Source organism: Salvia hispanica, chromosome 1 (genome assembly GCF_023119035.1).
Source record: "Salvia hispanica cultivar TCC Black 2014 chromosome 1, UniMelb_Shisp_WGS_1.0, whole genome shotgun sequence".
Taxonomy (NCBI): Eukaryota; Viridiplantae; Streptophyta; class Magnoliopsida; order Lamiales; family Lamiaceae; genus Salvia; species Salvia hispanica.
In genome coordinates, this window is record NC_062965.1 from 8,170,042 (window position 1) to 8,229,891 (window position 59,850).

General features: G+C 36.0%; 8 protein-coding genes and 1 long non-coding RNA gene across 17 annotated transcripts; 6 read left to right on the top strand and 3 right to left on the bottom strand.

Moving 5' to 3' along the window:
- Positions 1-7,165: 7,165 nt before the first annotated feature.
- LOC125203771 (60S ribosomal protein L27-3-like) lies at positions 7,166-7,774 on the top strand. Its single transcript, XM_048102215.1, has one exon. It carries the CDS (start codon positions 7,189-7,191, stop codon positions 7,594-7,596), a length of 408 nt encoding a protein of 135 aa, XP_047958172.1. The 5' UTR covers positions 7,166-7,188; the 3' UTR covers positions 7,597-7,774.
- Positions 7,775-10,669: 2,895 nt separating this feature from the next.
- Positions 10,670-12,996, top strand: LOC125208985 (auxin-induced protein PCNT115-like). Its single transcript, XM_048108545.1, has 5 exons — positions 10,670-10,963; positions 11,588-11,788; positions 11,962-12,134; positions 12,215-12,317; positions 12,463-12,996. Exons 1-5 carry the CDS (start codon positions 10,742-10,744, stop codon positions 12,796-12,798), a joined length of 1,035 nt encoding a protein of 344 aa, XP_047964502.1. The 5' UTR covers positions 10,670-10,741; the 3' UTR covers positions 12,799-12,996.
- Positions 12,997-16,443: 3,447 nt separating this feature from the next.
- LOC125208994 (probable aldo-keto reductase 4) lies at positions 16,444-18,526 on the top strand. The gene is made up of 5 exons (XM_048108559.1): positions 16,444-16,840; positions 17,149-17,349; positions 17,595-17,767; positions 17,847-17,949; positions 18,072-18,526. Exons 1-5 carry the CDS (start codon positions 16,625-16,627, stop codon positions 18,405-18,407), a joined length of 1,029 nt encoding a protein of 342 aa, XP_047964516.1. The 5' UTR covers positions 16,444-16,624; the 3' UTR covers positions 18,408-18,526.
- A 300-nt stretch (positions 18,527-18,826) lies between these two features.
- Positions 18,827-20,442, bottom strand: LOC125208998. The gene is made up of 2 exons (XR_007174279.1): positions 20,314-20,442; positions 18,827-19,935 (listed from the first exon to the last, which is right to left on the bottom strand). It is a non-coding gene; the product is annotated as an uncharacterized LOC125208998 (long non-coding RNA).
- A 908-nt stretch (positions 20,443-21,350) lies between these two features.
- LOC125202678 (putative disease resistance protein RGA3) lies at positions 21,351-27,770 on the bottom strand. 4 transcript variants are annotated; one of them, XR_007173150.1, is made up of 3 exons: positions 23,311-27,074; positions 22,626-22,735; positions 21,351-22,037 (listed from the first exon to the last, which is right to left on the bottom strand). XR_007173150.1 is itself a non-coding variant. In XM_048101127.1 (3 exons), exons 2-3 carry the CDS (start codon positions 25,757-25,759, stop codon positions 22,710-22,712), a joined length of 2,475 nt encoding a protein of 824 aa, XP_047957084.1. In that variant the 5' UTR covers positions 25,760-26,659; positions 27,624-27,770; the 3' UTR covers positions 21,351-22,709. The 4 variants fall into 4 exon arrangements, 3 of the variants coding, with proteins under 3 accessions (XP_047957084.1, XP_047957085.1, XP_047957083.1); XM_048101127.1 differs by adding an exon at positions 27,624-27,770 and having other exon boundaries at positions 21,351-22,735; positions 23,311-26,659; XM_048101128.1 differs by having other exon boundaries at positions 21,351-22,735; positions 23,311-26,659; positions 26,762-27,074.
- Positions 27,771-29,847: 2,077 nt separating this feature from the next.
- On the top strand, positions 29,848-31,680 carry LOC125201234 (phosphatidylinositol transfer protein 3-like). Of its 4 annotated transcripts, none has more exons than XM_048099268.1 (6): positions 29,848-29,995; positions 30,276-30,320; positions 30,410-30,586; positions 30,687-30,785; positions 30,870-31,112; positions 31,192-31,680. In XM_048099268.1, the coding sequence occupies exons 2-6, from the start codon at positions 30,282-30,284 to the stop codon at positions 31,525-31,527; spliced, it is 894 nt and encodes a 297-aa protein (XP_047955225.1). In that variant the 5' UTR covers positions 29,848-29,995; positions 30,276-30,281; the 3' UTR covers positions 31,528-31,680. The 4 variants fall into 4 exon arrangements, with proteins under 4 accessions (XP_047955225.1, XP_047955227.1, XP_047955226.1 ...); XM_048099269.1 differs by lacking the exon at positions 29,848-29,995 and adding an exon at positions 30,149-30,197 and having other exon boundaries at positions 30,981-31,112; XM_048099267.1 differs by lacking the exon at positions 29,848-29,995 and adding an exon at positions 30,158-30,197.
- On the bottom strand, positions 31,649-34,926 carry LOC125201233 (2,3-bisphosphoglycerate-dependent phosphoglycerate mutase 1). 3 transcript variants are annotated; one of them, XM_048099264.1, is made up of 8 exons: positions 34,629-34,926; positions 33,799-34,149; positions 33,485-33,708; positions 33,151-33,269; positions 32,915-33,071; positions 32,727-32,828; positions 32,512-32,631; positions 31,649-31,997 (listed from the first exon to the last, which is right to left on the bottom strand). In XM_048099264.1, the coding sequence occupies exons 2-8, from the start codon at positions 34,067-34,069 to the stop codon at positions 31,950-31,952; spliced, it is 1,041 nt and encodes a 346-aa protein (XP_047955221.1). In that variant the 5' UTR covers positions 34,070-34,149; positions 34,629-34,926; the 3' UTR covers positions 31,649-31,949. The 3 variants fall into 3 exon arrangements, with proteins under 3 accessions (XP_047955221.1, XP_047955220.1, XP_047955223.1); XM_048099263.1 differs by having other exon boundaries at positions 33,799-34,070; positions 34,629-34,925; XM_048099266.1 differs by lacking the exon at positions 34,629-34,926 and adding an exon at positions 34,549-34,574 and having other exon boundaries at positions 33,799-34,070.
- An 8,603-nt stretch (positions 34,927-43,529) lies between these two features.
- LOC125215001 (probable glucan 1,3-beta-glucosidase A) lies at positions 43,530-47,264 on the top strand. The gene is made up of 8 exons (XM_048116272.1): positions 43,530-43,765; positions 43,839-43,958; positions 44,459-44,656; positions 45,568-45,726; positions 45,971-46,140; positions 46,210-46,365; positions 46,513-46,865; positions 46,945-47,264. Exons 1-8 carry the CDS (start codon positions 43,583-43,585, stop codon positions 47,124-47,126), a joined length of 1,521 nt encoding a protein of 506 aa, XP_047972229.1. The 5' UTR covers positions 43,530-43,582; the 3' UTR covers positions 47,127-47,264.
- A 2,971-nt stretch (positions 47,265-50,235) lies between these two features.
- On the top strand, positions 50,236-50,643 carry LOC125186432. The gene has a single exon (XM_048082796.1). It carries the CDS (start codon positions 50,236-50,238, stop codon positions 50,641-50,643), a length of 408 nt encoding a protein of 135 aa, XP_047938753.1.
- The last annotated feature ends 9,207 nt before the right edge of the window (positions 50,644-59,850 follow it).

Consider the following 59,850-nt stretch of genomic DNA (forward strand, 5'->3'; position numbering starts at 1 on the left):
AATAATACGTAAATGTGATAAAGTTAGTGGAATATGGAGTCTATTACCTAAAATAGTACTCGCTCTGTGCCTTTTTAAGAGTCGTAATTGAGTTTGACATGCATTTTAAGAAGATGAAAAGAAAAGATGATGAAAAAAGCTAGTAAATTGTGAGTCATATTTTTATATAATGGTTTTATACAATAAAATATGAATGAAATGAGGTTAGTGGAATATGGAGTCTATTATCACTTATAGAAGATTTTAATTGGGACTTCTAAAGTGGGATAAATTAAAATGGATAAACGTGACTCCTAAAATGGATGGACTAAAATAGATAATCGAGATTCTTGTAGTGGAATGAAGGAAGTAAAAAAGTAAGGGTATTAATTAATTAGGGATAGAAAAAAAAATTAATGCCAAAGGACGAGAGATTAAAATTAAATTGAAAGTTAAGTGGCCGATGAGTTGGACGTAGATTGTAGAGTGTATATTTTTATTTTCCACTTAGTAATCGTGATATTGACTATATTAACGCAAAATCAGCTTTATTTAAAGCAAGAGACAGAACTTTGGGATTTATGTAATGGACATTAATGGTAATAAGTCTACAAATTGAGGTCAATCACGTGTACAATATTTATAATGGGCATTTGTGATTATGTATGGTGTTTAAATATATTCAATGATAATATACTATATTGGAAAATAGTAATCAAATATATTTCTAATTATAATGGTTTCCGACTACTATTAATCCTTTTTTGAAGCAATGGTACTAATTAGGATTTAGGGTGCGAATGGGATTTTATTGGTAATATTAATTTGGATTTAATACTGCTAGAGGTGTTAATTTATAAGATTATATCTCATAATTAAATTTGTATGTTTGGTTTATGAGATTGGATCTCAATGACTTTATTTAGAAGGAAGTCATATGATAATTAGTTATAGTCAACCTTCTCCTATAAAATAATCTCACTAACTTAATCCTAGACTATATCTTGCTACTGCTACTTTATTTAGGCAACTGGACACCACCTTAATGGACATAAATCGACTACCATCATCATTTCTGCAATATACATAGCAAAAAATGAAGGTAAAGAGTCATACATCATACACGCTCTTTATTTGTTTGATAATCTCTCATTTTGATTCTCTTATTTGCTCTCCATCCTAGGCGGTTCGACGACAGTCGGCAGAGAAGTTGTTACGAACTTGAATCCTTTGAGTTGATTCTAACTCCAAAAACGAATTATACATATGAAAATTTGAGGGACAAAACTTTGGCAAATTAAAGAAATGGAAATATTTTATTACTTGCTTGATGAAATGCTACAAAGGACTTACAACTATGTAAAGAAGATACTAACACTACCAACTAACTGACTAAATAACCGACTGACTAATCTACTGACTAAATAACCGACTGACTTAATCTTCGATTATATCTAGTTACTATTTTATCTAGTAAACCAAACACCACCTACCTATGAAACTAAATAACTGACTCTAAAATCATGTTAGTAAAGCATGTCTTTGGAAGAACATATTTGTATCATCCTTCCCCATTTGAGGAAGCACCTTGTCCTTAAGGTGTAACTCTTGGATGATGGCTACGGATATGATCGATGTGGAATATAGAGAAATGGGTTGGGGGCTTTTGAAGCCATTATGCGTTGAGTAATGGATTTATCAATATATTATGTGCTCCTAATTAATAATGGTACACAATCTTGTTCATCAAAACTCATTATTGTAATATGCTCACGATCAGCTGTCATGCAATGAAATATCAAAATCCCAATCCCCCTCAAACAATTATATATAGGCTGGAAATTTGAAAAAGTGAATGGCTCTTAATTATATATAGGTGTCGTATACTCGTACGCATATGCGTATTGCTCAACGGTCGACATCTATCATCACGATGTTTTCATGCAAAATAATGAAGTTTGAAATAAAGTGATTATTATGAAACCACTGCCAAAAAGCGGCTCAAGTCATGTTCTAAAATAAATAATTCTCAATTATGTTTTCCAAATTATATTGACTAAATTTGTCATTTGGTCTTTATGCCAAAAGTACATGTCATGCATGTGGCTTAAATTAATTGCTTGGGTATATATTTAATTTTATTCATGTGAAATTCAATATTGTTGGCATCAATTTAGCTAAATTTACAGCAAGAAATTAATAATTTGTTCACATGGACATCAATTTTGTTTGGTCGTGTCCTGCTCTAGTAGTTGGAGTGCTTCAACCTTGTTATATTTCATAATGTCAAAAATGGCATATCGTGGTCACGGTAAAACTTCATTTTAGATGTGATTATATTGTAGGTAAAAACTAATCTGAATTTATTTATAGATAAATGAATATAAATTTAAGGGTAAAGGTCAATTTTGGTTCTAAACATATCATCAAAATACGAATTTGGTCTAAAATATTTACCTTTTGAAAAATAAGTTCATAATAAATAAAAATGTCGACGAAGTAGTCATTTTTTTACGGTTCCATAAAAAAACTAACGGCAAATGCTAATTGCCCAATGGCATGACCGTTAGTTTTTTAACAGAACCGTCAAAAAGGACCACTTCGACAAGGATTTCATTTGTTATGGACCTATTTTTAATAAAGTGAATGTTTTGTACCAAATTCGTATTTTGATTATATGTTTAGGACTAAAATTGACTTTTACTCTAAATTTACAAATTGTTTTACAGTGAATTTTGAACTCTGAGATATTTGATTTTGAGCATTGCCATTTTACCTAGGCCAATTCACATGCACAATTAATCCAAAATTTTATATGGAAATATCAGTACCAACTATTTGCTCCTTTCTCCCGAGACATAAATTTCAAATTAATGTGAGGGGATTTATCAAGAACAAAACAAAAAAGGAAGTTGTTTGTGGCCCTAATGGAGGTCTTCTGAGGATCTTCTGTTCTTTTCTAGTTGCATCGTTGATGCGACCCCACGTGTAGGACCCACGACACGGTCCATGTCGAGGCGGCTACGAGAGGGGCTTTCCACTTTCATTCAAAAGACCATGTTGAAGAAGTCTATGAAGACAGAGGAGCTGGTGATGAGGATCGTGCTGAAGAACGAATGCCAACCGGGGGTGCAAGGAATGTCAAGGCAGAAGAAACGCCTGGTCGGGCGTTTTGTGCCTTGAAATCAGCCGACCGGGCAAAGGGGCGAGGCAATCCAGAGAGAACGCCCGAACGGGCGTTTTTCACCTTGAAATCGCCCGGCCGGGCGAAGCATTCCAGAAAGAACGCCCCGCCGGCGTTTTGTGCCTTACAATTCACCCGACCGGACGAATCATCCGGACTCAGATTTTGTGGGCCATTTCCTTGAATTTTGAACCTAGACTATAAATAGCACTTTTCCCATTTTATGCCTTAGTTGTTGATGAAAAGATGCTTGAGAGTTTTATTTCCCCTTTGAGGGGTTTTTATCCAATTCCTAATTTTAGGTTGCTTAATGATCAATTGATTCAATCAAATATGATCAAGTATAAATATGCATCAAAGGGCTTGTGAATTTCTATGAGTAGTGGAGCCATTAGTTGAATCTACTATGTTGAAGATTGGTTAGAGTTGTTTTCTCCATCAATGGATTTAGCTAATATCAAATTCACTTTTCTTCATCCTTTATCTCCCATCAAATCATTTTGGGTTTAGTTTTTGAAGGCTAGATCCATCCTATCCTTTTATTGTTTTTGTGTTTTTGTGTTATATTGCTAGATCAAACTTCATCAAATGGTATAAATCTTGGGTTAATGGATCATAATTTATATGGATCCTTATTAATCGTCGAGCTTCGAGGTGGAGCTTATGGCTCTTCTTCAAGGCTTATCGTTGGCTGTGGAGTACTCTACTTACATTTGGATAGAGCTGGACTCAGCGGATCTTGTTTCTTCACTGTCATCTGGAAATTTGGTTATGCTGATCTAAGACATTATACGTAGAATCGGTCTTCAATTGGTTTACTTAGACGTCCCCAAACCGAACCAGCCCGGCCGAACCGGCCCGGAACCGTCACCGGCGGTTTGGAACCGGGAACCGGAACCGGAACCGCGGTGGCGGTTCGGAACCGGCTAGGGGGCGGCGGTTTAGGCGGGCCGGTTCAGGTTCGCACCAAAACGAGAACCGTAACCGCCGGTTCGTAACCGGCGGTTCGCCGGAAACCGGCGGTTCCAAACCGCCGGTTAGGCGGTTCCGACAACTTTTCAGTGTTTAGGGTATAGGCATGCAGGCGTAGGGTGCAGAAACCGCCGGTTTCTGCCAGAAACCGTGTACAAAACCGCCGGTTTCCGGCCGAACCGGCGGTTCCGGCAGCTTTGCAGGCGGCAGAGGAAGAGGGTTGCAGGCGTAGGGTGCAGAACGGCAGGCAAACCGGCGGTTTTTGTCAGAAAAACCGGAGGTTTACCGCCCAAACCGCCGGTTTTCGGCGAGAAACCGGCGGTTCGGCGGTTAAACCGGCCGTTTCAAAAATTCAATTTTTTTTTTTTTAGTTCTGATTTTTTCTCCTATAAATACCCCTCTTCCCCTTCATTTCTACTCACCCCATTCTTGTGTTAACAAGGATTTCTCTTCTCAATCTCACAATTTCTCTCATCTCTACCTCCATTCTCTCTAATTTGCTCAAGTTGTTGTTCTTATAATTTACTTCAATTGTCTATCATAATATCATTCCTCACTAGTCACTACTCACTACTATCATAATATCATACTCTCGTCTCTCTCTTTATTTTTCAATTTCCAAAATGTCTTCATCTCGTCGTCAAAAGAAAATAAGGTACACAAATTTTTCTCTTGATGTGTCTACTAGATGGAACTCCACATATGATTGTTTGAACTCTACTTTGGAGCATATAGATTATTTGATTGATTTTTTAGACTAATCCCGTTGATGATTTATATCTAACGCATGAGTTGGAGCAAAGCATGAGTTTGTTTAAATTGTTCAAAGGTTTCAAAAATGCAACTCGTTGAGTTATCCTAGTGTTTATTATTGCACATCTCGTTCGTGTTTTAGAGCATGCATGTACATATCACTTGGTTTTAAGACGTCTATGAAAAATTCGCTCAAATCTGAGTTGATGTGTGTTTTATATTATATGATTGACAAATGGCTTTAAGTATTTCCGTGAGATTCCAGTAGTGTTTTTGATTGCAAAGGTTTTGGATCCGAAATGGAAATTAGCCGATCTTGAAGATTTTAGAATTTTATTACACAATTTTGGTTCTATTGATCTTCAACCACTTCGGATTTGCAAAGGACTTTTTTTATTTAAGTCTTTTGATTCTTTTGTAATTTCAATTTTCAAATTTCAACATTTGTATTTATAATATCGACATTCACATATCGTTCAAATTTGTATGATTGTTATGTATGATTGTTTCAATAAAATTCCAATTGTTCCAACTTCCAACTCCAATATCGACTTCTACTCCATTTGTCAATTGTCATTCTCATTTTATTTTTTTATTCGATAGTACAAGACTACAACTACAACTCTACAATTAGTACTATACCGGAATAAAATTAAAAAAAAAAAAAAAAAAATCGGCATTGAACCGGCGGTCCGAACCGGAACCGTTTGGAAACCGCCGGTTTTGAACCGGATTGGAACCGTGCGTGAACCGGAACCGCCTGACCCTAGGCGGGCCGGTTCAGGTTCCATATTTTTGGGAACCGGAACCGGCGGTTCCGAACCGGGAACCGGCGGTTCACGAACCGTGGTGACGTCTAGGTTTACTGAGTCATTTTTGGTCGGAGTTGTGTAGAAATCTCATATTTTCCAAGATAGTTTATTTTCAAGCTAGTTAATTTTTCAATGCTTCTTGAATGAAATGCAATTTGTTGAGGGGTCAATAGCTACATTTAAATGAAGAAGTTTAATTGAATTCTGGTAAATTTCATAATCTTTAAAATTAGAATATTAAATTATATAGTTTAAAATTTTCTCAGCTCTCATATCCATGTATAAAATGTAGTCTTTTGATAATGTTAATAACGACTTGTTTCATAACATATTTATCCTTCTAGTTTGCTTTATATTCTTTTTTTTTTTTTATCTTATTCTATTAAAACAATGTCGTTTTTAACATTAAAAAATATGTCGATTTGTTCAAGAATAGGATAAATGAGAAAAATTAAAAAATTTCCTTTTAATATTCCAATTTCAAAGGTTATGGGACTGATTAAAATTCGATCGAACTTCATGATTTCAATGATTATTTTCCTGTTAATTACAACGAAACTTTTACTTTTATTTGGCTAATAGAATCTGTGATATGGATCTGTCATTTGGGCCTTTCGTATTTAAACCTACCATGTATATGGATCCGTCATCTTCATCATATGCCCCATCTTCTTAATAGGTATATTCTTATGGAAATATAAACATATCTTCCTAAGCTACACAGATTAAGTTGGTGTATACTATCTTAGGTGTCTATTAATGATATGCTACATCTCTAATTTCAATTTTGCTGATAGATTAGAAAATAAGACTGGGCTTTAAGATATGCTACATCTTAGGTGTCTATTAATGATATGCTGCATCTCTATACTTTCAATCGATAATTAATTAAGATGGGCTTTACGAATTTTAAAATAAGGATATGCTATCTTATTTTTTTTGGTTGTTAAATAATCCATCATTTTAAACTAATTCGCTTCGGACCTCAGCAGACCGAGATGAGCTTTGATGACCTAACATGACCTTATTTTATCCACCTGACAACCAAATAATATACTCATATATCTGGATGTTTTGAATGTCCGTCATTTAACTTTATAGTATATACTACTCCAAGACAAGACATACTCAATTTTATGTGCTAATATTGGACCTTAGCTTATGATTTACAAATGGAAGGAATGATTATAACTCTTTTAACACAGGCAAAGCCTATAACTTTTAAGATACCTTGATTTACTAGCTAATAGACGGTGAAGTGAGATTTGGATTCATAAAACATGGAGTAAATAACAGTATTAATTTAAGAATGTTATATTCCTTTATAAAATAATACTAAATGTTCTTTTTAGTAAAAAAATCCAAGCCCAGTCATAAATATTCGTTAAGCCTAAATATAGTCAGAATGGGCCCAAGCCCAAATATCAGTATAAATGAGTTGCTAGGGTTCATTTTAATCCGCGTTTTCCCCATTCACGAGCGGCGGAAATGGTGAAGTTTCTAAAGCCAAACAAGGCCGTCGTGATTCTCCAGGGCCGCTACGCCGGCCGCAAAGCGGTGATCGTCCGCTCATTCGACGACGGAACCCGCGACCGCCCCTACGGCCACTGCCTGGTGGCAGGCCTCTCCAAGTACCCCCGCAAGGTCATCCGCAAGGATTCCGCGAAGAAGCAGGCGAAGAAATCTCGCGTCAAATGCTTCATCAAGCTCGTCAATTACAACCACATCATGCCGACGCGTTACACGCTCGACGTGGATCTGAAGGACGTCGTCACCGCCGATTGCCTCCAGTCCAAGGATAAGAAAGTCACCGCCGCCAAGGAGACCAAATCGCGCTTCGAGGAGCGCTTCAAGACGGGGAAAAATCGCTGGTTCTTTACCAAACTCAGGTTCTGAGTGTTTAATCCTGTTTTGGTAGGGCTTAAGCGATTCTGCAACTTCTTAATCTGTGATTTTGCGAGGAGATAATTTTGTTCTGTTTTTGTCTCTCAAATTGAATATCAATCTGGTTTAATGTCAGATGCGTTGAACTTCTTATGTTTTTTATCTTTAGATGCAATGCTTACTTTGGTGATTTCTGCTGTCAATTTTGATTTTTAAACCTTCAATGTTGAATAAAATGTTGGTATGTTCGATTTGATTTTGGGCGACGGCATTTGGGGATTTAGATTCAGATTTCGTTGGTTTACTCATAATCACTCTATTTGCCTCCGATTTATAGAATTTTGAGTCCACTTTACTAAATGAAATAACAGTGTGCATATTCTTAATCATAGGAGTATTTATCAATGGAGTTTACTAGTAAAACAAAATGTGTGAATGTGTAAATTAATTATAGGTTAATAAGCTCATAAATCAACTAAAACTACAGTTTGTCATATGTGGTGCTTCATGTGCTATTTTATATTTCGACATTGATTTGTTTGATGCTCTGCATTTATCCTTTGCATATCCGGGACTTGCACTGAACTACAATGTGGTTTGCACATTTCTTTTGTTCCATTGTAGTCTCTCCGTCCCACTTCTTTTGTTCCATCGTAGTCTCTTCGTCCCACAAGAATATGCACTATTTCCTTTTTAGACCGTTTTACAAAATATGCACTTTCTAATTTTGGACGGATGGAGTATTTTTTAAGAGTGAACTAGATATAATTAAAAATGTAGGACTCCGTAATAAAAAAAATTAAGTTAATGAATATACTATTGATTAGTCTTTATTAAATTCATTTATTTTAATTATTAATCAAATTCAAAGCCAAGACCAACCGTTGCTCCGAGCTCCTCTCGCGTCCCCGATCTCCGGAGATTCCAAGCTAGGGTTTTCGAATATCCTAGCTTCAATTATTTTTTTCTCATTTTCGATTCAATTTGATTTCTCATTTCTCAATTGTAACAATCACTTATATTCATGTCAAAATATGCACATTTAAACTTCAAGCTTTTAGCAATTTAAATTGTCGTAGCATATTAAGAACATAAATCTATAGATCTACGAATACTTGCTAAGATTTAGAATATTTTTGTGAAATACTTAAATTATATCCAAAATTCATAATATTCTTTCATCCATCCAAGTATTCAATCATGGATCAACTTATTTGTTTATTTATACATGTATTCACTTAAACACATACATATATGTATCAGTTTAAACATATAATCTAGTACTGTATTGCTTAGAACATATGGATCTAATGATAAAATTGTTAGACTAAATCGAAACAAGAAGATTAGAGACTTAGAATGATAAAATAGGTTGAGACATGGTATTATAAAAGTAAATATTGGAAAGATAATGATATGAGTTCAATGGGTAACGAATTTGCGTAAAGTGAGGAAGAATTGCAAGGTCCCTAACCTAAATCATGTATCTTTATTGATGTATGAATATTTTATTATTATTTGAGTTTTAATATAATTATTACTTCGTCCGTCTTTCAAAATTCGTCACCACTTGACACGGCACGGGTTTTAAGAAATGTAATAGAAAGTAAGTTGAAAAAGTTGGTGGCACGTGGGTTCTACTTTTATATATTAGTTTTAAAATAAAATGTGAGTGAGAATGAGTTAGTGGAATGTGGGGTCCATTACCAAAAATGGTAATCGTGAAAGGTGACAAATTTTTAGGGATGGACGAAAAAGAAACTAGATGATAAATTTTCAGGTAAGGTGGGAGTATATTTTAAAAAATTATGAGAAACTATGACGAAAAATGTATGTGCACGTGTAGTTATTAGAATAGTGATACGAGTCCAATGGGTAACGAATTTTGCGGATAAGATTTTTAAAATTAGGAAAAATTGTAACATCTTTGACCAAATCATGTAGCTTTATTGATATATGAATATTTTATTATTATTTAAGCTTTTATATAATTATTATTCCTCCGTCCCAGATTAAGAGTCACTTTTTGCCATAAAAGTCCGTCCCAGTTTAAGAGTCACTTTTAGAAATTTTCATATTTAGTCATACAATTTTACCCAATTCTTCATCAAAATTACATAAAAATGTCATTATCTACATTAAAATAAATCAAAACAAAAATCAAAAATCAAAAATCAAAAGGGACTCACCTTCAACCAACTCCACCATCCCACTTCATTTATTACACAATCTACTATTTCACTTTATTTATTACACACTCCACCATCTCACTTCATTCATTACACACTTTAACTCTTTTTTAAAATTCGAGCTATAACAATAAGTGACTCCAAATGTGGGATGAAGGGAGTATATTTTAAAAACTTGTGAGAAACTATGAGGAAAAATGTGTGTGCTCGTGTAGTTTATAGAATAGTGCATGAGTTGCATCTGTAGTGTGATGTGATACATGTGTACGTGTACTGTGATACATAAATGGGAACAAATGTGTAAAATTAGACATATTGAAAGGTATACTAGAGAAAGAGATTAGTGTCTTAGCCGACTTAGAATGGTTAGAAATAGGTCTAGGTAGTGAAATTTGGAGAAGTCTCATTTGAGTATGACAATAATTTTTAAAATTATATAAAAGAAAATTAATGAAAAATATAAATAGAATGAGTAAGTGGATTTTAAAATTTACCTATTATTTATAGTAAATTTGAAGGAGGCTAAGTAGAATGAGTCAGTGGATTAAAAAATTTACCTATTATTTATAGTAAATTTGAAGGAGGCTACTAATCGCGTACAATTATAATGATAAACTGAAACTTTAAATAGGCAGCAAAGGAAATATAAAATTTGACCTACAATTTTTTACTTCTTTAAATTTGTAGTAAAAGTGAATTATAAATCATGTCAAAATGTAATTACAAATCATGGATAGAGGCATGACGCAAACGTAAGAGGTACGACTATGTTGTTGTCGCTTCCAAGTGTGTGAATTTGAAGAAATATCTAACAATGGCGTCATCGCTGACGATAGCATCTTCCCTTTCCCTTTTCCATTATAAAATTAGTTTAACTTCACTTCACCTCACTTCCCTTCACTTGACATCCATCTATTGGCCACTGAAACACAGAGTTGAATTACTAGTAAATCCCAAATTGGAGCTAAATGGGAGTGAATGTGCCTCGGATGAAGCTGGGTTCACAGGGGCTTGAGGTCTCCAAACAAGGCCTCGGCTGCATGCGCATGTCAGCCAACTACGGCCAGCCCAAGCCCAAGCCCGACCACGAGATGATCCAGCTCATCCACCACGCCATCAACTCCGGCGTCACTTTTCTCGACACCTCCGACGTCTACGGTCCCCACACCAACGAAATTCTTATTGGCAAGGTATGCTAATCTCTTAATTCACCCATTAATTCATCTTTCTTGTTCACTTTCTCTTCACAATTGTGCCGTTTATTTCAATTGTCTCCCTAATTAACAAGCTTGTATACCCTCGCCCTTTCATGAATAAAATGTGAGTAAAATAAGACAGTAAAATGGTAAAAAACAGTTTCGTCCTTAATAAGAGTCATATTTGATTTTGGTTGAAAATGTAAGGAAAAATTGGTTGAATAGTTAGTGGAATATGAATCTTAGTAGTTTTATAATAAAATGTGAATGGAATAAGTAAGATGAATGTGAGCCTACTTATTATTTATGGTAAATGTGAAATATGACTGTTAATGGGATACTGACGGAAATGGCAAAATAAGACTCTTAATGGGGGGACGGAGGGGGTAAAAGTGAAATGGTTTATTTATTGGCGGACGGCCGAAAAAGGAAGAATGAGACATTTAGTTGGTGGACGGAGGGAGTAGTATGCTTTATTATAATGATGGATAAAAACTGAAGGGGCATAAATTGCACAATTTGATAAGCTGACTAATCTTTGGAGTAAGTTTGGTTGAATACATTGTGTCTGTTTACATGAATTATCAAGTGGAGCTTTGAGTGTTGGAATTGGTGCAGGCTTTGAAAGGGGTAACGAGGGAGAAAGTGCAAATTGCTTCTAAGTTTGGGATAACGCGCAAGGATGGGATAAGGGAAGTACGCGGCGACCCTGAATACGTGAGGTCTGCGTGCGAGGCAAGCTTGAAGCGTCTTGATGTTGACTACATTGATCTCTATTATGTTCATAGGATTGACACTCGTGTGCCCATTGAAGTTACGGTGAGTATGAATCACTCTTTTGGATATCAAGACTAGTGATAACTGATACTTAGCATTTATGCTCATTTCACTTTATGTCATACTAGATTAATTTTATACCTTAATTTCCTCTGTCAAATTATTTTGTAAAGGAATTGATTCCTAAAATTAAATATTGTCATATGGTTTCCAAGATGGGAGAACTTAAGAAACTAGTTGAAGAAGGGAAGATAAAATATGTTGGCCTCTCAGAGGCTTCCGTTTCGACAATTAGAAGGGCTCATGCTGTTCACCCAATTACTGCGATCCAAAATGAATGGTCACTGTGGTCAAGAGATTTGGAACAAGAACTAGTTCCCACTTGCAGGTATGAGGCACAACTAGTTTGCCAATGCTAGTTATTTAGGATGTTTGGAAATTACTAAATCAGCTGCCTTGCAATCTCAGAGAACTTGGCATTGGAATTGTTACATACAGTCCACTTGGGAGTGGCTTCTTTTCAGTGGGTCCGGCGCTGCTACAGAACTTACCAGCGAATGACTTACGTAAGGTTGGTGCATAAGGCATTGATTTAATTATCTATGCATATGGATTTATTTGAAGCAGGAACTCATGATAGAGATAGATTTAATCCTCTGAGAATATGTCCGTTACTGTGAAGACCCTGAATATATGTTATGTGTCCAACTTGCTAGCAATTTCCAAGGTTCAAGGCCGAGAATCTTGAAACCATCAAGGTCGTATACGAAAAGATGAGTGAAATAGCTACGAGAAAAGGCTGCACCCCTTCTCAACTGGCATTGGCTTGGGTTCATCACCAAGGAGATGATGTGTGCCCTATACCTGGCACCACCAAGATTGACAACTTTAATGTGAATATCGGAACTCTTGCAGTGAAACTAACTCCCGAGGAGATGACCGAGCTCTCTGCTTTGGCTGACATTGTTAATGGGGAGAGGCACACGTTCATGGCGAATACATCGATAAATTCTGACACACCACCGTTGTCGTCTTGGAAAGTGGATGCCTGAGATGGATGAGACCACGTGCTTTAATTTTTCACTATGGGTGCTATATTTTCTATTTGCTGCAACCATAGTTACTCTGAGAATCATGCTTATGCTTATGAAAATAATTTATCTCTATGCTACTGCTCTTCTTTGCATTGTAGAGTGGGACTTTGCACTTTTATACTCCCAAAGTTTTGCAGTAATAGTGTTATTTTGCTATTTCGGTATGTTCCATAATAATAGAGTCATTACATTTTCTATTAAAAGCCATTCTTTATACTATATTCTCTCTTCAAGAGTATATACTTTCCTTGTCTGCCATTAGAAATCTCATTTAAGTTCAATGAGTTTCGAGAAATATATAAAGGAAAGTTGGTAGAAAATGGGAGTGAAATGAGATAGTGAAATGTGAGATCTAATTAATAATTACCATTTATTGTAAAAGTGAATCGGAACTCCTCAGTGGCGTACGCAAGATTTTCATAATGGGGGATCCAAAATTACCGTCAATAGTTCCGTTTTTCCGTTTTGGTCCGTCTACGAATAAGAGTCCCGGTTCATAATTACCATAAATGGTAAAGAGACTCCACATTCCACTAACTCATTATACTCACATATCATTTAAAACTAATATATACAAGTGGGACCCTTATTCCACTAACTTTCTTTCACCCACTTTTCTTAACATTTCTTAAAACCAACGCCATTTAGAAATGAGATTCTTAATTGTGGATGGCTCCGTCCGCGAATAGGAGTCTCATTCATCTCCGGCACGAATTTTAATAAATGTTGAAAAAAGTGGGTGAAAGAAAGTTAGTGGAATATGAGTCCCACTTATTTATATTGGTTTTAAATGATACTCCATGTGAGTAGAATTATTTGGTGGAATGTGGGATTTTTTTACTATAAATAGTAATTATGAACCGGGACTCCTATTCGCGGACGGACCAAAATAGAAAAACGGGATTCCTATTCGCTGACGGAGGGAGTATATTTAAATTAAATTAAGAAATATAACTTTTAAATTAAATTTACTACTACTAATTTTATACTTACATTATTAATAGTGTAGTGTAATGATATAAGTTGTAAATAAAATTATACTCATATTATTAGTGGCTGTTCGGTTCATGAAACAAAATTGTCTTGATATGCAGTGTAAGATACACTAAAATAGACTTTGACTAGGATTAAATTAGTCTTATGCATGGGTGTAGAGTAGAGTGAAGAGGAGAATAATGAGGAGAGGGAGATGGACAAATTAGTAGGAGGGGGTGAGGTGAGATGATTAGTCATGAGATTAGGTGAAAAGGAGTCCATTCAAATGGGCCAAAACAGGCCCAAATCTACAATTGTTAGCTAAAATTTAGTTAAAAATGTGAATGGAGAAGATAAAAAGTTATCTTGGGAACCGAACGGGCACATAGTAGTGTAGTGTAATGATAGAAATTGTAAATAAAATGACGTATATGGATAATGTATTTTCTTTCAGGTATGGAGAGTGTATAATCTACATCGCAAGGAGTAGAATTTAGAACACCTGAACTCTACAACGTAAGTCGAGGCTTATGACCAACTTCACTACATTATATATGTTGTATTGTGTTCAATAAATGCTGTATACATATGAAAATCGAAAATGGTTGGGTTTCTAAAGAACACCCACATTGCTCCTATAAAGAACCCCGTGGCTTGACTTAGGTCTGTCATTGCTCTGTATACGGTTATAATGGTAAACTAAATATCTTAATGGTCGGCCGAGGGAGTGTAAAAATTGACCTGCGTTTTCTATTTCTTTAAATTTGTAAGAGCATATCCAAGAGAGAGGTAAATGGAGAGTTAAATTCATAAAGGCATTATACATTTTCTCATTTTGAAGAGGTATCTTTACATCTCCATTAAAATTTTATAACCACCGTATTTGTCTTCTTTTCATGAAAAATCATTCTCCAATTTCGTATTTGAGAAGGTATTACTCACCCCGTCCCAAGATAAGTGACTCATATTCCTTTTTGGGACGTCCCAAGATAAATTATTCATTTCCTTTTTGGTACTCTCTCTCTTACTTTTTTTCTCTACTTTATTAACTCTCTTATTTTATTCACTTTCCACTTTACTAACAAAACCCCATTTCCTTAAATCCCATGCCGAAAAGTTTGTGGTCACTTATCTTGGGACGGAGGGAGTACAATTTACTCTCTCCGTTCTATAGTAATAGAATCATTTTGTCATTTTACCATTTTGGTACGTTCCATAGTAATAGAGTCATTTCCTTTTATAGTAAAAGTCAATACATTTTTTCACATGTACTTTACTCTCTCTTCATCTCTCTCCACACGTACTTTACTTTTTCCTCTCTTCATCTCTCTACTTTTTTCATTTACCACTTTATTCTCCTTTTACTTAACTCACCTAACACAAATTTTCTTAATCTCCGTGCCGAAAAGAAACGCCTACATTACTATGGAACGGAAGGAGTATGTTTTTTAATGCATTTTGCACTACTCCCTCTGTCCCCCATAATTTGTCACCATTTGACCCGGTATGGGTTTTAAGAAATGTAATAGAAAATGAGTTGAAAAGTTAGTGGCATGTGGGTCTTACTTTTATATACTCCCTCCGTCCCCCATTACTTGACACGGTTTGACCCGACACGGGTTTTAAGAAATGTAATGAAAAGTGTGTTGAAAAAGTTGGTGGGATGTGGGTCATACTTTTAAAGTATTAGTTTTATAATAAATGTGAGTAGGAATGAGTTAGTGGAATATGAGGTTCACTACCAAAAATGGAAAAAGTGAAGTGTGTCAAGTAATGGGGGACGGACCAAAATGGCAAACTGTGTCAAGTAATGGGGGACGGAGGGAGTATTAGTTTTATAATAAAATGTGAGCGAGAATGAGTTAGTGGAATATGAGGTCCACTACCAAAATTGGAAAGTGAGAGGTGACAAATTTTAGGGACGGACGAAAAAGGAAATAGGTGACAAATTTTCATGGACGGATGAAGTATTATTTTATTTTTTTTAAATGATATACTTTTCCAGATACCTTTTTCCTTTGGAATGTACTCCCTCCGTTTCATAGTAATGGAGGCGTGTTTTTTCGGCACAGAGATTAAGAAAAATTGTGTTAGGTGAGTTAAGTAAAGAGAGAGTAAAGTGAAAAATGAAAAAGGTAGAGAGATAAAGAGATAATAAAGTAATAGAGAGTAAAGTAGGTGTGAAAAAATGTGTTTGACTTTTACCAAAAAAGGAAATAATTGATTTACTATGGAACGTACTAAAATGTCAAAATGATTTTATTACTATGTAACGGATGAAGTATTACTTTTTGGAAGTGCATATTTCACTTTTTGAGAAGTAAGTAAATGATATACTCCCTGCGCCCCACTTAAAATACATTTTCCTTTTTAGTTTGTCCTAACTAAGATGACACATTTTATTTTTTGAATTTTTTTTCTATCTAATTAATATACCCAACCTTTTCTCACCCTTATTAAAATATTCATCTTTCTCACTCTTTCTCCCTATTTTAATACTTTTACCCACCTTTTCTCTCTCCAATTAAATACATTAACTAATAACTCCTAAAATTTAACGTGTGTCATGTTAGCCGCCGGAAGGAGGGAGTAAAGAGAATAACAAAAATGTAAGAGCTACGGCTATGTTGCCATATGAAGAAGCGACACGGTTGTCGCTTCCAAGCTCGATGGCGTCATCGCTGGCGATAGCATCTTCCCTTTCCCATTATATAATTAGTCTCACTTCTCTTCACTTGCCATCCATCACTGAAACTCAGACTTCAATTACTACTAAATCCCCAATTCGAGAAAGCCCTAATTACGCGAAATGGGAGTGAGCGTGCCTCGGATGAAGCTGGGTTCACAGGGGCTTGAGGTCTCCAAACAAGGCCTCGGCTGTATGGGCATGTCAGCCAGCTACGGCCAGCCCAAGCCTGACCACGAGATGATCCAGCTCATCCACTACGCCATCAACTCCGGCGTCACTTTTCTAGACACCTCCGACGCCTACGGTCCCCACACCAACGAAATTCTTATTGGCAAGGTATGCTTTCTCTTAATTCATCCATTAATTCATCTTGCTTGTGAGAATTAATGTTCGATCGGTAAAGTAAGAGAGATGATGAGAAGAGTAGTTAAAGTAGTGGATAATGAGACTCATATTATTATAGTGTTTAATGAGTTAAATGGTGGGCCATAGTGGTGTAAGTTGTAAATAAATTAATGTATATGGGTAATGAGCCGAGGATAACTTTTCATTAATCGAAATGCCCATATTTTTATGGGACAAGTGGAAATGGAAAGTGCACATATTTTTATGGGACGGAGCTTTGAGTTTTGGAATTGGTGCAGGCTTTAAAAGGGGGAATGAGGGAGAAAGTTCAAATTGCTTCCAAGTTCGGGATAGTGCGCAAGGATGGGATAAGGGAAATATGCGGTGACCCTGAATACGTGAGGTCTGCGTGCGAGGCAAGCTTGAAGCGTCTTGATGTTGACTACATTGATCTCTATTATGTTCATAGGATTGACACTCGTGTGCCCATCGAAGTTACGGTGAGTATGAATCACTCTCTTGGAATATCAAGACTAGTGATAACTGATACTAGCATTTATGCTCATTTCACTTTATGTGCCCATGTTCTATCATGGTCTATGATATGCTCATACTAGATTGATTTGATACCTTGATTTCCTCTGTCATCTTCTTTTGTAAAGAAACTTCTTGGCTTTAGAATGGCATTTAATTTCATTCCTCTGGTTTTTGATTCCTACAATTATATGTTGTCATGGTTTCCAAGATGGGAGAACTTAAGAAACTGGTTGAAGAAGGGAAGATAAAATATGTTGGCCTCTCAGAGGCTTCCGCTTCAACGATCAGAAGGGCTCATGCTGTTCACCCGATTACTGCGATCCAGAACGAATGGTCATTGTGGTCAAGAGATTTGGAACAAGAACTAGTTCCCACTTGCAGGTAAGAGGTACAACTAGTTTGCCAATGCTAGTTATTTAGGATATGAGAAATCATTAAATCAGCTTCCTTGTGATCTCAGAGAACTTGGCATTGGAATTGTTACATACAGTCCACTCGGGCGTGGCTTCTTTTCAGTGGGTCCGGCGTTGATACAGAACTTACCAGAGAATGACTTTCGTAAGGTTGGTGCATAAGGCATTGATTTAATTATATGTGCATATAGAATTATTGAAGCGGGAACTCATGATAGTGAGAGATTAATCTATGAAGACGCTGAATATATGTTATGTGTCCAACTTGCTAGCAATTTCCAAGGTTCAAGGCCGAGAATCTTGAAACCAACAAGGTCGTATATGAAAAGATCAGTGAAATAGGTACGAGAAAAGGCTGCACCCCTTCTCAGCTGGCATTGGCTTGGGTTCATCACCAAGGAGATGATGTGTGCCCTATACCTGGCACCACCAAGATTGAAAACTTCAATGAGAATATTGGAGCTGTTGCAGTGAAACTAACTCCCGAGGAGATGACCGAGCTCTCTGCCTTGGCTGACATGGTTAATGGGGAGAGGCACGCGTTCATGGCGAGTACATGGATAAATTCCGACACACCACCATTGTCGTCTTGGAAAGTTGATACTTGAGATGCATGAGACCACCTGCTTTAATTGTTCACTTTGGGTGTTATATTTTTTATTTGCTGCAAGCATAGTTACTTATAGAATCACGCTTATGCTTATGAAAAAAACTATCTTCTATGTTACTGCTTTTCTTTGCATTGTAGATTGGGACATCGCTGTTTTATACTATAGAGGTTGTCTTTACATTCATGAACACCAAAATTTGTCTCTTTCATTTTAGTTCCACTTGAGCTAAAATTTGTTTACTGTTGTTCTGTTGAATTAAGTCATGGTAATTTTGATTGTCACATCCGGTTTTGTAAACATAGAAATCTGATCCTAGCTTCATCATATTTTCGATATCATTTTTTCTTTTTCCTATTTAAGGATAACTAATAATTGTTCTTTAAAATACCCTTGTTGTAATTCAAACACCCAACTTCTTAGAAGGAAGAGAAGTATCATATCAACTTAGTTGCGGTTCGTCAAGTTCTCCATTTTTTCTTTCTAGATCTTCTCCAATTTCTCTACAAAACATTCACCTTTTCTTTTATTGTATTACAAAATTCAACTTCATAATAGAGTTGATCCTACCATTTGTCTTTCCGATTTCTCCAACTCTTCACACGTATCCAACTTTGCTGCAGAGTTGGAACACAATCGTCGCACACCGCATATCGCTTCCTTCCTTTGTCATCTCATTGAGATCTCAACTCAACCCAAATCTTTGAGAAATGAGAGATACACAAACAAACCACTTAGTGAACAAAAATCGAACAATCTTCAAATGTTGAGTTGACATTAGCGAAGATCATGTAATTTCCAACTCCCGAAAATCCCGGGTTCTGGCATAAAGGAACTGATACAATAAGGAATGTCTTCATATGCTTGAAGCTCATTTTGATAGGGAAATGGTGAGACATATTTGATCAAAGAGGCGCATAATAGCTATCAAGATTATAACAAGCGGGCTTTCAAGTACGCCTAGTCTTGGGAGAAGGTGCTCCATTGCAAGGATCAGACTACATTGGACCAAAGCAAACAACAAGCGTAAGATCATAATTTCATAACATTGTTCGTCATCAGCCAGATTTGACTTTAGAAGTATGGCTTGAAGGCCAAGATCTTTTGCCCATTTGTTCATAGACTCAAACTCCGCATTGTTTTTTTTTTTTTATTGCAAGAGCCATATTATGTCGACCTGAACTGCGATTAAATGAAGAGAAGTATTATGCCATCCTATGCTTGAGTTTCATCTTCTTCTTTACTTTTTTGTGGAGAAAATGATAGCTGAGTTCGTCCAAGACATTATCAGCATCGAAAGCCAGAGCTTCAAGCTTCCTCAACCAGAACTTGACAGCATCATGGGTGATAATTTTTTCTTTGCATCATTCAAGTAGGCTTGAATCATGCCCAAAGTCGTCTGAAGCTGCTGGGCCTCTCCATCGAGGCCTTGCAGTAGAAAATATTATTCCTTCAAAATGTTGATCAGGTTTTGGAGAAGAACTTCGATGGCAGCAGCACCTCCATCCATGGTTTCACACAGAGAGATCTAAAGTCAGAGAGAAAATGCTTTTAAATATGCTTGTAATTGTAAACTTGTGAATGATTATTCAAATACTCACTCAACTTATTATTGAAATTGCAGCACTAACACCAAGATACATTATCATATTTCCAATTCTTCATCTCTCTATCTCTTGAAAAAGCATACAAAAAGTGTCAAAGATTCAACTTTTGTGTATTTTTCTTATCCATTGAAAAATAGAGAAATAATTAACTACTCCCACAAATAAACCTTAGTCAAAAAATTCTGAAATCAATATGTATGAAACTATGTACTAACAGAATACACAACACATAAGATGAAAATTTACAAGTTGTTTTGATATAAAAATTCCCTCAACAAAAAATCAATATGAAAACTTACTTGTTGCAAGAGTCAGTTGCCAATGGTGAGAGAGATCTAGAGAGAGAATGCTTGCAAGTTTATCTTCGAAGGTGAAAAATATCTGTAAACTTGTGGTGGTTTTGCAAGGACTACAATGTCTCCTTTTTTGACTACTTTTTGATACAATCAATTATGTCTGTGTTTCTTGACTCAAATAAGTTATATGTAGAGATTGAATTTAATTCTTACTCCTATTTATTCTCCCAAAAATGTATTTTTAAAATTTATTCGAATCATAAAAAAATAGATTCAAAATCCACTCATAATATTCTCACATTGAAGATGACTATTTCCTTATGGTTTTGTCTCTGTGTACTTTCCATATTTTGCATTCTCAAGTTTTCACTCTCACCCAATGTGCTTCACTTCTTCTTTGTGCTTTCAGCATGATGTTTGATTTGTTTCTGTTTATTTACCTAATCAAAATGTATCTTTCATGTCCATTCTATCTGGTTTGAGGCTTAAGCCTTCCTAGATTTGTAAGGAATCGGTTACCTACACTATGTTGTCTCCTGAAGTATTGTTGTTTATACTTCTATGAATTTTGACCTATAGAATGAGAAAATGAAGATTTTAATTTCTTGATATTAGAATTCTGTTTGTGTTATGTAGTACTAATTAATATGCTAATTATGTCTTGTTAGGTGTTGTTTTCAGTTTGGTTAACATTCAACAGAGCCAGAACATGATTAATGAGATTGTTACATGCTTGAGTGGATAAGTTTTGAAGTGGTGGAGTAATTGGTGGCAATGCTTTGATTCATGAGTTGTACTCTAGGTAAGTTAACAACCCTATTCATTAGACTGAATTTAGAAGTGGAAATGCTTCAATTAAGGCTTTTGTCTGTTGGAGACCAACAACTTGCTGCACAATTTCAAGAAATTCCACCCAACTCTACTTAATGGTTTAAGTTCATCTTTCAAGTATTTCCCTTGGTGTGTGCTTTACATGATATCAGTTGCTATTGTTAAAGTGATAATTATAAAGAGGCAAATAAATATACTGACTCATAAAGTAGTATATAACCAATCCATACCACACATGACAACAAAAGCAATAGATTAAATACAAAATTTTAGCAATTTATTCTATCAATTTCATCCTACTAAATCTAGGGGCAACCAAGAAGAACCAGCTATGCATGCTAAGATAAATCAACCAATAGTAATGAAAACCAAACCATTCTTGGTATGATGGAATGGAATGGTGGAATGGAATGTGATTCTTACTTCCATTCTATTCATTTGCTTGGTGTGATGGAATGAAGGAGTGAATGGATGAAAATGCAAAGGAAATCCAAGGAAATTGACATCTCATTCCTATCTTCATTCCATTCCAACCTCCATTCCATTCCACCCTTATTCCATTCCATCATACCAAGCATGCCCTAAGGTTCATGATGTTTCCAATTGTCAGTTGTAGTTTGGATGCTTGATCTTCTTCTCCCTCTTCTCCTTTATATTCTTGGTCGTTTTCTCTGTATTTTGTGGAGTATGGAATGCCAAAAACTTCCTCTTTTCTTCATTTAAATCTGAAATTCATAAATCTGGTACAATGGCTTGACGAAGATGTTCTGGACAGAGCACGACGTCCTACATGTGTGTGTGGAATATTGTGATAAATCCGCTAGTCCACGTGGAATGTCTCTTGACTTTGCTTTTGGTTTCCGACTTCATCCGGACTCCACTTTCACCACTGCTCCCTACTTGCAGAGGAAAAAGAGTACATTTGTAAGTTCAAAAACATCTAACATGCACAAAACCAAAGGATTAAGAAATGGAAAACCTCCTCCTTATGTGATTGAAACTTGAAAGAAGCAGTTAAAACGTATCTCCAAACAACAAGAATGGGGCCAAATTACACCAATACATGCCTATATAACTGAAAGATATATTAGGATTTAAGATATAGAGTTGCAACTTTGCAAATAGAGAGTCATCCCATTGCTTCATTCTACTAATGCTAGAAGAAACCAACAAGAACTAGCCACACATGCTAAACTGGAAGATTCATGATGTTCTTCAATTGTCAGTTGTAGTTTGTCTCTGAAATGATGGAGTTTGTATGCTTGATCTTCTTCTCCCTTTTCTCCTTTTTATAAATTCCTGGTCGTTGGCTCTCTATTGTGTGGAGTTTGGAATGCCAAAAACCACCTCTTTTCCTCATTTAATTCAGAATTTCATGAATCTGCTACAACAGCTCGCGGAAGAAGCTCTAGACAGAGCACGATGTCCCACGCATTGCGTGGCTAAGTACAACAAGGACACAAGATAAAAGCATGGAAACTAACATAATAACATTGAGCTGCACTCTCTTCATCTCTCTTATTTGCTTCAGCATAAACTTTAGCTGCCTGGGTTCAATACCTGAATCTCTACACTTCAATACTCTGCACTTTACCTAGGATGTACAAAACCAAATGGTTAAAGATGGAAATTTTTCTTCTTAATTAGGTGATTGAAACTTGAAAGAATGAGTTAAAACGGAACAATAAGAATGGGGAGGCCAAAACATGCCTATAAAACTGAAACATGCATGTTTGTTTTATATGTATATTAAAAAAGGTGCTGAAATTTGGGTTTAATCTGTATGAAGAAATTGTTAATAAGTGTGACTGGAAAAGAAAGAATATGCATGGAAATGAGAGATGATGAAAGGAGCTGCAACATTGCAAATAGAGAGAGACTCCTCCCATTGCTTCAATATACTATTTTCCACAACATAATATCGAAAATGATATTCGCTCCGTCCCACAATAGGAGTCACATTTGATGTGGGTACGAGTTTAAAGAAAGGTAAAGAATACTGAGTTGGCAAAGTTAGTGGAATATATGGTCCACTTTACATTGGTTCTATAATAAAATGTGAGACCTACTTACCATTTATGGTAAAAGTGAAATGTGACTCTTTTTGTGGGATGGATCAAAACGATAAAATGTTACACTTATTCTAGGACGGAGGTAGTACGTACTTACTTGCTACAACATCAATGCACTTGCCATCAACGACGATTCCTAGAATGGGATGGTTGAGCCACTCTGAATCAATACATAGTTCGGGACAGTCTTTAATTTCTATCCAATCTAACTCAGTGAGGCGGTTCAGTCCATCCAAAGAGGGCAGACACCTCAACTTCTTGCAACCAACTAGACTTAACACCCTTAGGGATGAGAGGTTCCCAAAGCATTGTGGCAATTCTTGCACCTCTATCTTCTCTAAATTCAACTCAGAAAGAGCAGTGAGGTGATGAAATGATTGGGGCATCCACTCCCAGTTTTCCACCCCCTTCAAATCTAACTTCTTAAGTGAGTTTCCACATCTTTGCAGCATCCCTTCCACAGTCTCTCCAATGGCAACACTAATCCCCCTTGACCACTCCACACTCACATCTATCTTTAATTCCTTCAACCTGCCTAAATCCCAACTCTCAATAAAACCACTAGCCATGAATTTAGGAACACCTGTGATTGTCAATACTTCAAGGCATTGAGATGATTTGGCGAGGCAGTCAATTAGCATCGGTAGATTCATTAGGCTCCTTAATCCTACCAATATGACTATCTTGATTGTGGTTGTGGACGACTCCAAAATTTGATGTGGAAATTCCATCAGCTTTTCGCACCCTTCAATTCTCAGTTCATGGAGGATTCCTTGATATTGTTTTGCTCCATGACTTGGATTCTTGATCCATTTCAGATTTGCACAGTCACAGATAGTCAATTTTTCTAGAGAACTTAGGGTGTCCAGCCCATCTGGTAATTCACTCAACACAGGGCACTTTTCAATCCATAAATATGAGAGACTTTGATTGTTACAAAATAATGATTCTGGCAGATATTGTAATCTCTCTAAGTCGTATATATGGAGAGATTTTAAAATTTTCAATGAGAAATTTATGGAACTCACCTTATTCAATTGAGTCAAAGAAAGAGATTTGAGATTAGGCAAGTGATCCAACATTGGGATTTCCTCACACTCTAAGCAACTCTTAAGTGATATCTCAATCAAGTTATCAAGTGGTACCCAAGACCCTTGAGGCCTATCCCACACTGCCATCTCCTTACACCATGTTGGAAATGTTTTTCCTTTGTATCCTACAAACTCCAACACCTTCAGATTTGCATGCGGTTGAAGGCCGTCCAACACACTCTCATAATTTGTGTCGGCATCACTATCCTCATTCCATTCTAACACCAATTTAGACAAGTTTGATTTCTGCCACAGATTTGCTTTCATAGCCTCTTCCTTGTCACTCACCCTATTGAGATTCCAAATCCATAGTGACCCTTTGAGATTCTTCAAACATTCAAGCTCTTCAATTTGGTAGCCCTTCTCTATGCCTACTTCAAAGAATTGTAGTGTTTGGAGACTAGTTAATTTCCCAATTTTCGCAGGTAACTTTGTTCTCCACAGTAGATGAAGATGTCTTAAGTTAATCAAGTACTTCAATGTACTTGGCAATTTCTTTAATTCCCATGATTCTGCTCTAAATGTTTGCAAGTGATGGAGTTCACCAATCCACGCCGGCAAGCTATTAATGCTTGTGCTTGATATATTAAGATTTCTCAAATGTATCAAGTCCCTAACTGAATCGGGCAACTCTTTATAGCTTTTACCAACGAGAGTCAGATTGTGCAGACTTTTGAAGTGTGAAAACGTGGTACCAGACGTTTCACCTTCCAAGTGTAATGATCGCAAATGCTTGGCCACTTGTTCCTCAATATGGCTTGATTCTTTTTCGATAAACATGTATCGAACTGGGGTGTTGCCATCTGTATTATTAGACAAAATAGAAGATGCAAGATCATGCACGAGATCATGCATCACAAAATATTCCCTTCCACGAGTATCTTCTCTTGTAACTTGCAACAAAGAGTTATGTAGAAGCATGTTATAAAACTTGTTGCCCATGAACTCCATATCATGTCTTTGGCTTGGTTGAAGAAACCCTTCTCCCATCCATAGTTCAACCAACTTCTCCTTTTCGATTTCCCAACCTTTGGGGAAAGTCGAACAGTACGCAAAACACTTCTTGAGTGACGGTGAAGGCAAATAATCAAAACTCAATTTCAATATTTTTGTGATATTTTCACCTCCTTCATCATCCGAGAGCCAGTTTTCTTTGATCGAACGCCACTCTTGTTCGGACTTGCAGCAGCCAAGCACACCTCCAACTACATTGGCAGCTAAGGGCAAACCCTGGCATCTTGTTGCAATCTCTCTTCCAATATTCTCAGATCTTGATGGAACTTCTCCATTTCCAACACTAACATTTGATTTGATAATGGACCAACAATCATAATCTGATAAGCCTTTTAAACTATGAATATAAAATGGCTCAGCAATTGAAGCAACGTTTTCTCTCCGGGTAGTGATGATAATGCCATTTCCCTTTGTAGAAGTAACCCCCTCCATGGAAGTCATAAAGTCTTTCCATTTTAAATCATCTTCGTTCCAGACATCATCAAGAACAAGAAGATAAGTTTTAGCCTTGAGAGCTTCTTGAAGCTTTTCCAGTATAACTTGCTTAATCTCAACTCTAACACTAGTATTTGAAGTCAATGTTGAATGAATTTTGTTGAAAAGACTGATTGGATCAAAAGTTTGAGAAACATGAACCCAAATAAGTGATCTGAATCGAGCCTTTATGCTTTCATGATTGAAGACTTTCTTGGTCAGTGTAGTCTTCCCAATACCCCCATTCCGACAAGAGCAGCGATGGAGAAGGGCCGATCCTGGGGGATATGAGTGAGCATGTCAACTAGTTTGGGCACATCATCATCTCTTCCAATAAAGATTGGATCACGGCTGATCGAATCAGTCTCAATGGAAGTTTCAGCAGTAGCAGCAGGTGCATTCTGAAGTGCACTTTGAAGGCCAAGATCTGTTGCCTTTTTGTTCAAAGACTCAAACTTCGCATTGATTTTTTTTTTTATAGTGTGAGCCATATTACGCCGATGCGAAATGCTTTTGCATGATGAGAAGCATGATAGTGCCCTATCCTTGTCCTTGGGTGTCTTCATTTTCTTCACTTGTTTTTGGAGAAGAGTATAGCTAAGTTCATCCAAGACATTATCAGCATCGAAAGCAAGAGCTTCAAGCTTCAAGCTTCCTCAACCAGAATTTGACAGCATCTTGGGTTATGAATTTCTTCTCAGCATCGTTCAAGTAATCTTTAATCATGCCCAAAGTCGTCTGAAGCAGCTGGGCTTCTCCATCGAGGCCTTGCAGTAGAAAATACTCTTCCTTCAAAACGTTAATCAGGTTTTGGAGAAGAACTTCGACGGCAGCAGCACCTCCATACATGGTTTCAAACAGAGAGATCTAAAGTCACAGAGAATGCTTTTAAATATGCTTGTAATTGTAAATTGGTGAATGATTATTCAAATACTCACTCAACATATTATTTAAATTTGTAGCACTAACCATGATACATTATCATAATTCCAACACTTCATCTCTCTATCTCTTGAGAATGCAAATAGAAAGTCTAAAGATTCAATTTTTGTGTAGTATTTTTCTTATCCACAAAAACAAGCTCCTTCTTTGATATCATTATTATATTATGAAACTATTAAAAAAATACACAAACACATAAGATAGGACAATATAATCCACGTTAGAGCATCCCCATCCATGCTCTTAAATAAGAGCACGGAGGTGGGCCCGGATCCACTTTTACTCCTTGTCCTTAGGCAAGAGCACAACACCCCCATCCGTGCTCTTCCGCAAGGACAAGCTCAAGGGTCACACTATTCTATTATTTAATTTAAATACTTCAATTACTAAAAACATTTCTACAATATAAAAATATATTAAAATATAAAAATTACATAATTAAATCCTAAAAAATAAAAAATACATAATTAAAATTCTAAAAAATAAAAATACATAATTAAAAAGTGAATTTTGGGGGGAAAATTGAAAAATAAATTAAAAGTGTGTAGAAAACGGATATAATTTATTGAGAAGTGGGAAAATATTTTTTTTATAATTAACAAATGATTTTTAAAATTAAATTCGAATTTTTATAAAAAATTACAAAAAGAAACGAAATTGCCGTTGGTCAATCGTGTGCCGCCACGTAGGGCTGCTCAGCGGCACGGCGCTGCTCTTAGCGGCACGGACGGACAGCTCGCATCGGCGGACGGACGAGCTCGTGCTCAGCGGCACGGACGGACGGACGCCACCACTGCGGATGCTCTTACTCAAAGTAGCAGCAAGATGAAGACTTACAAGTTGTTTTGATATAAAAATTCACTCGACAATAAATGAAAAACAAACTTACTTGTTGCAAGAGATGGTCAGAGAGAACTAGAGGGTGAAAATGCTTGCAAGTCTAGAGAAAGAAAATGCTTGCAAGTTTGTCTTCGAAGCTGCAAAATATCTGTAAACTTGTGGTAGTTATGCATGAACTCTCCTCATCTATAATTTAATAATCATATCCAACTTCTTTTTGGTACAACCAAATTATGCCTCTTTTTTTTTTCTTGACTCAAATAAAAAATATATACACTCATCAATTATGTGGATAGCCTCAGAGATTTAGGTATTAAAATTAAATAACAGATATATTATAATATTAAATTTGTTAAAAAGTTAAATCAAACAAAATCAGAACAAACTCGAGAATTAGTCATTCAACTCAATTCATCAACATAAATTGTGGTTTAACTTTGAAATATTTTTATCAATCTACTCCCTCCGTCCTATAAAAATATAGACAATGTGTATGACATTGGAATTAAGACAAAATTGATAAAGTAAGAGAGAGATGGAGAATGATAGTTAAAGTGTCACTGGATAGTGAAACTTACATTATTAAATTGATATTATAACTTTCCAAGTCATTTTCTAGATTATTCTCTCTTACTTTACTTTCTTTCCACTTTAAGTATATATTAGTATTATTTTCTCAAAACAATAGCCAAAACGAAATCAATCACATAAGCGGAGACTGAGGGAGTATATTTATGTATTAAATATACTTTATATTAAAAAATATTACACTAACTTGAATATTAAAATACACTTCACAAGCTATAATAAATTAAACATATTAAAAATATCACAATTACAACTACCACAATCTGCATATAAAATAGTAAAAATTCATAACTCGGAATTCGTGTATTGTTCTCACAAATAATCAGCTAGCATATTTTGAAGTTTCAGATGAATATTTTTATTTCTCATTGAGTCATACTGAGTCAAATACTCTTGAAATCGAGTGTGTTCATTTGTTATTGTAATTTGTTGTTCGTGTTTTATTTTACATCAATTAAATAATACTCCTTATTTCCTATAATAGAAAAGTAAGAATAATGGGTTGGAAAAGTTAATGGAATATAAGACCCATATTTTTATATTGATTTTATAATAAAATGTGAGTGAAGCGAGTTAATTGAATGTGAGACCTATTTACTATTTATGGTCAAAAGTGAAATGTGACTCTTATTGTGGGATGGACCGAAATGACAAAATGTGAATCTTATTCTGGGACGAAGGGATTAGTAATTGACTGATTTGCAATATGTCATGATTTCGATTTATGTTTTCAAGCACAATTTCAATACAATGTTCCACATGAAGCTACAGATGCTGTGACTTCGACCCGCTACAACATACTCCCGTCGTCCCATAATAGATTACATAGTAATAGATTGATTTGCAATATGTCATGATTTCAATTTATGTTTCCTTGAAAAGAGTACAATTTCAATACAATGTTCCACGTGGTGCCATAGATGCTGTGACTTCGACCCGTTACAACATACTCCCTTCGTTCCATAATAGATTACATAGTTGATAGTTGGATAATGACACAAGATTTTAGAAGATATTACTTTTATATTAAGTGAAAAGAAAAAATAGTATATTTATATTAAGGTGAGAGTAAACTTTTTCTAAATAGAAAAATACGACATGTTTTGTGGAATAAATTTAAAAGGAAAGTGTAACGTCTATGAGTAATTACTAGATGCTACTCCGAAGCTTCAGACAGTTAGCTTGATACGATGGCTCTGATTCTGGTCAATTACTGACCAGGAAGTGGTAATGGCTGATAGAAACTAAATATTTGCCTGTTAGAGAAGAAGATAGAGGACATGACAATTGACAACCCATTAATGATACAGTAATATAATGTTGAAGCTACTTCGAATTGGCCTCTTTCTTAGATGATCAGTAGATTTTCAGCTCATCTCCCAACTTTTTTCCTTCTTCAATCTCAACCACATAATTGCTTGCAACAGCAACTGCCCCTGCACACTTTGTCTCACTGTTTTTTCTTGTAAAATATGTCGCTTCCACTGATTTATCATACACATACACAATCCTCCAAATTTTGCACCTATTTTGTATCATCTGTTAGTTGAGTGTTCGCTATCGTCAAAAATAATTATTCCTTTCCACCCAGAAAATAAAAAAAGAACATGTCCAAACAAGATGATTTCTTTTTTTATTTTTCTATTCATATTTTGGTTGCACATGGTGTCCGTGTCCGACATGTCACGCACTCATAACAGTTTTTCCATATAATACTATACATAATCGTCAGAAACAATGGCTGAATCTGACTGACTCCTTTCTTCTCATTTTACCCTTTTTTTGAGAGTTGACTCTTCAATCTCTTTCTCTATCCAGTTTCTGCAAAGAGGGGTTAGTTACCATCTTCCTAAACCAATTAATCTATTCTTCCCTGGGTAACCATTTGTTTTTGTCATTGATTGATGGATTCACTGTTTTCATCTTCTCATATGCTGGATTTTAATTGTTGTTTCCTTGTTTAATTAGGCTGGTGATTATAATGCTCACTGTAGTGATCTTTTGTTTATGACTTATGTGGAATTTACAACTGATGGTTTGATTTTGGTTGAGTTTCAATTTTCTTAGTGATGCTTAGATTTTATTTTACTGAGTTTAAGTGTTGGAATTTCAGGCAAGTATGAGTAATTCTTCACCTCCTGAAATGGAGCAGGCTAAGGTTTACTCACTTTCCAACACACAAACTCACTCACACTTGCTAGATTTTGAGTGTGTATCAATCACTGTTTTGATCCACATATGTTGCAGATTAACGAGGTGAGACGCTTAATCGAGCCACAGTCGGGTAAGCTCGCCATTTACTGCTCTGATGCATCTATTTCGAGATATCTGAGAGCACGAAACTGGAATGTGAAGAAGGCCGTTAGAATGCTTAAAGCAACTCTAAAATGGAGGCAGGACTACAAACCGGAAGAGATTCGTTGGGTAATTTCGCTATTACTTTCTCTCGTTGGAGAACAATGCCCTTGTATTTGTGTAGCATTATTGATGCAGCAGTTCATTTCTTTACCAACTGTAAATGTAGGATGATGTAGCAGGGGAAGCAGAAACCGGAAAGATCTATAAATCGAACTACAAAGATAGGAACGGAAGGCCAGTCCTCGTCATGAGACCTAGCTGCCAGGTTAAATCCAATGCTCTTAAACCACCAATCTTGCTGTTGGATGATTGCAATGTTCATATTTCTCAGTCGTTAATACAATCGCAGAACTCAAAATCGATAAAAGGGCAGATCAAATATTTGGTTTACTGCATGGAAAATGCAATTTTAGATCTTCCTCCAGAGCAAGAGCAGATGATTTGGTTGATTGATTTCCAGGGTTTCAATCTTTCACATATATCAATCAAAGTTACACGAGAAACAGCTCATGTCCTGCAAGAGCACTACCCCGAGAGACTAGGTGTTGCAATACTATACGACGCCCCCAAGATATTTCAGCCATTTTGGATGGTAACTTTCTGCATTCTTCTCTGATCACAAATGCAGTTTGCTGCTTGTGTGTTTCAACTATGTGCAATGCTTGTTTCAGGTTGCGAAGCCCTTTCTAGAGCCTAAAACGGCAAACAAAGTCAAATTCGTCTGTTCAGACGATCCCAACACAAACAAGATCATGAGTGAGCTGTTCGACATGGAAATGGTAGAGTCCGCATTCGGTGGGAAAGATGACTCAGATTTCAGCATCACAAAGTATGCTGAGAGAATGAGAGAAGATGATAAAAGAAGCCTCGCATATTGGAAAACCCCATCCCCTACAACGGTAAACTCAGAAATAGAGAAATCTGATGTACAAGAAGATAAGAACACATCAGTTGATGATACTGTGACTGGGAATAGCTCATCAGTTGCTTTGACCTGTAGTAGCTAGACACATTTACTAACTTAGCCTTACCTCTATGTTTGTTGTACTCAAAAAGTAAAAATAAAACCCAGCACCTTTCATCTCTGCCAAATTGTATGAGCCAAGTGACATTGTGTAAATCATCAAAGACCTCAAACATATCGTTTATTGCACAACGCATGCATGGGGAGTTCGATACAAAATCTACAAAATAAGATCTTATACAGAAGTCTGTGACTAGATAATACGACACTCTTCAGAAGTGCCTTTTTTTGTATGTTTTCATAGGTTCAGATACAACAATCAATCAAGCAAATGCGACACTAAAAGCTGGTAGCGATCATATATCAGTAGAACATCAAGCAGAGAGCACGATTGTGACTGTGCTTCTTCAGGATTCTGACACATTGGCTCAGAAATTAATCGGAGTACATTATCTCATGGCTCCATCAGGATTGGAACATTTCATCTAATTTCTGTCTGTATTGGGCCAAACTCTGCATTACATTGCCAAAAAGGAAGAAGAGTGAAGTTGTATCATTGATGCCCTCATACAAGTAATAAGTTTAGGAAAAGGCAAAAAAAAATGTTATCAAAACTTCATACATATCTTTTATTCTTTCATATGGCAAGTATGCAGTTCATAATTTTTGGGCCCCCCATTAATCATATGATGCATCAGTACAACTTAGATAGCAACAAAAGCATGTCTTGTTTGATATAGGATAGACGAAAGCATCCAAGACCTGTTGCCGACATAAATGAAATGATTTCTATCCAAATGACTCAGGAAATCAAATTGAGATGTAAAATCTGCTACCGTCATAGGGTATTAGAAATCCCAGGAATTTTATCGTAACTGTGTCTGTGAAGGCAACATGAAAATGCAAAACTTGTATCTCAACAAAACAATTACTGGATTTGTGCAGAGAAATTGATAACATTTCAACAATCATTTGCATGACAACAAACAAAGATCTCGTTAACAATGGTAGAGAAAAAGTTGCATACCTTAGTGTAAGCATAAACACCAGCTTCGGTTGGTGCCACAGGGCTACCCCTGCGAATAAATCTACCCTCTTTAAAAATGTAAAGCATTGGTATCCCAGTTGATAATTCCAAGCTAATGACCTGATAAGAGAATTAGAGAAACATATAGCTTTTATAGTTGCACGTAACAGAATTCAGAACAAACTACAAAAAATTCACTAGGTCTTAATTCCCACCTCTTGAGAAGTCAGCTTGTCCAGATACATGATAATGGACCTCAGTGAGTTTCCATGGGCCGCAATCATCACATTCTTTCCAGACAAAAGCTGGGGTTGAATCTGTTTGACCAAATAGTTATTGACATTGCACCTTGAATAAGAATTAGCCGAGCAAATGTAGAGGATCTGAGAAAGTTATCACTTACAAATTCTTTGAAGTATGCAACAGCTCTCTCAGCACACATTTCCAGACTCTCTCCATTTGGAGGAGGTGTGTCGTAACTGCGTCGCCACACATGGACTTGTTCGGTACCGTATCTATCGGCAGTTTCTTGCTTATTCAGGCCCTGTAGTTCTCCATACCTACATAGAGTAACTCATGGGTCAGGTTTCTTCTAAGTTCTAATGCAACAAACACAAGGGCAGTACTTAAGTGACTGACATTCTTTCGTTTAGCTGCCAAGCAGTTACAACTGGGATGCATTGTTTCTTAGTATCTTCGCTAAATATTTGGCTCCATACTCTTGCTTGCTCATTCTCATCGTGCAAAATAATTGGAACCTGCATGTCAAAAATTGCTTGACTAATGCACAAATGAACCAAAAAACATCTTCTCCAATATATTAAACAAGGGAATGAAGACAATACCTCAATTACGATATCATTAGATTTTTTTTTTTTGTAATCTCAACAGATTGCAATGCAGTAAACAAATGTACTCTATCAATTTAAACGTGGACTCAAATTAACAATATTACATCTTTTCGAAGCAATACCTTCTTGCGACGATGTTCGGTCATTGCAAGCATAGCAGTCATCTGTGCGCGAATTAAAGAAGAAGTATAGATCATGTCGACTGGTATGTTGCTGATTCTTTTGCCAGCTTCAATAGCTTCTTCCACTCCCTTCTTGGTGAGTGGCACATCGACACAACCGGTGAACAGGTTCTTCTCATTCCACATAGACTCACCATGCCTGATCAGAATCAGTGCAGCTTCATCTAAAATAACAAAATACCGGAAGAAAAAAATTGTCATATTCTCTCTTGGTATAATGTGCAATTACTCGACCAACTTTAAGAATGCATTACTTGATTTCTTCTTGGCTTCACTTGAGGTGCCACTTGATGGGGACAAAACCGGGTCAGGGACTGTGGAGTGCGAGGCTGATGCCTGAGTCACAGCAATAGTTCTTTCCATAGAGCTATAAGTTCCTCTTCTTGTCAAAGCAATATCTAGCTTGATGCCTTTTGGAATCAAACTAATTGAAGAGATTCCATTCTGCTGATTGAGGCAAGAGCTACTGAAGTAACATCGAGGTTGAAGAGTCACAGATGCTTGGTGATATCCAGCGGAGGCCATTCTGGATTAGAACAAAACGTAATGAGTTCGCTTGCCAGCCAAGCTAATATGATCATGCTAGATTACATCACAATTATCACCTGATAAAAGTGCACACATAAATTTCTTGCATTTGACAATACGAATTCCAGCAAACACTAATCTTTGGAATAGAAAATGGCCTCATTCAAAATATGATATAATTCAAGAGAAATACAGAAATCCTCTTTTCATTCTCTCTGAATAACTTTCACTATCTCAAACAAGTAATCAAAATTGAAAATTGAACATCAAAATCATAATCTTTCCCTGGTAAGTGCAAAGTGAATCAGAGGTGATGATACCCTCAAAGATCAAATGTGCTTGCTATACAATCAGAGATTATCAAAAATGAGAAATTAAACCAAACATATCGCAAACTAATTGTAGCAACAATCAGAAAATAGATCTACCAGGATATTTCTGTAGATTATAACCGAAACAAAATAAAAGAACTTAACTTTAGAAGACAGGAAACACAAATCGAGAGAAGAATTAAGCAAATGCGAGATTAGAATAGAGAAACAGAGAAAGGGCTTACATTTATATCAAAAGGGGATGCTCGATGAAACCGAGGAAAGAGTGTATTTCAAGAAAGTTGGCGGAGAAAAAACGGCGGTTGGATTAACTTTTACATTCACCAAGCATGCAAATTTCTGTGTGAACTGACGAAACGACTGAAAGAACGAGGGAAAAAATGGGGATGGTGACTGAAAAGGTTTGGATTGTCGCTGTCGATGAGTTGTTGTAATTTAGCGTTGAGATTGAAGGGTTGGGGGAAATCAATTCAGCGACTGAGGGAAATGGGCCCTCTTTATTTGTTTGAATCTGCCGATTTTCTGCTGCAAATGAACAACAAAAAGGGTCTGTGTTTGACCGCTCTATATTGCAATTTCTATTGTGACCGTTCTTCCCTTAGATGGTAATTTGCCTTCAAAATTTCTATTATTTCAAATTATGAGAGAAAGGTTATTATTAAAGAATCAAATTATTGACGCTTCTCACAAATTTTGACCTTATTTGAAAATTTCTAATATACAAATTTTTTACTATTTCATTAACCGGGATAGTAGGTTTTTTTTTCGAAGGCTTGATATTTTGATATTTTAGCCAATGATAAATTTTAAAATAAATTACGTATCTATCATGTTGCAAAATTTTAAAAAATAAAATAAAATTTTCACATAAATATTTTCATATTTGAGAAAAAAATAATACTCCCCCCGTCCCATTGAAGATGATCCACTTTCCTTTTTAGTTTGTCCCAATTAAGATCACTCATTACTTAAAATGGACACACATTTATCTCTACTTTATTCCCTCTCTCTTATTTTACTCTCTCCTCTCAACACACAAAATAAATTTGCATAAAATCCCGTGCCGCCCAAGAAAGGGGTCATCTTCCTTGAGACGGTGGGAGTAGTATATTTACTAAAGTAATTAATTTGAATCAAACCCGAAATCATGTTACAATTTGGTATAAAGTTTCTATGTCATTCTGTTCTTATTACTACATAATAATATAATAAATAACAACATAAACTTTTAATTAAATTCAATCTACAAATTAAGGATATTATATACGTGTACAATTTATATACATTTATCTTTATTACCTAAGTATTGCAATTGGGACTTCAAACATCATCTACACCACGATTGATTTCAATAGCTAAAAACTGAATTAAATAAAATAACAGTATAAGAAATGGAGTTTTATCAAGTGAAAAAAGAGAGTTTTAGGATTTTAATTTCATTGACACTAATAATTCAATTAAGAATCTAACATCTGATCATGACTCAGGTTATACTAGATGATCATTATTATTACTAAACTCCCGCTTAGATTGTTGATTACAAGTTTGATTCAATTTTGATTCACGAGCTTGTAACTTGAACAACTCATAAGATTTCTCGTGGGCTCACACTTAATGACTCGTTTGATAAAAAGGATGGGATATGAGAAGTATGTAAAATAAGATAAGAAATACGGGCTTCATGTCAAGATATGCAAAGATATGATTTTTTGTTGTTGTTGTTTGATAGAACATAAATGATCTAAATTTGTATAGTATATTAAATAACATGGCTTAACAATGGTGGGTTACATAAACATGGTTAAAGTTATAATTTTGATAAGATTGGGGCTTTGAGTTAAGCTTAACTATGATATCAAACAAGTAGAAATGTCTATATATAATTCTCTATCTTGTTATTACTAACTTATCAAACCCGCCCTTAGTCTTAAACTGTTGGGAGGTGAACCATTCACAGCGAAAGACATAAACAAATAAATCTATCATATGATATATTTGACCGAATACGAGAATAATCATATCGCATTTTAAGCACACAATTCATATATAAAGATCATGAAATCTACGGTTTAGAATTACCGAACTGATTCTTTAAAGAATCGAAGATTGCTTTCGACTTCCACACGTGATGATCTTCAGAACTTAAAGTTTTATCTTTTTGTGGGAAAATAAATCTTTCATAGGATATATTTTGACTTCATAAACAAATAAATCTTTCATAGGATATATTTCGACTTCGACCACAAATCTTCTGACTATTTCCTAAATTCAAAGTTTTATCTTTTTGTGGGCAAAGCTTATCAAACAGAAAATGGCTATACAAAAAAGAAGAGAAGATTCTACTAGAAGGAAGATGAAGATTCTGAATTCTCTCTTCTAAGAATTTTGAAAATCTTAAAAAATAATTTGACCGATGATTTCTGTTTTATGTCTAGTCTTCTTTATATAAACGTATGATGGTTAGATCATGGATCTATGGAGATTAGACTTATGATTGACTGTTACTAATTATATTGAGCTCTAATTTAAATTATGTCCATACAAAATATTTTAACTAACCATTATAGTAGAATAATATTGACTATCCGCCAAATTCCAAATTAAGAGTAATCTAGGTGTTACAACAATTGAAGTGGTGGAGTGGTAATGGAGTTGGACTTACATACATGAGATCTATGGTTTGAATCCAATTGGATACGAATTTTTGTCCGCAAGGGCTTAGCGCAGTTGGTTTCGGGGGAGCAGATATTGCTACAAGTAGCTGAGTTCGAATCCCACTATTGGCGTGTGGGAGCTTCCATCTCTCAGGCACAAGTGTGGGGCCTTGGAAGATGGGCTCCTGTCAGGACAGTGGGTTGAAGGCCTCCTCTCTAACGGGCCGCTGTGTACCCTGATTGAACCTCCTCACAAACTGTTGGGCCGGGGTGTAGGGGCGGCCAGGGTGACCGCATCACCTTTTTGCTACGAGAGTAATCTAGGTGTATTCGTATTTGGAAAGAGATCGAACTTCAAAATACAAGAAATCTGGGACAAATATTCATAATTTGACCAGCTATGATTAATGAAAGTGTAGACTGATTTGTTCAAGTGTGGGCTAGCCTAATAAGTGATGGATCAATTAATTTAATGAGTAAGCTCGCTAAATATTTCCGTAACGACAAATTAATTTCCAGATTTATTTAGCTTGCTGAATAATGAATTCATGGATTAATGTTTCCAAATTAATTAACGGAATCAATTATATCTTTTGATTCAAATAATACGTGAGACTTTAGTAATTTCCCTTAGAAGTAGTAAACACTCACATAGTATGCATGTATTCTTTCAACTTAAAGAATAATTTAGAGTCTAATTATTATGATATCTCTTTTCAAAAAAGGGTTTACCGCATGCTATTTAAGACTGAAACGAAAAGTCAAAGTTAAGGATTTAAACAAACGAGGTGAACTTTTCTATCCTACATTTTATTCTGAGCTTTCTATTTAAATATTTTATATGTTTCAAGCATGTTTTATGTGAAAATTATGATATATATATATATTTTGTCATGTCATGTTTTGTTTTAATAGTGTACCTATCTTTGCTTGACTTTATCATTATGTTTAAACCGAATTCAGGGACTAGTGTACACACATGCATGGGGATCATACGCCATTCTTTCGAGTTGGCCGGTCCAGTGACAGTCATAGAGTGTGCCTATATTCCCGGTTCACATATGTTCAGATATGGTATACATGTTAAATGAAACTTAGACTGATCAATCAAATTATACGTATTCACTGTTTTAATGTTCACGAGCCTTTATAAGACAAAACCCCTCGTTTACTCACCTATGGCTTGACAAAACTATTTTACTTAAAATTAATATTTCGACATGTTTTCACTATGTACGTCAAGTACTTAGCCCTTAACATACAAACGCTCACAACCTTCGATATTTATGAATCATGGAAAATTTGTATGGTCACATTTTATTTTTTATTGGACTTTAGAATGAGAATTCATATACTCCCTCCATCCACTATTAAGAGTCTCATTTATTGGCGACACGAGTTTTAAGAAATATTTAGAAAATTGAGTGGAAAAAAATTAGTGCAATAGAGGTCCCACTTGTATATATTAGTTTAAAATGAAATATGAGTGGAATGAGTTAGTAAATGGTGGGACCCCATTACCATTTATGGTAAAAGTAAACCGGGACTCCTATTCGCTGATAGACTAAAATGAAAAAACGGGACTCCTATTCACGGACATAGGGAATTCATAACCAATATTTTAACAGCTATGATATGAATATTATTGTCAATATATATCTGGGTCTTATGCCATACATTATCACATATTCGTATTAGTAACGTTATGATCGTGGACGAAGCTTATGGTCCATGACATTAGCTATAATTTCAATGTTGGAGCTCCAAATTTTTGGGACACTTTTCAATATAGTGTCGGTAGCGTCATCATAAGTATTTGTCGCGTGGATAGTATGGGTTGTACGATACTCGAGTATAAAGAGCGAAAAATAATTAGAAGACCTTTAATAGAAATCACCAGCGAAAAATAATTAGAAGACCTTTAATAGAAATCACTGCCTCTGTTCAAAAGAAAATGACCTTTCCTTAACGACTTAGAAATTTATATAATTTTATTTTGTGTATAAAATGGAAAGAGTAAAATAAAAAAAGAAAAAAGATGTTTTCATTTTTAGTAATAGATCATTTTAGTTAGGACAAATAAAAAAAAAGTGAATCACTTTTCGGTGAGACGGAAGAGTACTACTTATCTTTATACTTTAACATCTCTCGAGTATTGAGCTTGTATCTATATATTGCATTTGATTATTTCCACTAGTATGAGCTATTGTTGGAATATAGTCCCCCTCAGTCAATCTAGTTTGATCGGGATATGGAAGTGATAAATTTGTAATTTTGCGAAATTAGAAAATGAAGGAATGATCTACGTTCTAGATAATTGTAATATATTTATTTTTTTAAAATCGATTCTTAGTTAATGGAATTAAAGTTTATCTTATTTTAGATATATTACATTAGGAGAGTGATCAATTGTTAATTAATTAGCACTCTCAAATTAACACTAAATCTTAGCCATTAGATTAGGAGATTTAGTGGTTGAAATAATGCCACATGAATTATATTTTTAATTAAGAAAATTATTAAATAAAAATAAGGGGTATTAATGTCATTCTCTCTCATTAAAATCATCTTAAAACTTTAAATTTACGTAACTCTCTCGATTTAAATTATTTTTTCGCAAAAAATATATCAAATTAAAGATAATTTTATAAGGATTCCAACGAGATATCAATTGCATATGTTCCAAAGATATTCGGATGATGAAATTTGATATTTTTTATTTTAGTTTTCGTAAATGTTGATAACCAGATTTTTATCAACAAATATATCAAAAAATTTTAATATAATGCATAAAAAATCTCAATAAAACCATGTAAAAACCTCAATAAATATGTGTTGATATTTTCTTGTACTAGTGTTGATATTCTTATGTCATATTGTTGATATTTGTAATAAACCATGTTCATATAAAAAAACACTCACGAAAATTATCATATGATAACATAATGACGATATTACCCTTTTGTTGATATTTTGTCTACTATTTATTGAGATTCGTAAGATTTAATCTCATCTACTTATTTTAAAATCTAAGGGTGTAGATTTGGTCTCAATTTTGGATTAGGGTGCTATAAGCATTAGAAGATGACCCACATTACATTAAGGGATATTGACATCTAATATCACGAAACTTTCAAAAAGTTGGGTTTTTTCCACGAACTTTAAGATTGACAAATAATATCACGAACTTTACCTTGGGTTTGTTTTTTCCCACGGATGAAAAAATTCATGTTATTTTAATAGATTGAAGAATAAATTTTGAGGGTGTGCTTCAAGAAAAACTATCTTCAAATATTGAAAAACTTGAAACTTTCGAAATTGTTGTCGAGAAATTATAGAAAAAAAATCAGTATCATAGTATTATTTGTGGGAATTTTTTCATTCGTGGGAAAAAACAAACACGTGATAAAGTTCGTGATATTATTTGCCAAATTCAAAGTTCGTGGGAAAAACCCAACTTTTTAAAAATTTCGTGATATTAGATGCCAATATCCCTTACATTAGTTATAGTTTGTCACATTGGAAAATGTCATTGTCAATATTGTAATCAAAAGGCTAAATTATTAGTTCTTGTAAAAAATTAAAGTGATGGACAGATAAACGCGAGTGCGCCGCCGCTCACCTGCCCGCCTTGCCGAGACTGCGAGCGGGCCGGGGTAGGCATGCACACGGTTCAGAAACCGTCGGTTCCGGTTCGGAACCGGCGGTTCACGGTTCAAAAAATTCATGAACCTGAACCGGCCCGCCAAGGGTTTAGGCGGTTCCGGTTTCGGTTCAAAAAACCGTCGGTTCAGATGACGGTTCAAAACCGCCGGTTTCCAGCCAAAACTGCCGGTTCCGGGCCAGTTTGACAGTTCATTTTTTTTTTTGCATTTTGTTCTTTATTTATCTATGGAATGTGCGTAAATAAAATTCAAAAAATCACGAAAAAAATTACAATTTTATTGATATAAATTTAAACGAGGCTACTAGTTACAACAATTACAAATCACAAAAGACTTGAAGTCTTAAACAATAAATTTAAATATTTGTTCTTTTTTAATCGTCTATTTTTATCATTACTATTATACAATTATATTAATTGTTGCTTTTTTGCACATTTTAATCAATACATTAAGAAAAATGAGTAACATATCTACATTTAAATCCAACTATTTGACCATGTCCACATTCTATAAATATACAAATTATGAGCAACATGCCACATTCAAATTTAATTAAACTATTCTAACTAAACTATTCTAGGTGATGCTATTATTAACTATAAATATAAAAATAGTAAATAAAAAATGTAAGAAATAAAGAAAGTTTTGTCTTCTACATTGGAAAAAGAGTAATGAATGATCTAAACATATAGTTATAAAAGAAAAGACCTCAACATATTTGTCTCACATCGAAATCGAAAGTGAAACATAAAATATTCAAGGATGTCTCTATAAAAGAGAAACAACCAAGAATGGTTTCTTAGAATTCAGGGGCCCAACAAATAAATATGGGCTATTATGAAATTCTTGTATTATATTTATTTGTGAAAATTGATTTTTAAATATAAAAATTAATTTTTTATGTGAACCGCCGGTTCCGGTTTCTGAAAATCGTGAACTTGAACCGGTCCGCTAGAACCGCTGACCCGTCTGCCGGTTCGAACCGCCGCCGCCGGTTAACTGGCGGTTCGGTTCGGTTTGTGCATGCCTAGCCCGGGGGTTGTGGCCGTGACTTCGGACTTGGATCTTGATAATATATCTTTGGATGATGTTTAGACAATTCTTTAGATTTGGTCATACAGCTTGGGGCTTGGGCTTTGTTCAAACCCCTGCTTAATCATTTTTGGACCATAATAGACTAAATTAAATCATTGTCGAAGCTTTGACAAAATCTCCTTTGGTACACTAGAGCTTGTTTCGTCAGTAATGTTGCAGCAAACAAGATGAAACCGTTTAATTTTTTTAGATGACACTCCTGAGATGAGATTACCATTGAGGCATATCTCGTCATGTAAAAACAGAACTCATCAATTTGGCTTACTATTACAATTTTTTCTTATTTTATTTAGTTTCAATTCAATTTCAATTTGTAGCTCATTGTTTATGTACTTATTCTATTTCTTGTAAGTTGTATCCATTAATTAGTTTGTTTTTCTAATCAGTTTTCTTAACATAAGCTGTTTTATTATGAACTAAATATGTTCAGATTTATTGCACCCAACCTTAAATAGTCCATGAAAAAATTAGGGTCGAACCCCCCAAATCCAAGTTAATCTAAATAATACCCGAACTCAATCATCCAACTTCGAAAATTGAATATATCATGAAGATGAAGTACAACTCAGGGTAAATAACTTTAATGGATATGGTAGATTACATATTATTATAAAATCACATATAGAATGATAAGATGGCAAAACAAGTTCAAAATTAATCAACCATTTCATAAATCATGGACTACGTTGATTACAAGTTAATTTAGAAATCAATTAGTAGTGTCAGAAGTCAGAGCTTTTATACGGCTGGTCCATAAACTACTATTCCCCTTGCCTACAAGATCTTCCACGTTATGGCTTTGTTGAAGTCCAACGTCAACTTTTGAACAAAAAATAGATAAACACGGTTTGCATATAAACTATATAGACTTTTCTAATTATTTTTAGCAAACAGCAAATCATTATTTGTTTGTCAATCAAATTTTTTTAATTTAATTACTTTTAAGAAAGTAAATAAAATTCCACATCGTTATATTTCTTTCTCACCTATTTTCTTTCCTTCATATCCCTCTCTATTTGTCAGCATCACACAGGCTGGCCGGCGTATTATTGCATTTACTTACCCCTTAACCAGTAGGTGATGTAAATCCAATAAACAATCAACTAAATTTTGTGGGCAAGATTAAGGGAGGTAACAATGTGAAATTTTATTTTTAAATTTATTAAAATTATTTACAAATGTAATGATGTCATTTTGATTTTTTATTTTGAAGAAAAGTTAGAAAAGATAAAAAAATCATATATTTATAGACTAAAGTTGAAAGTTTAGAAGATAAATAAAAAAATATTGAAATACATTTATTTACAAGCAAACAATCCTGTATTTCATACGTAATCTAAGTAATTAATGCATATTGTTTCCCATTCCTGAAAATTTGTCACTTACTTTTTCTTTTGTTTCTAAAAATTTATACCTTTTATTTTAACCATTTTTAGTAGTGGACTTCACATTCCACTAACTTATCTCATTCACATTTTATTATAAAAATAATATATAAAAGCAGGACTTACATATCACTAACTTTTTCAACTCATTTTCTATTATATTTATTAAAATTTGTGCCGGATCAAATGATGAGTATTAATATTGTATTCCATAAATAGAGAAGGAATAAAACAGATTTAGTATATAAGTCTAGCAATATAAAAAAAGAATATATAGGGATTGTGGAGATTGGTGGAATTAATATAAGTGGAATATCCAGAGTCTACCAAAAACTCATAAATAAGGTTGCAAGGAGACCCACAAATATCTTGAGCAGCAATGAACATTAAGCTTTTATTCATCTTCTCCATCACATGCTTATGCATGCTTTCTTCCTCCAACGGGAGGACGGGTCGCAACGACGGTCTTCCCGTTCGAGCTGTGAATCTTGGCGGGTGGCTTGTTACAGAAGGCTGGATTAAACCTTCCCTTTTCGACGGCATCCCCAACAAAGATCTATTGGTTTGTTTCTACATAAATTCTTTTTTCTAAATTTCATGAAAGATCAAAGATCACATATTATATAAATTAGTAGGATGGAAGTGGCGTGCAGTTGAAATCTGTGACTGTGGGAAAGTATTTGTGTGCCGAAACAGGAGGAGGAACAATTATAGTTGCAAACAGAAGCTCTGCATCTGGATGGGAAACCTTCAGTGTATGATTTTCTAAATCTTTGCTTTAATTAACAATTCTTGATTAATTGTACATACTCCCGCCCATCCACGGAATTTTGTTCACATTTGCCATTTCGGTCCGTCTACAATATATTGCCTATTTTGTTTTTTATTTTTCCATTTTCAGTAAGTGAACACCACTTTCTACTAACTCATTAAACTCACATTCTATTATAAAACTAATATATAAAAGTGCGACTCACATTCCACTAATTTTTTCAACTCTTTGTTCTTCACATTTCCTAAAATTCACATCGAGTCAAATATGGACAACATTTAGTGGACGGATTCTGGATTAATAGTTATACACGGGTCATAATCCATGTAAAATTACATCTTAGTGCAAGACCAAAATAACCAACCATAGAGGCCTTTTTTTTTAGATAAAATCGTTTTAGTTCCGATGAATTCGTATGAACTAAAACGATTTAAAGTATTTTTAATGTCATCATTTCATTCTTTATTTAATGGTTGGAAACAGTTATGGAGGATCAACGCAACGACTTTTAACTTGAGAGTTTTTAACAAACAATTTGTGGGATTAGACAGCCATGGAAATGGGGTTGACATTGTAGCTGTAGCAAATGCACCTTCTCAAATTCAGACATTTCATATTGACAGAAATCCCAATGATTTGAAACGCGTACGAATTAGAGCCTCCAACGGCTTCTATCTTCAGGTAACTATCCTTTTTCAATTCATTTATTAATATGTTTTGTCAATTTAGGATTTTTTGTCAATCACAAAAAGGTAGTGGAACATGATTCTTTGGTACCCAATAATTAGGTAAAAGGATAATATTCCAATATTCGAAAGTAAACTCCATTTACTTACAGCGGTCCAATGTGCATGCCACTCATGACCCACCGGCTATATATGCGCATGGGCGGCTATTTCTAGTCTGTAATTTTTTTTAATTGGAAAGTAAATAAAAATTTAATGATCGTATCATTACGGTGAATTTAAATTTGAAATTTTTGACTTTGGTATTAACCAATCCACTACTAGATCAGCACACACGCACAATTTCTTGTGGTTATATTGATGTAGTTCGAGCTTATTATTAGTTTAATTAAGTCAATTTGTTTGAAAAACAATTTTGGTCAAATTCTGATCTAACTTGTAAAAATAGTTATATTACAGTTTTGATATTTTTCTCACATGTTTCATTTATTTGTGTTCTGGATGAAATTGACCATGACCGTAAAAGCCTAAATCCATATTTTTCTGTAAATTTGTATATTTCCCACTTAATCATTGATTTTTTTTATTATGAATAAACTAAATTATTCTGGTTTCCAAACATAATTTTCCTACAAATTCAAATCAATAGGACAATTGAGAAAATGTAAAAATCATTATATAAAATAGATACTTTTAAAGTGGTTGGATTGATCAAAATTTGACTAAAGTTCGTTATCTTAATGACAACGTGCCCTTTTTTTTATTATTTGAACATGAATGTCATTTTGAAAAAAAATAAACTAACATAACTTATATGCTGTAAAAACAATCCCACGTAGTATCTAATTTTATTTTCTTGATTCCGATTTTATGATTGTTTACATATGTTTAAACATTTGATTTCAGGTGAAGAGTGAGGAATTAGTAAGTGCAGATTATGAAGGAAATGATGGATGGGGAGACGATAATCCATCAGTTTTTATATTGTCCATAAGCAGAGGATTGCAAGGTGAATATCAGATCACTAATGGCTATGGCCCTCTCCTCGCTCCACCAGTTATGAAGGTAACCAATATACTCCCTCCGTTTCCAAACAAGTCTTCTTTTTATCACTTTAATTAATCTCTTAAATTTAGTCGTATTTCTATTTTCTACTATAAAGTCTTCTCTTTTACGAGATGAGCCTTATTCTCTGCTAACAAATAGTACTCCAATTCTTTTCATCTATCTCTGTCCTCTTTCACCAATTTCACATTAAAATTTTTGTTGTTCCGAAGTCTATTTTAAAACTAATATTGAAACAATTCAGGAACACTGGAGCACATATATAGTAGAAGATGATTTCAAATTCATAAAAGAGAATGGATTGAACGCAGTGAGAATCCCAGTAGGTTGGTGGATTGCTAGTGACCCCAATCCACCAAAGCCCTACGTTGGGGGTTCATTGCAAGCTCTTGACCATGCCTTCTCCTGGGCTGAGTAAGCAATACATTCAAATACATGCTCCAAATTAAACATAGCATTAATCTACGAATTCGATCCTTGTAGAAAATACGGAATCAAGGTGATAATCGATCTTCATGCTGCACCGGGCTCCCAGAACGGTTGGGAGCACAGTGCCTCTAGAGATGGATCACAGGAATGGGGACAAACGGACGAAAACATCCAACAAACCGTCGATGTCATTGACTTTCTAACTGCGCGGTAAAACACATCTTTATTTTTATTTCAGTTCGATGAGAGAGTTGGAAGCAATATATATATATAAGTGTTGTACAACCCCAGTTAGTTTGAGAACAGTATTAAACTAATGTGCAGTCGACTATCCTAACAGAAGTGCCTCTTGAATAGGTATGCAAAGAGCCCGAGCCTATTCGCAGTGGAGCTGCTCAACGAGCCTCTTTCGCCGGGAGTGTCACTGGACAGACTCACCAAGTACTACAGAGCTGGTCTGGAAGCTGTACGGCGCCATTCGCAGACGGCCTACGTCATACTGTCCAACAGATTAGGACCTCACGAACCTCTAGAACTCTTGGATTTTGCTAAAGGATTTACGAAAGTTGCCATCGACGTGCATCACTACAATCTCTTCAGCCCGATATTCGACAACCTAAGTGTTCAACAGAACATCGATTATGTCAACATTAATCGGACCGAACAGTTGAGCCACATCACTGTTCCAAACGGTCCTCTCATTTTCGTCGGTATGTTTTTTTTTCTTTGTAGACAAGAGGTATTGAAAATTTTCTTTTTAACATCGACTAATTAGTGATCCTGACTCAGGGGAATGGACGGTGGCGTGGCAAGTTGAGGATGCAAGCAAGGAGGATTACGAGAGGTATGCGTCGGCGCAGCTGAGGGTGTTCGGGCAGCAACGGTTTGGGTGGGCTTATTGGACTCTAAAAAATGTGCAAGACCATTGGAGTTTGGAGTGGGTGATTAAGAATGGTATTATTAAGCTTTGATATTCACATTTAGATTTTGAAACCTCACTCTTTATCTAAATCCAATGAATAAATGGAATTCCTTCCTGTAATATTGGTGCAACAAATCGCATCATAACAATTTCCCTAATATTATATATACTTTGCTTTTGCATATCAGAACAGAGTATACTCATAGATAAAATATTTCTCATTAATTTTTCGAGGAACAAGCTTTTAGGATAGAAGAATGTTGGGCACAAGCTAGTCGAATGTGATCAATTGAAACACCAAGAACAATTAACAAGACAAATTTCAGCTAAAACTCTTGTCGAGACTCTTGTGTATTAACATTTGATAATTGATGAACTAAACTTAAAAGCAAGGAAATTGACATAAGCCATTATGCCTCAATCCTATAAAAATGGTGGATCCAAATTTTGATTCTGGATGTACAACAAATAATACAAACAATTAGAGCGACTTAAAGCTTCTAAATTTGATCAATCGTTTATCTCTTCGTTGTTCTGTTTTTTGAATTATAATCAAGTTTTGACGTTATTAGTTGTGTTGCGACAGATTAGAAGGTTCGTGATTGAGTACGAAGAACTTCACGTGAAAAAAGCACAAGCAATCGTTGTTTTTTGGAGAATCAATTCGGTAACCCTAAACCGCAGAATTCATGATTTAGGTTTTGTACTCTTTAAGCATGAATTATTTGCATTCCTCCTGAATCTCAGGCCGTTGCATCATACTGGCATGAGCATGCATGGGATGAGGATATGTTGCATGACTTGTCTTTCAGGTTTGGTGTACCTCTCGACACTATCAACCAGATCAGAGCTACGCCGATTGAGTTGGGGGCGAAGAATGTGAGGCGCTGGAGTCTGACTAGCCATGGCGAGTTCTCTGTGACCTCAGCCTGGGAGAGCATCCGGACGAGACTACTGAAGTATGAGATTTGGGGACTGATTTGGAACGAGGGGATGACCCCCACCATCTCGATTTTTATTTGGAGGTTGTTGTATGGTAGGCTGTCGGTGGATGAGAAGTTGCAGCATCGGGGTATTGAGTTAGCGTCTAGGTGTCAGTGTTTCCAGTCCCCTTCTTTTGAGTCTTTTAGTCATGTCTTTCTTTCGAGTTAGTCGACGGTTTCTGTGTGGGAGTATTTCGATGCCTGGTTCCCTTCCTCGCACACACCGATTCACACGCGCACTGATTTTGCACTTAGACTAGGTCACTGGCGGATGTCCTCTTTTTCTAGGTCTCCCGCCATGCATATTAGTTTTATTGTTCCATGTTTGATCGTTTGGTTTCTTTGGACGGAGAGGAACGTCTGCAAGCACTGTGGTCGTCCTTTCCGTCATTCTCATGTTATTTGACAGGTTACTCATCACCTGCTGATAAGGCTCGTTTCATGCATTGGTTTAGGGTTAAAATTCTGTGCATTTGGGGCGCTAATGTGCGTTTATGAGTTCAGGTGCGTAGTAAATCTGCTGGGCCTAGGAGTTGTTGTTACCTGACCTGGCAGATGCAAAAGAGATGAAATTGAAGCAAAAATCAGAAGTCGTCGTTCGGACCTGGGAGAATCAAAAGTTGGCGACACGAGCAGAATGGAGCGAGAGCAGATTATTTTAAAGAGTCTTACTCAAGGGCAAGAGCGTCAAATCACCAGAGGGATACCCTAGGGATCAAAACCTCACATATATAAAGAGCTCAACCTTGAAGAACAAGACATCCGTTATCAGCACTTCTACACTTTCCTAGCTCTAGCTTTCGTTCCATGCTTTAGTTCCACACTTCAAATTTCTCATTTCGTCTGCTGCGCACTTGGACATGGAGGATTCTGGCCACCGTGGTTCTCATCATCATCGTTATTTTGCTGTGTAACACCGCCTTGTGAAGGCGAAGAAACAATCTTACTTGCTTTCGTTTAGTACTTTGTGGTTTTTAAGTTCGCAACTCTAGTTTCTGACTTTGATCTACTGGATTCAGACTTATTTCGAGTTATTATGGAAGTTTATGTTTGCTTTTGTTGGATCTCGCTGAGTTGATCTTTATTTCTTGCTTTTAGCTTTCGTTCTTGTTTATTATTGGATGTTTGGAGCTGAAATATGTTGGTTTGTTGATGGAGGCTGGGGATTTGCGTATGGAGATGTTTGGATTTGTTGAATCGTGGTGTTTTTGAGTTGGAGTTTCGCGTATTTGGTGTTTGCTGTTTACGTTGTGCATGATCATGGCTGTTTACTTTCTGTTTCTGCATCCTTTAGGTCCAGTAGCGTAGATCTGTTAGTTTAGGCTTTAATTTCTTGTTTTAGTCTAGATCTAAAGTTTGCTCTGCTTACATGGTGTTCAATACGCTGTTTTATCTGCTATTCTCGTTTGAATCCCGAGAAGATGAAGTTGTTGGTAGTTAGAACCAGATCTGCTTTATGTCAGTACTTTATGTCAGTACTTTTCAGCATGTACTTTGCTTTTTCTGCATGTCCCCTAGACCTGTCAGTACGATCGCTTTGTCTTTTTACTTTTCTCGCATGCTTTTCCAGACCCTGGTAGTTTAAGGAAATTTGTCTTTACTTTTCGCTTTATGCTTGTCTGTCCAAATTAGGAAAGTCTGTCTAGTTAAGTTTACTCCAGTTGTCTTAGAAATTTAAAATATCTCAGTTTCTCTAAGTCATGTATGTTCCGTACATTCTCAGTTCTTAGACCCAGTAGGTAGAGTAAAGTTTTTCTTATCTCTCAGACCCAGTAGTTTTAAGTTCTCGACCTACAAAATTGCGTGGCAGCAGCCAACCCCCTTTCCCAAAACATCCTCAAATGCGGTTTCGTAACACCTTCGTCCTCGTGGGATCGATCCTTTACTTCCCTGTGCTAAGTTGTAGTATAGTGGGTTGAGGTTTTTGAAGGAATAGAGTGCACCCAACGACCCCTTTCTGATAGTTTCATGATCTTCCAGCCTCTGAAGTCTAGTTGAATCCTCTGGACCTGTTAGATCGAGTAAATTAATACCGCACTTGCACGTCTACTCTAGTCCTGTCACCTGCATACGTTCGTGTTGGCTGGCAATATCACCCCGATTCACTGGAGGGGTTGCTCGACGTCGGTGGATTTCATGCCCTCTTCTCCTAGACAGCGTGTTTTGTGTTCACTCATGGTCCTATGGCATCCACCCGATACCCCTTGGGTGAAGCTGAATACAGATGGTGCCTTCTCTTCGGCGACATTGGAGGCGGGAGAGGGAGGACTTGTTCGTGGTACTGATGGAGGTCTTTTGTGGGCCTTCTGCTCTCCAGTGGATGCATCGTCAAGCTTTGAGGCGGAGCTTATGGCTCTTATTCGAGGCTTGGAGATGGCCATGGAGTTTTCTACACACATCTGGATAGAGATTGACTCAGCGGCTCTGGTTAAATTACTTTCAACTGGACAGCCTGGTTCTGCGGATTTTAGACATCATATGGCTCTGATCCGTAGGATGACTTCTCAGCGGCAGGTTCGATTCTCACACATCTACAGAGAAGGAAACCGTGCTGCCGATTTTCTTGCAGGTAGGGGGATTTAGACCCCTACTATGACATATTATGATTCAGTCTCTGCGCCTCGATACTTGAAGGCCCTGGTTAGGATGGACCAGCTGGGTTATCCTAACTTCCGTTTCCGTCGCCGAGATGTGGATTGATTTTGACTTTATGATTGCTCTATTTAGTTTATTTCTTCCTTTTGTTCATCTTTATGACTTGTGGGAACCTCAGTTTATTTCTCTTCATGTTCTTGTTTCCGACTCTAGTCACTTTTGGGCTAGGATCATGTTTTGGAACGTTATATTTTGATTTATTCACGGGTTGGGGGTCTGCCTAAATCCCCGCCCATTATAGGTGCTTTTGATTAAAAAAAAACATGTGAATTAATTGTTATCATATTCGGTCAAACAGATCATTTGTTTGATTTATTTGTTTATGCAATTCTTCCGCTAGTATATATAAAAAAAAGTTTTCACTTTTCCAAATATTATCGTTTATTACAGTTTTTCTCCCATTTTTAGAATTTAAATTTGAAATTTTAAATATTTAGAATTTTAAGTTGCGTAAGTTTCAATTTTAGAAATTTGTAATGTCACTTTCGGATGTTTTAATGATGTTTTAATAGGGATGTATTCAAATCCTTTTCATATCTTTTGTCCTTTTTCCTTCTTAATCGTAGCCCCACGATTTTGTCATCTGACGGTTAGATTAATGCCACGTGTCATTTAATAATGCATATTTTCATTCTAATAATGCACAACGGCTAATAATGCAACATTATAGACTAATAATGCACATTTTCATTCTAATAATGCACAACGGCTAATAATGCAACATTATAGACTAATAATGCATTGATCACAACCATCCAATTCAAGGATCCAAGGGCTGAGATTAAGAAGGAAATAGGACACTTAGGGTGCAAAGGAGCCTAACGCACCCCTGTTTTAATATTAATAAAATATTTTTATTAATTATATTTTTAAATTGGAGAATATAATAGTGCAATCCATTTATATTTAAGGAAAGAAATATATTATTGTAGGTGTTGTCTCTTACTCCCTCTGTCCGACATTAGAAGTTCCATTTGTGGGCGACACGGCACGAGTTTTAAGAAATGTTAAAAAAAAGTGGGTGGAAAACAATTAGTGAAATAGAGGTCTCACTTGTATATATTAGTTTTAAATGAAATGTGAGTAGAATGAGTTAGTGAAAAGTGAGACTCTATTACCATTTATGATAAAAGTGAACGGGACTCTTATTCGCGGATGGACGAAAATGGAAAAACATGACTCCTATTCGCGGACGGAGAGAGTATTTGTTTATGTACTATGATCTAAGACCAATGACGGACCCAGGCAGGGTCGAGTGGGGTTAGCTGACCCCACCGTCGGTCCGTGAGTGCCGCCGGGAAGCTTTGTAATTTGCCGCCGACCCATGGCAGCTCCACCTCCCGAGTCCCGACCCCACGACAACTTCGTCTTCATAGAACATTAGAGAGAAATTGAGGGGAGAGGATAAAAATACAGAGAAACATTGTTATGGATTAGAAAATTTAAATGGAGAGGAAATTTAGTACTCCCTTCGTCCTAATAAATATGCAACATTTGGTTTCCGGAATGAGATTTTATGCAGTGTTGTTTTGTAAGTTAATGAAGAGAAAGTAAAGTAAAAGAGAATAAAATATAGAGATAGAATTGTTTCCATTTTAGGAAACGTTGCATTTTGATTGAGACAATCCAAATAAGAAAACGTTTTATTTTTAATGGGACAGAGGGAGTACTAATTAAGAAGAATGAATTTAAGGAGACTGGAGGAGAGCTCCGTTGAAAGCTGTAGACTAGTTTTGGGAGAAGATCGAGGCGTCGTTTTAGTAAATCTAGGGATATTTCTTTTATAGAAGATTTTTATTTTGATTCCTTCGCTTAAGTATTTTTTATGCAATAAACTTATTACTCCCTCCGTCCCGACTAAGATGACACATTGCTTAGCCGGCACGGGATTTTATGAGTTATTGGTTAAAGTGTTTAATTGGAGAGAGAGAAGATGGGTATAAGTATTAAAGTAGAAAGATAAAGAAAGATGGATATTTTAATAGGAGTGAGAAAAAATGGTTGAGTGTATTAATTGGAGAGAGAAAGTTACCAAAAAAGGAAATGTGTCATCTTAGTTGGGACAAACTAAAAAGGAAAACGTGTCATCTTAAGCGGGACGGAGGGAGTACTATAGTACTCCTATTTACCATGCGGCTGATTATTTTGTGCAATTAAATTAGTTTACTAGATCCTATAAATGTGTTGGGAGTGTAATAAAATATAATATCTAAATATTGTACAAACTCTAAACTATTATCATGATCATTAGAAAATGTCAACAGATAATAAAATAGTAGCAATATAAAATATCAATATAGTGTCAACGGTTGATGTTGTGTTGATATTGTGTTCACACTATTGACATTTTTTGTTGTTGCTACTATTTTGTCATCTGTTGATATTTATTAACGGTTCAGATCATAGTTTGGAGTTTATACAATATATGAATTTGCATTTTATCGCTACCCAAATGTGTTAAATATTAAAAAATGTTAATTACCCTGATTAATTAATTCGATTTAATTTAATTTTTTGTTTTATTTTCGATTGTTGTTGAAATTAACAATAAAATTTGTAATAACAAATACTAGGAGTAATATTAAATGATACTCATATACTAAAGAAATTAACAAAAGGTTACTGCAAAAATGATAAAAATAACTACTCCATTTAAAAATTATATATAAATTAAATAATAATTATTTTAATATTATATAATATTAAATTTTTTGTTCAAGCCAATAAGCTCTAGTTTCTGGATCCGTTATGGTCTAAAACTACCTTTATCAGCAATTAGGTGTCTTGCCATGTCATATTGGTAATTTATAAAATAATAAAATGATGGTCGGCTTCTATCTTCCACCAATGGTCTCCAAAAGGCAGACCCCCGAGTCGGCGACCCATTGTCTCACATCTCATTTACTACGTCAATCAATAATTGATAAATACTATTTTATTTAAACTTAACTACTTTTTATATATTACATTAAAAAATTATAATTATAGTATCAAAATTCATAATTTTTTATTCTCTATAAATAGAAATCACATTTACTATAGTTTTGCACAAAAAAAATTTCATCTTTTCCTTCGTATAATCTTTCTTTTTGATATAATTTCTAATTTTTATTTAAATATCTTGTAATTTAGCTTTTTGATTGTTCCGTTTTCATAAATTTTAGCTTAATCATTTATTGTGTTTTTTATAAAATTTATGGTGCAATATCTCATAAAAAATTGGGCATTTCTATAAAGTTATCATGTATATATCAATTTATTTACAACTTACCACTATTGTCCACCATTACAACCCTTTAAACACTAATAATAATAATTTGTGTTTCACTATCCACTAACCCTATTGTAACTATCTTTCTCATCATCTGTCTTACTAGACTAATTGTGCATTAATTCCTGTGAAATTTCAAGTGCCTATATTTTTATGAGACGGAGAAAATATACTAATATTATTGTTAAAAAATATATAAAATTAAGTATATAATGATGTGGTTGGGTAGTCATTGATAAATAATAAGAAAATATTATTACTGTATTAAATTGGATGAATATTAATAATGTGGAAAAGATAGAAAATAATTAAATATTGGAAAAGTCACTAATTGGATTAGGTTGAGTAATTACAAACAAACATGGTCTAAGAGTGTCCACAATAGTACGGTCGCGGCGGACTATAGCTGGACGGGAGAGCGCCGCGGCGGGAGGGGAGGGGTAGCAGGGTTTCAGGTGCGGCGACGGGGATTTTTTTTATTTATTTTTAAAAAAATTTGGAATTTATTTCTATAAATATACCTATTTCTCTCATTTTTTACTTTACACATCCACATCCGTATTTACATCTCTCTAGATTTTTATAATCTCAATATGGAAGGTGGAGATAGTGATTTTTATAATTATTTTCGTCTGATAATTTTTATTCTAATCCAATTAAAATATACTAACAATTGATAAAATAATGTGATTTGTGGTTGTGGCGTGGCAGGTATTGGGCTGGACAAGTGTTTGTGGCTGTGGAAGAGTTTTTGTGGCTGTGCCTTAACAGAATCGTGGTTGTTCCACTATATTGTGGACACTCAAGATGAGCCGCGGCAGCTGCCACGTCCTTAGCGGCGCTACGGTTCCCTATTAGGGTGGACAAGGGCGGCCGGGGGCAGAGTGAGGTGGACGTCCATGAGCAGAGTGTTGGTTTCTGGAATTACAAGATATAAGCCGGGCGTAATACAACCCAAAAGAAGGAATACAGATGAACTAACTGAAACGAAATTACAACGGAAAATTCGAAACAAATAAACTGTGAAAGTATTTAGCCGAGTCGAGGAGTCCTCTTTCCGCAAGACGAGATACGCCCCGGTAGTGCTCTTCGGATTGACATTTCGTCCCCAAAGATAAAACGACTACGTCTCTGATGAAGCAGCACCGCTATTAGCAGAGCTCCAACGAACTGGATGGAGGAGAGGACAGAGCTTTCGACAGAAAAACAATGGAGAGAGATGAGAGAGCGTATGATGCAAAGTGCTATGCGGACTCTAGTTTCTTAGATCTCGAATGCTCTATTTATAAGCTCGGTCCACTGCAGGGGTCAACACAGCCTTAATGGCTGCCATCATGGTGAGGCTGTAACGGTCGGGCGTTACAAGCCGTTACGAGCTGTAATGGTCGAGCGTTACGAGCTCAGAGCTAGAGAGGTTGAATCTAGATGCTTCTAGATTCGATAATGACGTGGACTATCACGTGTCAGCTACGTTGGCTTCCCGCGTCATATTGACGAGGTGTCATCCCGCTTGGCTCGCTGACGTTGAAATAGTGGTGGTCTAAAAAGAATTAGACCCACTAGCCTTGGGTCGAGCCCAAGCACAAAGCCCACGACCAGGCACAAAGACCATCCAAAGACCAATTGCCAAGTTCCAAGTTCCAAGTCCAAGGACAAGGACACGGGCACGGGCACGGGCTCGAGGCGTGCGGCGGCGGCGCGCGCGTGTGGGCTCTACAGCCCATCTTAGTCCACTATAATTATTACATGTAATAATCCTTCTTATTAAATACTAGTTTAATAAGGTTGTAACTTCCAATGTGGGATAATTAACTCTCTTAATTATTCCCTAAGCTTCTCTCATAGCTCTTTAAGTTTGCAATTTTGCACAACTTTAATCCATTATTTCTCCCTCACCGGGAATCGAATTTGAGAAAATGAATATACCACGGTCATCTACTCCGAACGTAGATCGACGCTATATCATTTAATTTCACAAAAATTAAATGTCTCATTGAAATTATAATTGGTCAACGTCCATTGACCGACATAGATTCCAACAATTCCCCACATGAGTTGAAATAGCGAAATGCATATGCATGCAGACACAAGCTCAACCCTCGAGAGGTATATAAGCATAAGGATAGATAGCTTTTAGCTTTGAACCTTTCATAGTCAACGGGTTCGCCCTTGTTTTTGCCAAATGCATATTCTTCTTGTGCAACGGGTTCACCCTTGTTTTTGCTCAAGTGAACATCGAGTTCAATTGGAGTCTTAACCGGCGCGCCATCATAGGCATTGAATTTCTTCAATATCTTCTCAACATAATGAGATTGGGTTAAGATGATTCCATCGGATGTTCTTAGAATTTTCATTCCAAGAATTACATCGGCTAGACCCATGTCTTTCATGTCAAAGTTTCTCTTTAACATGGCCTTTGTCTCGTTAATCACTTGGTGTTACTACCCATGATTAACATGTCATTAACGTAAAGACACACTATAACGTACCCGTTATCAGTGCTCTTAATATAGACACATTTTTCACACTTATTGATTTTAAACCCAATTTATAGCATCACATTATCAAACTTCAAGTGTCATTGCAACGGGGCTTGTTTCAATCCATATAGGGACTTTACGAGTTTACATTCCTTTTTTCTCTTGTCCAGGTACTACAAATCCTTCGGGTTGTTTCATATAGATTTCATCCTCTAATTCACCATTTAGAAACGCAGTCTTAACATCCATTAGACGAGTCTCAAGATTGTGCAATGCAACAATCGCGAGAAGCACTCGGATAGATGTAATCCTCGTTACAGGTGAATAGGTGTCGAAGAAGTCATGTCCTTCCTTTTGTTTAAAACCCTTTACAACCAATCGGGCTTTATACTTATCCATTGTTCCATCGGCCTTAAATTTTTTTCAAGCACCCATTTGCACCTTAAAGTTTTTGCACCTTCGGGCGAGTCAACCAACACCCAAGTGTGGTTTAGCAAAATTGAGTCAATTTCACTTTGAACAGCTTCTCTCCAATGTAACCCGTATGGGCCATCGAAGGCTATTTTTATTGACGTTGGCTCTTCATCCAACATAAAAGCAATGTAGTCATGACCAAATATTTTTGGTGTTCTGACCCTACTACCACGTCTTATTACTGCATCACTTGGATCAGGCCTCACTCGCTTGGTCGATTTAGGCTCTTTATCCGCGGATTTAGAACTAGTGGCTTCATCCACTGTTTTAGAACTAGTGGCCTCATCTTCAATTCTTGTCTCAGAATTGATTGTGACTTCTTCTTTGTCCTTGCAAGGAAATGTATTTTCGAGAAATACAACATTCATTGACTCGATTGTTGTTCCTACTGTAATAGTCGATATTTCAGACTTGTGAACAACAAATCTATATGCACTACTGTTAAGTGCATATCTAATGAAGTTACAATCAACCGTTTTAGGTCCAATTGTGACTTCCTTGGGCGGGGGAACCATCACCTTCGCCAAACATCCTCACACTTTGAGGTATTTGTAGGATGGTTTCCTTCCTTTCCACAACTCATAAGGAGTGATGTCTTTTCCTTTGAGTGGGATTTTGTTTAGGATATAGTTGGCTGTAAAAATAGCCTCCCCCACATGTTCTGGGGTAATCCTGAACTCAGTAGCAACGCATTCATCATCCCTTTTAGAGTTTGATTTTTGCGTTCAGCTACACCGTTAGATTGTGGTGAATATGGAGCAGTTGTTTGATGAATTATACCACTAGCGTTGCATAACTCCTCAAACGGGGCTACATACTCGCCGCCTCCTCTATGACTTCGAATCGCTTTGATTTTACAACCAAGATGATTCTCAACCTCGTTCTTATAATTTTTTAACGCTTCAATTGCTTCATCTTTACTTCTTAAAAGATAGATGTAGCAATATCTCGTGTAATCATCTATGAAAGTGATAAAGTACTTTTTACCACCTCTAGTTTGCACCATCTTTAAATCACATACATCCGTGTGAATTAATTCAAGGGGTTTTGTTTTCAGTTCAACTGAGTGAAACGGTAACTTAGTCATTTTTACCTCCAGACATATTTAACATTTGTCTTGGGTATCCACATCAATTGCCTTTAGTAAATCTAAATTTACTAATCTTTTCACGGCTTTTGAATATACATGTCTCAATCTACAATGGCACAAATTTGAAGACTCGGTCAAATAAGAGGAAGTAGATGCTTTATTATTATTGTTAGCCAAAGGCTTTGGAACAAGGCACGTAGCCACACTAAGCTTGAAAAGTCCGTCGGTTACATAACCTTTTTCTCTCCGTCCCTTATCAGCCTGCACTTTCTGTTGTTGCCTCGCGAGTTCAAGATTTACCTTTAACTCCTTGAGCACCTCATCTCTAGCGCGTAACACCACATCAACCTCCTGCACTAGTGAGGAGCCTGTTTCATATGGTGTGACAACCGGAGGCGGCCGCCCGTAGACAGCTTCGAATGGGGTCATTTTGATGGCACGGTGGAAAGTGGTATTATACCAAAATTCAGCCCATGCTAAATAGCTCTCCCACAATCGAGGCCTAGTAGCGACGAAGCAACGCAGGTATTGTTCTAGACTCCTGTTGGTCACTTCAGTTTGTCCGTCCGTCTCAGGGTGGTACGCGCTACTCATACACAACTTAGTCCCCATCTGGCGAAACAACTCTTGCCAAAAGTGACTCATGAATATTTTATCGCGATCAGAGACGATGGACTGAGGAATACCGTGCAATCTTACCACTTGTCGAATGAAAACTTCTGCCACACTTTTAGCAGTAAAGGGATGAGAGAGTGCAATAAAGTGGCTATATTTAGATAAGCGATCAACGACCACCATCACTACATCCTTTCCAGCTGATCGTGGCAGCCCTTCGACGAAATCCATAGATATGTCAGCCCAGATTACATCAGGAATTTTAAGAGGCTCCAACAGCCCACTTGGCATACGAGTGTCCGCCTTATTGCGTTGGCATATGTCACATTGTTGTACATATCTGAGTACAGCTGCCTTCATTCCTCGCCAATAGAATACTTGGTTAAGTCGACTGTAAGTGCGTAAAACCCCAGAATGTCCACCAATGCTCGAGTCATGGAACTCACTAATGATTGTGCGCCTGAGTTTTTCATTCTTGGGTACCACTACCTTGCCCCCCTTTAAAAGGTATCCCCGACTGATGGTCAGTTGAGGATCAACGATAACCCCTGTTTCTATATTCTTCATCAATTTGCGATACTCTTCATCCTCTATCGAAATTTGACGAATTTCAGACCATAGGCTGGTCTGGGGAACCGAGATAGCTGATAGTTCAGCCATATCCTCACGTCGTGATAAACTGTCAGCTGCGCCATTTTCCTTCCCCGGGCGGTAGGCGATCTCATAATCATATCCAAGGAGTTTTATAAGCCATTTCTGTTGTTCAGGAGTTGAAATTTTCTGCTCTAAAAGGTAACGTAGACTTCGTTGGTCAGTGATTATCTTGAAATGTCGTCCCAAAAGATAGGGGCGCCATACTCGAACAGCTTCCAAGATTGCTAACATCTCTTTCTCATATGTTGATCGCATTCTCTGCTTCTCGCTTAGTCCTTTGCTCAAGTATGCGATAGGCCTCTTTCCCTGCATTAAAACTGCCCCGATACCGTAACCGCAAGCATCAGTCTCAACAATGAACTCTTCGTCGAAATTTGGTAGTGCTAAAACTGGAGTTGTAGTCATGGCTTCTTTCAATTTTTTAAAGGCTTCTTCCGCCTCAAGGCCCCACACGAACGACCCTTTTCTGAGAAGCTTGGTGAGCGGGCTTGCAATTTTTCCATAGTTCCGAACAAATCTTCGGTAATATCCTGTTAGCCCCAAGAAGCCGC

Bases quoted from the DNA above. Each gene is read 5' to 3' on its own strand.
- LOC125203771 (XM_048102215.1), top strand. From the start codon at position 7,189: ATGGTGAAGTTTCTAAAGCCAAACAAGGCCGTCGTGATTCTCCAGGGC.
- LOC125208985 (XM_048108545.1), top strand. From the start codon at position 10,742: ATGGGAGTGAATGTGCCTCGGATGAAGCTGGGTTCACAGGGGCTTGAG. The intron at 11,789-11,961 runs GTGAGTATGAAT...ATGGTTTCCAAG, and splicing joins GTGTGCCCATTGAAGTTACG to ATGGGAGAACTTAAGAAACT. The intron at 12,135-12,214 runs GTATGAGGCACA...TTGCAATCTCAG, and splicing joins GAACTAGTTCCCACTTGCAG to AGAACTTGGCATTGGAATTG.
- LOC125208994 (XM_048108559.1), top strand. From the start codon at position 16,625: ATGGGAGTGAGCGTGCCTCGGATGAAGCTGGGTTCACAGGGGCTTGAG. The intron at 16,841-17,148 runs GTATGCTTTCTC...GAATTGGTGCAG, and splicing joins ACGAAATTCTTATTGGCAAG to GCTTTAAAAGGGGGAATGAG. The intron at 17,768-17,846 runs GTAAGAGGTACA...TTGTGATCTCAG, and splicing joins GAACTAGTTCCCACTTGCAG to AGAACTTGGCATTGGAATTG.
- LOC125202678 (XM_048101127.1), bottom strand. From the start codon at position 25,759: ATGACTTCCATGGAGGGGGTTACTTCTACAAAGGGAAATGGCATTATC. The intron at 22,736-23,310 runs GTAAGTACGTAC...TGTACATCCTAG, and splicing joins GTGCATTGATGTTGTAGCAA to GTAAAGTGCAGAGTATTGAA.
- LOC125201234 (XM_048099267.1), top strand. From the start codon at position 30,177: ATGTGGAATTTACAACTGATG. The intron at 30,587-30,686 runs GTAATTTCGCTA...CTGTAAATGTAG, and splicing joins AACCGGAAGAGATTCGTTGG to GATGATGTAGCAGGGGAAGC. The intron at 31,113-31,191 runs GTAACTTTCTGC...TGCTTGTTTCAG, and splicing joins TATTTCAGCCATTTTGGATG to GTTGCGAAGCCCTTTCTAGA.
- LOC125201233 (XM_048099264.1), bottom strand. From the start codon at position 34,069: ATGGCCTCCGCTGGATATCACCAAGCATCTGTGACTCTTCAACCTCGA. The intron at 33,072-33,150 runs GTCAGTCACTTA...TACTCTATGTAG, and splicing joins TGGCAGCTAAACGAAAGAAT to GTATGGAGAACTACAGGGCC. The intron at 31,998-32,511 runs GTATGCAACTTT...AATGTAATGCAG, and splicing joins GTGTTTATGCTTACACTAAG to AGTTTGGCCCAATACAGACA.
- LOC125215001 (XM_048116272.1), top strand. From the start codon at position 43,583: ATGAACATTAAGCTTTTATTCATCTTCTCCATCACATGCTTATGCATG. The intron at 44,657-45,567 runs GTAACTATCCTT...ATTTGATTTCAG, and splicing joins CCAACGGCTTCTATCTTCAG to GTGAAGAGTGAGGAATTAGT. The intron at 46,366-46,512 runs GTAAAACACATC...CCTCTTGAATAG, and splicing joins ATTGACTTTCTAACTGCGCG to GTATGCAAAGAGCCCGAGCC.
- LOC125186432 (XM_048082796.1), top strand. From the start codon at position 50,236: ATGGTCCTATGGCATCCACCCGATACCCCTTGGGTGAAGCTGAATACA.